The sequence below is a fragment of the Adiantum capillus-veneris genome, chromosome 22 (assembly GCF_014529385.1).
Source record: "Adiantum capillus-veneris isolate H3 chromosome 22, ASM1452938v2, whole genome shotgun sequence".
In the NCBI taxonomy this organism is placed as follows: Eukaryota; Viridiplantae; Streptophyta; class Polypodiopsida; order Polypodiales; family Pteridaceae; genus Adiantum; species Adiantum capillus-veneris.
The window spans coordinates 13,871,023-13,943,111 of NC_140952.1; the positions used below are offsets into that span (position 1 = coordinate 13,871,023).

Genomic DNA, 72,089 nt, shown 5'->3' on the forward strand with positions numbered 1-72,089 from the left:
AGCAAGGATGTATGCGGATCACTCACAAAAAGAAAAAAAGTTTGCATTTAAGGAATTCACATTGTTTCCCAATTGTCCGTTTTTCCAATAGCTTTTACATGTCTCTTCCTTGGCATCACACAGTCTCAGAAACAGCATGAGCAAGATGGTCAATCAAGCATCGGCATTTCCGTTGTGATTTGCCACAATTGATAGGTCTAGGTTGAAAAGTCAAGTTTCGATTCCACTTTTTGCGTGTGTTTGGTGAACAGTTTGTCACTCTGTCACATTGTTCGTCTGCATTGCATGCAGAGTCTTTTAGGAAGAACAATATTTTTCCACTTACTCTCCATGGCATGGGTATGATTATGATTTTGTGTTGGAAATAATTTCGGGAATTTTCGTCATCGAAGATTTGTGAAGAAGGTAGATCCACAACCATAGCCGAAGTCGGAGCATGGAATCCGCAACAGATCACTTTGTGTCGCTTTCGGTGCGGCCCAAAGAAGCAAGCATTGCAGACCATCATGAAGTTCAACTATTGCAGGCCCACGCATGAGAGTAAGTCGGCAAAGAGTTCTTCTCAAGATTCCCGAAGTTGTTGACGCATTCTCTTGACGCCATAAAGCTCAGTACCAGTACATCCCTTTGAAAAGGAGAGGATGTCACGTGCACATCTAACCCTATGTGCATGTGGACAAGCTATCTCAGGTGTAGGGTTCATGTCAGCCTAAGAAGTGTTGTGGCACCTTTGTGAGCCTATGAGCGGGCCGTGCATGTCTAGGCACTTAGAGTAGTTGCATATCCTCTACTTGCACACCCAGTACCAACCAACATATGCATTATCCAAGCAGAAGGTCCAAATCCCAGCGAGTTTTGGGACAGTATATTTTACAAAGAATTTAGTATTTTTATTAATTAATTTACCAATTTTCAAGGTCGTGGGCTGGAGGAGTGATTGCTCGACCTAGCTTTTTACAGCTATATAAGCAGACAAGGGACGCCCAATTTTAGCAGAAGAGGCAGAAGAAGTTCCAGCAACTTGCACTGCACCCTCAGCAAGACCAACAAAGAGCCCTAGCGCTTTCAGCCAGCAAGATCAACCTTGCGTTTTCTGTAGCAAAACATCCCAGCATTTTCTGGCATTTTTTGTAGCACATCAAACCTAGCGTTTTGCAGTTTCACGACGCCAGATCAGCCAAGACCATCAACGTTTTCAGTTTTCAGCACTTAGCCTTTGCAGATCAAGCCCCTAGCCTCGCAGATCTCACCTACCTGCAGCAGATCCTTGTCGTACCGTCGAGTCAGCCAGCATTTACACTATAAATCCGCTATTCTCATATTTCAGCATCTGCGTTTTAAGCGCATCGTCGTCCAGTCGTCATCATCGCCATCCTCGTCAACACAATGTCAATATTCAACAGAAAGTCAGCATCTTCCAGATTTCAGCATTTCAACCCTAGCGTTTTCAGTTTTCAGCCGACATCGTCGGCAAGTCCATTGCATCTAGACCATTGTACCAGATTTATGCAATCTATAGCATAGACCTCTCTCGCCATAGAGAGGGGAGCCCTTGAAGGAGGGTTTGAGAAACGTCTCGTGTCGTATTCTTCTCTCTCTCTTTCTCTCAATCTTAGCACCATTCACAGTAGCATTCACTTTGTTTGTGATCATTGCTGTAAGGTGCAGTGGAAGTGAATGTTGAACTTTGCTCAAGATGACCGCTCTGGACTATGCTCAAGGGTTCCTTTTACTTACGGAAGGCAGAGTCTTCCTTTCCTTTAGTGAGAGAGTGCAAATGATCACAAACAAAGTGAATGACACTGTGAATGAAGGTGTTGAGACTCAGAGAGAGAGAGAAGAATACGACACCCCACGTGATAGGCTATTTTGGCATCCGCTGGGGATTATATTGTACTCAGTAATATACAGCCCTGCTTTTTTCCAAAAAAAAGAGAAGAATACGACACTAGACGGTTGTCAAACCATCCTCCAAGGGCCCCCCTCTCTATGGCGAGAGAGGTCTATGCTATTGATTGCACAAATCTAGTACAATGGTCTAGATGCAATGATCTTGCCAATGATGTCGACGACAATGATGACGACGACGAGACAGGCTGAAATCTGAAAACGCTACGGGTTGAAATCTACAAATCTGCTAACTGCTAAGTTTTGACACTCTGTCGGGAAGGACGGCGATGGGGACGACGCGACAACGATGCGCTGAAAACGCAGATGCTGAAATCTGCAGACAGCGGGCTGAAACTGAAAACACTGGCTGATCTGAGAGTGCGGCAAGGATCTGCTGCGGGTAGGTGAAATCTGCGAGGCTAGGAACAGGATCTGCTGTGTCTAAGTGCTGAAAACTGAAAACGCTGATGTTGGGGGCTGATCTAACGCCGGGAATCTGCAAAACACTGATGGTAATCTGCAAAAACGCCAAGCCTGATCTGCAAAAAATGCTAGGCTTGTTGCCAAAACGCTATGCTGATCTGCAATCTGCAAACGCTCGGGCTGGGATCTAGAAAACGCCGGCTGATCTGGGAAGTCCCAAAATGCTAGACTGTCTTGTGGCTGAAAACGCTTAGTCTCCTGCCGGTTCTTGCTGAGAAGGTGCAGTGCCAGTTTTTGGAACTCTGCTACTTCTTCTGCCAGAAAGTGCTAGCGCTAGGTTTCTTTTATAGAGCTTAGCAAAATTGCCCTACCCAATTTCCCAACAAAATCACTTATTAATAATAAGTGAAAAATGGCTAAAATAGGGAAAATGGGTTCTGTGCACTCAAAAATGCTCATGATGGCTACTGACTGTAATGCTGATGATCATGATGTGTGCAACCAGAGGGTAGCAATTTAATGCTTATTTTGCGACAACTAAGAAGACAAGGAATGGCAAGGTTTTAACAGCAACCATGTACCTTGCCGGTGATGCCATTAAGTGGTATCACGCATGGCAAGAGGCACAATTGACGGCGCACCTAGAGGAAGCCAACGAAGACGTGCCCCTTTCCTTCAATTGGGCCAACTTCCAAGACAAGCTCAAGGCGCGGTTTATGCCTCCTCATTACCTAGCACGTTTGAAAGAAGATTGGTGCAATCTCAAGCAGAATGGTATGCGAGTCATATTTTTTTCTAACCAGGTTTTGCAGCTACGCACCCAATTACGCAAATCAGATGATGAGCGCAAAGAGGCTTTCCTTCTTGGGTTGGACAAATATATCAAGTTTGATATAGAAATTTTCAACCCCCCAGATCTCAACAAGGCGGTAGCAATTGCTCTCTCCCAAGACATGAAGCACAACAAAGGAAAGCCTAAGGAGAGCAAGTCGTCTCAAAGTACCTCTCAGACTTCTCAAAACCTCAGAATGGTAAGAACGGTAAGAAAGGTAAAAACGGTAACTCTTCTAACCAATCTTCCTCTAATCCTTTGGAAAAGAACTCACAAAATGAATCTAAGGGTAAAGCTAAAACACCCGCTAAGGCTAAGCTAACCCCGGATGAAAAAGCCGCAAAAGAAATTAAAGAAGGATACATAACGGCAAGAAGAACAAGTCATTTATGCTAAGGAAGGTAGTTGTTATCAATGTCACGTCAAGGGTCACATTAAACCGGCTTGTCCTAAGACAACCCCACCTAAAGAACCTAAGGCACCCGCAGCAATCAGAAGCACTTTAATGAACCAAACTGAATCTTCTTATGTCTCTGACACACATTGATGAGTCTCTCATGAAGTGTTATGGTCATGTGAAGGGTCAGTGTTTTGTCATATTGTTTGATCCAGGCAATATGCATGATGTGACTAGTGTCTCTCTTGTAGAGAGAGCCCGCGACTCTCTCATCATGCAAGAGTGCCTTGATGTGTTGTTTACAGTTCAATAAGCTGCCTTCCGTAGGAAATTTGTCGTGTCTCCTCTCTCAGGATGTGATATGCTTTTGGGCATTAGATGGTTTCGTGAGGATAACCCTCTCATTGATTGGGAGGACAACACTCTCATATTAAATGCCAAAACTGACTCTCCCATGATCATTCGTGCTAAGGAGGGTCTTCATTCTTTGCCTCTCATTTCTCATGTGCAGGCAAGGTGAATTACGACGAGGAGCACAAGCGGCATTCATCTATGCCTCTCCGGTTACCCAGAGCATTCAGGCTCCAGACAGCTGTCAACTTTGTTAACCAAGTTTAAGCATCTCTTTTTGCAGGATGATCTTCCACCCCGTCTCCCACCCGAGCGGCCGGAGGACCATCGCATCGAGCTTACAGAGGGAGCACAGCCTATCAGTAAGGATCCCTACCGTTTGAACAAGACTCAAGAAGAAGAGTTAGAGTGGAAACTCATGGAGTTGGTGGCCAGAGGATTCATACGTCCTAGTGTAAGTCCTTTTGCTGCTCCTATTTTGTTTGTCCGCAAGAAGGATGGTTCTCGAGGGGTGCACTATGTAATCATATTAATGTATAACGTGAGTTCGAAATGAAGGGTTTTAAAATGCAAAAAATTTATGTAATTTAACAAAGATACATTAAAATAAGGGGTTTTTATATTCAATTTTGAAAAAAAATCCTAAAATAAGGAGTCATTTTATTCATTCAGACATATTAAAAGAGGGGTTTTTTAAATACCCCACGAATGCACGTTATATAGGGGATATTAAACGGTGAACCTCCGAGAGATGGTTCGTCTCGTTTGTGTGTTGATTACAAGGCATTGAACAAGATGACCGTCAAGAACAAGTTTTCGATGCCTCGCATTGAGTATATCCTTGATAGGGTCAATGGGGCAAAGGTTTTCAATAAGGTCGATCTCAAAAGTGGATACCATCAAGTAAGGGTATTCAAAGGCGACATCTTCAAGACCGCTTTTCGCACAAAGCGAGGGCAATGGGAGTATGTGGTTATGCCTATTGAATTGCCAAGTGTCGTGGGTACATTTAACCGTCTCATGGTAGGCCGTTTTGGCGATATGGTTAGTGTGTGTGTGTTCATCTTTCTTGATGATATTCTCAATTTTTTTGCATCGTCGGAACAACATGAAAAGGATATAGAAAGGGTATTAACCCGTTTGGATGAGTGCCAGCTGTACATTGCAGCTAAGAAATCTAAGTTTTTTCTCACTGAAGTTACTTCTGGGTTATACCATTTCTACAGAAGGCGTCGAGCTAGTTCCAGCGGAAGTGGAACAGATACGTAATTGGGATTTGCTCAAAACTGCATATGATGTGCGTCATTTTCTTGGTTTATATCAAGCATATAGTTCGCACATAGAGAATTTTGCACGCATTGCCGCACCCACGACTGATGTTTTGAAAGGGGGTTGTGCAATACTATGCTTGCTTCTTTGGGCCGCACCGAAAGCGACACAAAGGGATCTGTAGCTTCTTCAATGCTCCAACTTCGGCTATGGTCGTGCATCTACCTTCTTCAACAATCTCCAAGGAGGAAATTTCTTGAAACCACTTCCAACTCAAAATCATGAACATACCCATTCCATGTAGAGTGACTTGAAAAATACGATTCTTCCTAAATGACTATGCATGCAATGCGCATGCAATGCAAATAAACAAAGTGATGGAGTGTCAAACCGGTCACCAAACACATGCAAAAAATGGGGTCGAAACTTGACTTTCTGATCTAAATCTATCAATTGTGGCAAATCACAATAGAAATGCCGATGCTTGATGGTCAATCTTTCTGGTGCTCTATCAGAGACCATGTCATGCCAAGGAAGAGACATGGAATGTGAATTCCTTCAATGCAAACTTTTTTTCTTTTCGAGAGAAATCCGCATACGTCCGTGCTCATGCGTGAGTGGATCATGTGCATCGTACAATACGGCATGCCTATGGAAAGGAAACACGTAAAGACGGTGACGAAAATACAAGAAACCGTCATGAAAGAAACACTCGAATAATGCGTGCTGACTAATCATGCGAACACACAATACTTCCCGATTGGGTTCTTTGGACCTCGACTCAAGAGCCAAGATCGGATCTTCGTGATTGATTGTATCTACAATGAGATTAGCTTCACTAGAAAAAGTATAGTCTAAACCATCATATTTGTGAACAATCACATCTTTATCATGCAAAACATGTGTGTCGTGCTTTGGAGAAGAAAAGACTGAGAGAGTCCCCTTCTCCTTTTTTTTTCAATCTTCGCCTGCACACTAAAAATGAGAGGTAAAGAATGAACAACTTCCTCACCACGAATGATGACGGGAGAGTCACTTTTGGCATTTAGAGTGAGAATATTGTCCGCCCAATCAATGAGAGGGTTATGCTCACGAAACCATCTAATGCCCAAAATTATATCACGTCCTGAAAGAGGAGAAACTACAAACTTTACTCATTGATTATGCTCACGAAACCATCTAATGCCCAAAATCATATCACATCCTGAAAGAGGAGAAACTACAAATTTTATGCGGAAGGACACTTGCTGAACAGTGAATAACACATCAAGGCACTCTCGTATGATGAGAGAGTCTATACCGGGAGCGAAGCTCGACAACTCGAGAGGAGATGTCTCGTGAACCTCAAGGCGGGCTCTTTCAACAAGAGAGGCACCAATCACATCATGCATACTGCCTGAATCAAACAAGACCACCATGTGTTGACCATTCACATGACTATAACACTTCATGAGAGACTCATCAACTGGATGATCATGAGAAACTTGGGACACACTAGTGTTCTCAGTTATGGCATTAACAGAGGATGTGGGTTCTTGAGGTTCGTTGGATGGCTTCTTAGGACATGTTTTCTTTATATGACCCTTGACGTGACACTGATAACATCGACCTTCCTTAGAATAAATGAATTGTTCTTTTGGCGTGATGTATCCTCTTATAATTCCTTGTGCAGCTTTTTCATATGGGGTGAGCTTAGGTTTAACAAGAGTGTTAGCTTTATCCTTACATTCATGTTGAGTGTTCTTTTCCGAAAGACTAGAGGAAGATTGGTTAGAAGAGTTACCGTACTTACCATTCTTACCGTTTTGTGGGTTCTAAGGAGTCTCAGAGGTACTGTGACAAGCCTTGTTCTCCTTAGGTTTTCCTTTGTTGTGCTTCATCTCCTGTGCGAGAGCAATCGCTACCACCTTGTTGAGATCTATTGGATCGAGTACCTCGACATCATACTTGATATACTCGTCCAAGCCAAAAAGAAATGCCTCTTTGCGCTCATCATCTGATTTGCGTAATTGGGTGTCGAGGTGCAAAACACGGTTAGAGAAAGATGATTGGCATACGATTTTGCTTGAGATTGTGTCAATCTTCTTTCAACCGCACTAGGTACTGAGAAGGCATAAACCGCACCTTGAGCCTGTCTTAGAAGTCGGCCCAATTGAAGGAAAGGGGCACGCCTTCTTCGGCTTCATCTAGGTGCGCAGTCAATTGTGCCTCTTGCCATGCGTGGTACCAATTAATGGCATCACCAGCAAGATACATGGCTTCCGTCAAAACCTTGCTATTTCCTGTCTTCTTAGTTATCACAAAGTAAGCATTAAATTGATACAATCAAGAATGAATAATAGTAGCATCAATCTTACCATCATACTTACTGAACGTGATCTTCTCTGTGACGGGGTTGTTGGAGTCCGAGTCTCTGCTTGTGCTATTTGATGAACTCCCAACATCTTTCACCGCCTCACGTTTCCAGGTAAGTACCTGTAGGACCAACTCTTGCATGCGTTGGTCTCTCTACACCTCACGCTCTAACTCCAATGCTGCTTGTCTGTCTTCGGCCGCCAAGCACGCTTGCTCACGCTCACGCTCCAAGGGTACCCTTCTGTCTTCAGTCACCAAGCACGCTTGCTCGCGCTCACGCTCCAAGGCTACCCGTCTTTCTTCGCGCTCGCGATCCAGTTCTGCCTTCCTTTCCTCGGCCGCCAAGCGCGCTTGCTCACGCTCGCGATCCAAGGTTGCCTTTCTTTCCTCAACCGTCAAGCGCACTTGGTCACACTCGCGATCCAAGGTTGCCTTTCTTTCTTCGCACTCGCGCTCCAAGGTGGCGCATTGCGCTTCTTGATCTAACATCATGTCCATCATCGTCTTGATCGAAGCCTTCATAGGATTTGGTGCAATCCTTGGCATAGATGGGGAAGGGGGAGAGTCGGAAAAACCTCCTGGTGGGGAAAATTCTTCTTCACCACCTCCATGCTCATCACCTTCACGCAAAGTATCCATTCCGCTTCGGGTGATGACCATATACTGAGTTCTTGGTACTTAAGTCCACAAGAAACTTGGGTTCTTGAGGTTCTTGGGTTCTTGAATTCTTGAGGTTCTTGAGGTCTTTTTGTAGCTTAAACACTGCCAAAGCTCTGATATCAATGTAAAGTGCAAGGGAAGTGAATGTTGAACTTTGCTCAAGATGAGTGCTCTGAACTCTGAACTGTGCTCAAGGGTTTCTTTTACTTACGGAAGGGAGAGCCTTCCGTTCCTTTGGAGAGAGGATGCAATGGTCACAAACAAAGTGAATGCTACTGTGAATGAAGGTGCTGACGGGATTTGTTGTGTCTAAGGACTGAAAACTGAAAACGCTGATGTTGGGACCAAATCTGACGCCGGGAATCTGCAAAAACGCCAAGCCTGATCTCCTGCAAAATGCTAGGCTGATTATGTTGTCAAAACGCTATGCTGATCTGCAATCTGCAAAAGTTCGGGCTGGGATCTAGAAAACGTTGGCTGATCTAGGAAGTCCCAAAACGCTAGGCTGTCTTGCGGCTGAAAACGCTTAGTCTCCTGCGGTTCTTGCTGAGAAGGTGAAAGTGCTAGCGCTAGGTTTCTCTTATAGAGCTTAGCAAATTTGTCCTACCTAGTTTCCCAACAAAGTCACTTATTAATAATAAGTGAAAAATGGCTAAAATAGGGAAAATGGGTTTTGTGCACTGTAAAATGCTCATGATGGATTCTGATGGTAATGCTGCTGATCATGCTGTGTGCAACCAGAGGATATGCAATTACTCTAAGTGCCTGGACATGCACGGTGTGCGAACAGACTCACAAAGGTACCAGAACACTTCCTAAGCTAATTGAACCCTCGTCATGAAGTAGCTTGTCCACATGCATTGTAAGGTGCAGTGGATGTGAATGTTGAACTTTGCTCAAGATGAATGCTCCGAACTGTGCTCAAGGTTCCTTTTACTTTACGGAAGGGAGAGCCTTCCGTTCCTTTAGTGAGAGAGTGTAAATGATCACAAACAAAGTGGCAAACACTGTGAATAAAGGTGCTAAGACTGAGAGATAGAGAGAGAAGAATACAACACCACAATGTTGTCAAACCCTCCTCCGAAGGCCCCACTCTCTATGGCGAGAGCGATCTACTATTGATTGCACAAATCTCTACAATGCTTTGGACTTGCCGACAATGTCGACGACGACGAGACGGGCTGAAATCTGAAAATGCTAATGGCTAAAATCTGCAAATCTCCTAGACTCTATGTCGATGACGACGGCAATGACGACGATGCAACGACGACGCGTTGAAAATGTAGATACTGAAATCTACGTTTTCCGGGCTGAAACTGCAAGCTTCGATGGATCTGACCGTGCAGCGAGAATCTGCTACGAGAAGGTGAGATCTACGAGGTTCGGGACTTCTACTGCGATGTGTCTATGCTGAAAACTGGAAACGCTGGTGCTTATTATAAAGCTGTTGCGGAAAATCTGCAAAACGCTAGGGGCTGATCTGATGCAAAAACACTAAGGATTGATCTGGGTCCGGCTGTTGCCAGGGAAACTCCAAGTACAAAAATGCTGGCTGATTTGCACTACTGAAAACCCTGGCTATGTCTTCACGCAAAAACGCTAGGCTGGATCTGGGGTCTGTGGCTGAAAACGCAAGGTTGACTGCCCGAGGAGGGGGGAGGGGAGGGTCTTGCTGAGAAGGTGCCTGTTGAACCTTGGTTCCTGCTGCCTCTTCTCCCAGAAAGTGCTAGCGTTGGGTTTTCTTATATACTTGCTTGTCAAATTGCCCTACCCAGTTTCCCAACAAAAGTCACTTAAAAATATATAAGTGAAAATTGGCTAAAACAGGGAAAATAGGTCTATGCATTGTAAAAATGCTCCTGATGGATTTTGATGGTAATTTGATGATCATGCTGTGTGCAACCAGAGGATATGCATCTACTCTAAGTGCATGGACATGCACGGTCTGCGAACAGACACACAAAAGTGTCAGATCACTTCCTAATCTAGCTGTACGCAAACCATGTCATGAAGTAGCTTGTCCGCGTACACATAGGGTTAGATGTGCACGTGACATCCCCTCCTTTTCAAAGTGAGGTACTGGTACCGAACTGTATGGCGTCGAAGGAGATCGCCAGCAGCGTCTGGAATCCTGGGAAGGACTCTTCGCTGACCACGTGGGTCATGCGATACTTGAACTTCATAAAGGTCTGCAACGCTTGCTTCTTTGGGCTGCGCCGAAAGCGACAAAGTCATTTGTGGCTCCTTCAATGCTTCAACTTCGTCTATAGGCATGTGTCTACCTTCTTCAAGAATCTCCGAGGATGAAAATTCCCGAAACCACTTCTAACACGAAAACATGAACATACCCATTCCATGTAAAGTGACTGGAAAAATACTATTCCTTCGAAAAAACTGTGCATGCAATGCAGATGAACAAAGTGACTGAGTGTCAAACCGTTCATCAAACACACGCAAACAATGGGGTCGAAACTCGTCTTTTTGATCTAAATCAATCAACTGTGGCAAATCAGAATGAAAATGCCGATGCTTGATGGAAAAATTTTCTTGTGCTCTTTCGGTAACTGTGTGAGGCCGAGGAAGAGACATGGAATGTGAATTCCTTGAATACAAACATTTCATCTTTTCATGAGTAATCCGCATACATCCGTGCTCATTCATGAGTGAATCGTGTTCATCGTACTATATGTCATGCCTATGAAAAGGGATCACATAAAGACGGTGACTAAAATACAGGAAAGCATCACGAATGAAACACTCGAACAATGCGTGTTAGACTATCTATGTGTTACGACCTTTCTTGCGGATACATGCGATGATAAAAGAGTGTTAATAGCACAAGATCATCAGTGGCATATATTTATGGATGCAATCGAGGACGTTTGCGATTTCAAGAGGGGGGTATGTCACGGGGATGTGGTAGTTGTTAACTATGTCACGAGGACGTGGCAACTGCTAACTTTAGTTGTTGGTTTCTTTCCAATGGGTTTTGTTTTATTTTTGAGACCCTCTTCTTGAAGTAGCAAACGGTCGGACATTGCATAGCCAATGTGACGATAGTTTCACACGCAGATGGGTAGTGGTCGGCACTGGAATTCGTATGTTAAGAGGATGTCTAGGCTCAGAGCAAGATCATATAGGTCCCCCCGTCGCACTTAGCAAGTTGGTGGATACTCAATAAAGGCCTAAAGTCAAGGTGTGACCACCAACAGAAAGTATCCGACAGTTGGACCACATTGCACTTTTGGATGCGGTCCCAATGAGGATAGATGGTCAGATGACCACAGGGAGCCCAACGGAATCATTTCCTAAAATTTAGGGAACTGCTATTTTGGGCCACGAAATGTGTTCGCGTCATTAACGGTATGACTAGGGGAACACTTTACAACTCTGCCGCGAAGTCAACTGGGCAACCGGTCGGTAGATTTTTAAGCGACAAACCCGAAACGGGAAAATGCTTGTAAATGCGCCGAGAGCCAATTCATGCACTTTCCTCCTATAGAAAAAAAGGGTGCTGATTTTTAAGCTGAGAAGAGACCTCATTTGCTCTCTGTCACACAGGTTAAGAGCTATGGAGTGCTTCCTTTCCCCCTTATGTACAGTGCGGTGCTAGGAGTGACCCCCTGCACGCTACGCACTGCTCTCTCTCCCCCCTACGAGCAGTATGTTATGCCCCACTAGTGGGCTTTTCATTTGACCAATGTACAGTTATGTGGGTTCATGCACGATTGCCGAGGCAAGAGCCTATTGCACAGGTACTGGATTAGCTAGCGGCTAATCCCCCACAGGTACAAGTGAATTCGGAGAGGTTTCACGCGAGAAATCTCGTCCGATTCAAAGGGCAAGTAGCCCTACAGGTGCGGGAGCTCGAGGTCTTGCTAAAGATGCGACCGGCACGCGAAACAGAGCCCAAAACAGGGAATTACAGCCTGCTGTGTATTTTTGCAGGTTTAGGGTTTTGGCCCTAAACGGACCCTAATACCCCCAGGAGGTTCGGGAACGCGAGGGGACCGCTGTACAGGTGAACTGGCGCATTTTCGGGGCAGAAAACAGAGAATTCAGAGTGCTGCAGATTCTCGCCAGGTTTAGCAAAGTGTCCGTATGCGTCGGGAAAGTCACCTATTGCGTGGGGATACTGACTGTGAAGCGTCCTAGTACAGTTATGCTGCCGAAATCGGGCCAGAATAGGTGCTTCTTAGCCTATATTGTGCGGGGCAGCTTGTAGGAGATCACAAGTTTTATTCTCTCTGTTAAAGAATAAAGAAATACCGAAAGGGGCGCCAATTTTGGGGCCTACAGGTTGTCGAGTCTGCTCGGAGCATTCTAGCTTCCCAGCCGTGTGTGTTCTTAGGTGTTAATCCCCGTTACACGTTACCTTTGCAAAGTACTCTGTGTGTGTCTAAAGTAAAGAATTTCGGGTGAAAGCCAACGCCTACCGCCCCACGGGCCAATTACAAAGTGACTAGGCATGCAAGGTCTACGAATAGACTCACAAAAGTGCTAGATCACTTCTAATCTAGACTGACTGGACTTATTGAACCCTGATCATGTTGTAGCTTGTCCACGCACACATAGGGTTGGATGTGTCACGTGACGTGAGGTTCTTAAGGGTCTTGAGTTCTCGAGGATCTTCAGGTTCTTCTTTAGCTTGCAATCTGTGTTAGAGAAGGATCTTCTCTTACCCGAGCTCTTCTCTTTCCCGCAGGCGCACCCCTTGGCGGCCTTGCGCTCACACAAAGGTTGCTTTTTTCCACCTCACATCGATTGGCCGGCTGCTAAGTGCACAGACCGCTCTCAATGAGTGAAAAGAGAAACAAGGGGAGGCTAGACAAGCCCTTCTTTCTTGGGTTTCCTATCACTCTTCAAAACCACGATTAGGAATCAACACGCCCAAGAGAACTTGGGTTACGTGTGACCGCAACAAGAAAAAAAAATTATTGTGGTTCTTTCCTTGAATGATACAGAACACTGCCAAAGCTCTGATACCAATGTAAGGTGAATCGGATGTGAATGTTGAACTTTGCTCAAGATGAGTGCTCCGAACTGTGCTCAAGGTTCCTTTTACTTACGGAAGGGAGAGCCTTCCGTTCCTTTCGTGAGAGAGTGCAAATTGTGAGGATTCTAGGTATTAATCCTTTATTAAGTACTTAAACTCAAGATCAAGACTTAAGAAACTGAACTGAACTCAAAGAAAGACTAAGAAGACTCTGTGTTTTATTGATTGAAAGTGTAATACAAGGGCTTCTTATATAGGAGACGAAGAGACACAAATGAAAAGACACATCTCTTGGTGAAGAGACATGACTTTAGATGTAAGGACACATCCTTTCGGCGAAGAGCTGCAACCATTGGGCGAAGAGTCGCACCCGTAGAGCGAAGGGGTGTGACCAGTCGTCGAAGGAGTGTGGCTTTTGGAGAAGAGGCACGTCTCTTGGGCGAAGGGGTGCGACCATCCAAGCGCAGGGGTCCTCCTTGGCATGGCACTTCGCGTATCTGCATCAATGAGTAAGTATTGTAATGTAGTTAAGTCACAAACGTGACATTCCCTGCCTCTTAAAATAAAACCCATGTGTCAAATGAAAATCTACCGTTTGTCGAAGAATTCTTGAAGGAGGTGAGGGTATTGTTGCATTTCTTCATCAGTTTGCCAAGTAGAACCTGACTCATCTAAGTCCATCCACTTAACTAGAAATTCAGTTATGATCTTTTGTCTAGTTTCTTTTTTACAAACATTGAGAATCTTTTCTAGGACAAGAATCATGTGTTCATCCTGAATTTCTGGCACATAAGAAGATAAGTCTACAACAGGCAAATCTCCTTGAATATACTGTTTGAGCCGGGAAATGTGAAAAGTTGGATGAATTTTTCCCCATGAAGGCGGAAGTTCCAACTTGTAGCTGAGAACTGAATTCTTCTTGATGATCTTGAAAGGTCCATAGAAGCGAGGTCGCAATTTTGGAAAGACTAACTTCACTGTTTTGTAGCGATGGGGTGCTACATATAATAAAACCAAGTCACCTTCTTTAAATTCTGCATATCGACGATGCTTATTTGCCTGCTTGTAATAACTTTGTTGAACATGTAGCAATTTATGTCGAATCTGTAGAAGGACATCTTGCATTTTTTGAACCAATTGATCTGCTAACACTACTTTGTATTGAAGAACAAAGTTAATAGGTACAAGAGGAGTATGTGCATATGCTGCTTGAAATGGTGTCATTGGAGTTACTGAATGAGGAGAGTTATTATAAGCAAACTCCACCAGGGGCAAATAATCCTCCCAAGATGCTAATCGAGTCTCAATGTAATGTCGAAGCATCTCTTCTAAAATTTAGTTCACTCTTTCTGTTTGACCGTCTGTTTGAGAATGGTAGGCTGAATTGTGAACAATAGATTGGTGCCAAGAGACTTGAATAGAGAGGTCCAGAAATGTCCTGTAAACTTCTGATCTCTATCGGGTATGATGGATTTTGGCCATCCATGCAATCTGAAAATATGTTGTACGAACAGTGTTGCAACATCCCAAGCAAAAACTGTTTTCTTGCAAGGGATAAAATGCGCCATTTTGGAAAATCGATCAACTACCACAAGAATTTGAGCATTGCCTTTAGATGATCGAGGCAAAGTGTTAATAAAATCCATGTTGATACTTTCCCATCTTTCGTTAGGCACGGCTAAAGGTTGAAGTACACCTTGAGGTTACTGTCGAGAAGCTTTCATGATCTGACATGAGTGACAAGCTTTCACAAACTTAATAACATCTGCTTGCATCTGTGGCCAAAAATATGTTGCTGACAAAAGCTGTTAACTCCAGGATGTGCAGCAAAATGATGTTCCTATATCAAAATCTTCCTCAAAGATCCTTTGTGTGGAACACAAATACGATCCTTATAGTAGAGTAACTCATCCACAATTGTATATGCTGCAAACATATTCATCTCTGAAGGAGTGGGACTTAGAGATTTGAGGGCTCGAAAAACATCTCCAAAGTCTTTATCTGTCAAATATTCATTCGAATATCCATCTGCACATTTGTTATGGCAAAATTGGTTGCTTGCGAAATGCGGCTCAAAGCATCTGCTACCACATTTTGTAGACCAGGCGTATACTGAATCACCATGTGAAAATTTGCCAAAAATTCAACCCATCTTCCTTGACGAGGATTCATCACTGCTTGAGTAAAAATATACGTCAAAGACTGATGATCTATTTTAACCACTGAATCTGCGCGAAGAAGGTAATGTTTGCAAGTGCGGTAAGCATGTATGATAGCCAAAAATTCCTTATCATATACTGGGTATCGCATTTGTGTTGCTGAAAATTTTCGACTGTCAAAAGCAATGACACGATCATTTTGCATGAGAACACCACCTGATGCTTGATCAGAAGCATCGTTCATCACGTCAAATGGTTGAGTAGGATCTGCAATTGCTAAGACAGGTGTTGTCGTCAAAGCATACTTGAGTTCATTGAAAGACTTCTCTGCTTTAGGAGTCCAATGTAGCTTATCCTTCTTTGTCAATTCCATTAGAGGAGAAGCAATATCTGAGAACTTATGGACTTTGGTGTGATAAAAATTAGCAAGACCCAAGAAAGATCGCACATCTGTAATAGTGAGAGGTAAAGGCCAGTCAACAATGACCTTAATCTTCTTTGGATCCACAGCAATCCCTGTAGCAGAAATCACATGTCCAAGGTATTCCACGTGATCCTTGAAAAACTCGCTTTTCTTCTTGTTGATGTACAATACATTTGTACGTAATGTCTCAAAGAGAATCTGCAAGTGTTCTTTGTAATCTGCCATGGTTTTACTGAAGACAAGGATGTCGTTGAGGTACACGATCACAAATTTATCCAAATAAGGGCCAAAAATTTCATTCATCAAGGTCATGAAGGTTGCTGGGGCATTGGTTAACCCAAAAGGAATGACCAGAAATTCATAATGACTATACTTTGTCCGAAAAGCTGTTTTGTATTCATCGCCAATTCTAATGCGAATCTGGTGATAACCTGACTTCAGATCGATCTTGGAATGGACCCTTGAACCCAATAGTTGATCAAAAAGTTCATTGATGCGAGGTAAAGGAAATTTGTTTTTTATCGTCAGCTTATTGAGAGCACGATAATCAATGCAAAGACACATGGAGCCATCCTTCTTTTTTACCAATAAGACTGGAGCGCCAAAAGGATTTTTGTTGAGACAGATATGACCTTTATTAAATAAATCTTTCAATTGTCGCTCAATTTCTTGAGATTCTGAATACGAAACGCGATAAGAAGCTCGAACTGGAGGAGGTTGTCCGGGAATCAAATCGATTGTATGATCCACAGGACGACGAGGAGGTAATGTAGTTGGGAGCTCATCAAGAAATAAGTCCATAAATGGTCTAAAGAAGGGCTGTTGCAAGTAAGCAGTGGGTGATGTTGGGATTTTGATGTTTCTTCCGTTTCTGCTTCTTTTTCTCGCAACATAACCAAGGCTGTTGCACAATCACGCTTGCGAACCAAACGCTTAACTTGTAAAGCTGAGACCAAGGTGATAGGCTTTGCATTAAAAAGGCCACGAAGTTCCACATCTCGATGATCATGATAAAGCTGAATGGAATGATCTCTGAAACTGATGACAGGATCATACTGATACAGCCAAGATTGACCAAGAATCATGTCGTAGTGCGATAAGGGCATTACTGCAAAGCTTAACTGATCCTGGTAATCTTGAATTTGAAATTGTAACTGTTGAAGTTTCTTGTTGCAGTTCAAAAATGAACCATCTGCAAATTCCACTTGGAAAGCTTCCAAACTCTGTTGGGTTGGTAGGTGAAGCTTGCTGACTAAAGAAGTGCTGACAAAATTTGTGGAACATCCACTATTTACGAGCGCATTGATTGGAGGTTGACCAATGAAACCAAAAGACTGAGCACCTGGTTCGAAAGATCAATAGGAACTGAAGTGCGATTGTGGGCATTTAGCATTAAGGCTCTAACCACTTTGGATACTCAAATCGCACGAACTGCTTGTTTGCCTTTGTCCTTTATAGGAGGTGGACAGTGTTATGAATCTATACATGACTCCATATTTGAATTTTGCCGTATATTTGAAGGGTTTGGACGCTTCGGGCATTCATACCACCTATGTGATCCACCATAAATTGTGCACAATCCTGTGCTGTTGGACTGAGAGGTGGAGGGAGCCGATGAAGAGGCTTGTTGCTCTACTAAACCATTACGACGGCCGTTACGTCGACGATCGGACCCAAATTGAAACGAACAAAGAGATAGGATCTCCCGACCACACGGACCAACTACAGATACGCGTCGGACGAACCACCCGACCATAGCCACCATCCGGCAGCTCCCACGTGCTAGGGCAGCGTCCGAGGACGTAGACGTGCACCTGTAAGACCGGGCGTCCCATACCACCCGGCCTCACCTCCTCGAGGTGACCTCGTGCACTCCTAACCTCGCGGGCTAACCACTGGCTGGGGTCGATAACTGTAAATGAGGCCTTGGCCTCTCTTTTACAATAATGGCCGGCCACACTGGCCATGTTCACACTACATCCGCCCACACACTGGACGCCCATCCTGATGGCATCTGGGCTAGATCCCCTCTCCTTTGAGCGGGACATAATATACTTCCCCCCTTAAGAACCATTGATGTCCTCTAATCAATGAAGTGGGGATACTGAGCCTTCAAAGCTCTAACAGGTTCCCAAGTAGCAAACCTTTCAGATTGACCCTTCCATTTAATTAAGCACTCGTCATAAGCCTTTTAACGTGAATGACGGGTACGATGATCTAAAATCGCTTTTGGTTCTCGAGGAATATACTCAGTTTGCATATCTTGCCATACATTTTCCTCGATAGGGACCACAACGTCGGCTTCGCCCAATTTCACTTTAAGGGGCTGACATGAAACACTGGATGTACACTAACATCCGAAGGAAGAGCCAGCTTGTAGGCAACTTGGCCAATTTTCTTTGTGATCAAGAACGGACCACAATATCTAGCTGAAATCTTATAATTCTTTCCTGTTCGCATAGTTTGGAATCCTTGGGTATCTTCAGATAGACCCATTGTCCCACATCTAGAGTCCTTGGAGATCTCTTTTGATTAGCATAAGTAGTGACTCGATCATGAGCCATTCTTATACTATCTTTAGCCAATTCGAGCATTTCCTGCATGTCATACAGGAAATCACGAGCTTGGCGTTCCTTGACTTTCTCTAAGCCAATAGCAATTGGGGATTTAGGCTCAAATCCATACATCAGCATGAACGGGCTAAATCCAATAGCAGAATGCTTGCTACTATTATAGACAAACTCTAACTGTGGGAGATACCTTTCCCAATCAGATTGCCTGTGAGAGACATAGGCTCTCAACATGTCCTCTAACGTCTGATTCATCCTCTGGATGGTCAAAAGATGACATACTCAACTTCGTCTGAAGATGAGCAAACACATCTCGCCAAAATCGGCCAATGAACTTAGTATCACAATCACTGACGATATCTTCAGGGAGACCATACATCTTATAAAGCTGATCGACAAATAAAACCGCCAACTCATGGCTTTTTACTGTCGACTTCGTTGGTATAAACTTCGCCATTTTTGTGAGTCTATCGACCACAACCCAAATAGCGTCATTACCCCGACTAGTATTTGGCAACCAACGATGGAAGTCCATGGAAATACTTTGCCATTTGGCATCTAGAATTTCCAATGGATGTAGCAGGCCAGCTTTCCTAAGGCGCTCTGCCTTATTGACCTGACACTGAGCGCATCTCTTCACATAGTTCTCTATGTAAGAGCGCATTCTTGGCCAATAGAAATATCGTATGACCAAAGCCAAAGTTCTCTGGATGCCTGGGTGCCCAACGCTAGGAACATCGTGGCATTCACACAAAATCCTTTGTCGAATCTCATCGATTTTCGGCACGCAGACTTTACCATTTCTGAACAATAGTCCACCTCTAATGGAATATTGTCTCTGTCTCGTCTCTCCAGCACGACTCACTTGGGTCTCCGCACCACCCAAGACTGTATGGACCACCCAAGCCTGTATGCGAGTCACGCCCCGCTTCGACCTCGTTCCATATCTTGCCAAAATGGCCATCGGAACAACATAGCCCTCGGAGAGAGAGATAGAAATCCGTCGAGATTTCAGCCATAGACAAGGCATTGACCTCACGAATCCTGTTGAGCGCATCGGCAACTCGATTGTTGGATCCTTTTCTATAATGGATCTCAAAGTCAAACTCTTGCATAAGCTCAACCCATCTGGCCTTCCAGCCTCTGAGATCACCCTGATCACAGATATAGCGCAAGGAGTGACGATCTGTCCATGCAACAAACGTAGAGCCATACAAGTAGTGCCGCCATTTCCTCAGGGTGTGGACTACGGCATAAAGCTCCTTCTCATCTCAGCGTCAAAAAGCTTCTCACTTTCAAACGCAACAGGACGTCCATCCTAATATAATGCCGCACCAATAGCATAATCACTAACATCCGTTTCAACCACAAAGGGTTTGCTAGGATCCACAATGTGTAATATTGGCGCAGTAGTCACCAAGTGCTTTAGTGTCCGAAAGCTCTCGTCGAGACGCTCATTCCAGACAACAGGGGGATTACCTTTACGACGAGGACCCGAAGTCTTCGGCCCTTTTACCCCTCCTTTTAAAAGTTGCGTAAGCGGAGCGGCAATTTTTGAGTAATCCTTTATAAACTTGCGAAAGAATCCAGTAAAGCTTAAAAAGGACTTTACTTGGCGTACATTCTTCAGAATGGGCCAATTTCGCACTTTATCCAACTTTTCAGGGTCAACGCGAATTCCATCGCGAGTAATGATGTGACCCAAGTACAAAAGCTCTTTCTTAAAGAATTCACACTTAGAAGCCTTAGCGTAAAGCTTCTAAGTTCTCAGTACTTCGAGAACAGTGCGTATATGCACTAGGTGCTCAGGCAAACTTCAGCTGTAGATCAAGATATCATCGAGAAATACAACAACGAAGTTGCCTAAAAATGGTCTCCGCAGATCATTCATCATCTGCTGAAACGTAGCTGGAGCATTGGTCAAACCAAAAGGCAAGACCAAAAACTCATCGTGACCATAACGCGTATGGAAGCCTGTCTTAGGAATATCTTCCAGTTTGATCTGTATCTGATGATACGCTGATCGCAAGTCTATCTTCGTAAAATACAACGCTCCATGGAGCCGATCTATCAGATCGTCCATGCGCGGGAGCGGATACTTGTTCTTGATAGTGAGCTTATTCAACCCCTTGTAATCCACGTAGCAGCGCATAGTGTTATCCTTCTTTCGAGAAAGTAACACTGGCGCTCCCCACGGGGATTTGCTAGGCCGAACAAAACCCCTGTCGAGATAATCCTTCAACTCGCTGAATCTCGTACTCCTCGGTTTTACTAAACCGATAGGGTTGCTTTGAGAAGGGCTGACTACCAGCCACCAACTCAATGCTATGATCTACTCCTCTCGAAGGCGGCAAGCCAGGAGGTAGATCATCAAGAAAAACATCCTTGAAATCAGTCATGATTTCTCGGATAAGGTTGGATTCGTCGGAATCCCCAAGTTCAACAGAAGAACATGAAACATTTTTACGAAATTCAGTGACAGAAGTACCAAGCACTAATGAATCAAACCAAGCAGATGGTACACATTGATAAAAGTCAACATAAGAAGACTTTATTTCTTTATACATTTCCAAAGCAGTAACAACTGGTATTGCAAAACCATTATTTACAGACTTCTAATTACAAAGCGACACAGATACATGAGGCATGTTCTGCTTAACAAAAACAAGAGAGTGATGTACATAGTCTATATACAATGAGTCTTGTTTATCATAAAACCATGGAATTCCTAAAATAACATCTGCTCTATCCAGGCGCATGATGTGGAAATCCAGGTTCTCTTTGTAATCAGCAAGCTAGAGCGACAAGTCTGGAACCATCCGATTCCATACATCCGTATCCACGCCACGAGCCATCTTCACGCAATACTCATAGTCACTGTCCCGCGTCAGCAGGCTCAGTTTCTGCACCAATTTTGCATCCACAAAATTGTGTGAGCTTCCATTATCAAGGAGTACGGTCACGTCGTGACCATTGATCTTCCTGGGGAAACGGAGAAGATCGTGCTTATCAAACACTTTGGTGCTAAAAGTACAATTAGTGCATGAACTGTGCGCTAAATGATGGATTTCAACTTGAACGGGACGGCCTTGCGGTTTCTGCATCGTTTTCTTCTTGGGGCAATCCTTGATTTGGTGACCCGTCTGGCCACATCAGAAGCAAGCCCCCTTCTTTACTGCATCAGCAACGAAGCATTTCTGGCTTTCTTCTTTTCCTGAGAAGATCTCGACGGTGATTTGGACTTATGCTGGAATCGGGGTCGCTTCCTCGAAGCACCCTCACCGGATTGATAGTCTGCAGTTCTTTTCTTTTCATAATTCGCTCCATTTATCGAATGGAACGTCCTGGCCTTTGCCACTGCATCCTCGATATTAGTCGGGGCTTTATCCTTAATTAAGGCCCAACGGTAGTCCTCATGCAATCCCAACAAATACATGTGCACAGCGTGCGTAGAATCCACCTTACAGAAGGTGAGCGCCTCTTTGAAAGCTGTCATATATTTATCAAAAGACAGAGTTTTCATCGAAAGACTCTGCAGTTTTGCATACGCTTTCAAAGGGTCCATTTTAGCGAAATCCCTCTTGAATTTCACACAAAAATCAACCCACGTCATAGGCTTCTCTGTCATATCACGCCACCAGGTAAGCACCTTACTGCGCAAATAGAGAGGAATCGTCTGAATCCTCCGTTCATCATGCTCCCCATGGAGATCAAAGTATGTAGTCCACTGGTGCAACCAGTTATTTACGGTCAATTCCGTACACTCCTCTTCACCTGAGAAATTTGTAGTTTTGTACGGAATTGTGACAGTCGGACCACCCTGCGAACGCTTAAAAGGAGCAATCTGCATCCGCAATTGTTGGAGATGGGTTTCCCCCTCGGAAATACGCACAGTCGTCAACTGAGCCATATTTTCGAGAGTAGAAAGTCGGGAACTGAGCCCCTGTACAACCCCTTTAAGAGAGGCCAAGAGAAGGTTCGTCTCAACATTCGCATTTTCCAAAGCGGTAACACACTGGTCGAAACTCTGGAAAGTAGTTGTAATCCATGTATAGAGAGCATGCGTGAATGGAATTTGGATGTTACCTAGCGCGTCGTCACGCTACACATCGGAGCTGGAGGAATCCATGGCGAAGTGAGTGAAAAACTGGAAAATTCACGCGAAACCGGGCCTTTTCTGCACTTTGCGGTCGCGAAAAAGTGAAGTTCGAGGAGCTCCACGCGTCGGCGTGAGCGTCTGAAGGGGAGCAGGTGATGGCGGGAGCGCGAGCAGGTTAGAGAGAGCAGGCTGGAGAGAGAAGCAGGAGAGTTTAAAAACTCATTTCTCTGCAACTTACAGGTCTCTGTAAGTGATTTTTGTAATAAGCTGCAAGGTTCACACTGTAAGTTTAAAAAATTAAAGTGTCCAGACTATAGTTTTAAAAAAACTCAAGTGACCAAGTCACTTTTAATAAAAAAGCCCTTGGCCATAACATAAGACAGCATAAAACTCCAGCGCTGCAAAAAAAATCGAACGCTCTGCTCACAGCAGGATGCCGCGTGGAGAGAAATATCACCCCCCCCCTCCAGGCTCTTGGGTACGCGTGCCCAGCACACGCCATAGGCTCCACCCTGGAGCCAGCACATGGGAAATTTTCCACGCTGGAGGCCAAGAGAGCCAACGATTGCTTTCAACGCCAGAGAGGATGCTCTCCCTGCTTCATATGCAGAGGAGACAAGAGAGAGGTAATACTCTCTCTCTCTCTCTCTCTCTCTCTCTCTCTCTCTCTCTCTCTCTCTCTCTCTCTCTCTTTCTTGTGGACAGAGCATACCATTGTGCTTATCCACAAGTCAGGGGATGTTATGGACCCGGGCACATATCGCACTATCATGATTGGGCCCATGCTAGCCAAGTTATATGGAGCAGTATCGGAGGAGGCATTGAGCACTCTAGCCGAGACGGAGGGTCTTAGAGCTCCAGGCCAGGCAGGATTTCGGCGGTCTTTCTCTACCATAGACCATATCTTCACTCTTAGATGTCTGATTGATCAGACTCGAGTGAAGAAGACTCGAGTGATCCCCGGGACTCCTGGACAGAGCATACCATTGTGCCTATCCACATGTCACGAGATGTTATGGACCCGAGCACATATCGCAATATCATGATTAGGCCCATGCTGGCCAAGTTATATGGAGCAGTATTGGAGGAGGCATTGAGCACTCTAGCCGAGACAGAGGGTCTTAGAGCTCCAGGCCAGGTAGGATTTCGGCGGTCTTTCTCTACCATAAACCATATCTTCACTTTTAGATGTCTGATTGATCAGACTCGAGTGAAGAAGAGGAGATTGAATTGCTGCTTTGTGGACTTCCACAAAGCTTTTGACACAGTACCTAGAGAGAGGTTATTCAGACGACTGATGGATCTGGGTGTGGGTGAGGAGATGATTTGGGGGATATATGCATTGTATGAGCATGTTTCTGGCAAAGTCAGATGTCCAGGAGGTATATCAAACACTCTTGTTAACACCATTGGGGTGAAACAGGGGTGCCCTCTTTCACCTACACTATTTGGACTCTATATTGATGAGATTGTGGACCTCATTCAGCACAGAGGAGGAGATGGAGTGGAGATAGGCGGGACTATAGTACACATATTGCTCTACGCGGATGACATAGTGCTAGTAGCAGAGTCTGCTGAGGGGCTACAGCGACATCTTTCAGCGCTTGATGATTTTTTCTTACAGCGAGGGCTTTCAGTGAACCTTGGTAAAACCAAGGTTCTTATCTTTCATACTTCAGCACAGGTCAGGAGGCAAAGTGCATTTATAGCAGCAGGAGGGAGCATTGAGATTACGGGTCATATGTTTACCTTGGTGTGACCTTCACAGCAACATCAGAGGCATCCTCGATGGCACAGGCAGCTAGAGACAGACTCACTAGAGGGTATTCAGCACTGGCATTGATGGAGGGACAGTGCCATCATGCACACTTTCAGGAGCCCCGTACAAAGGGGTGGTTGTTTGATACACTCGTCACACCAGCACTTATGTATGGGGTTGCGATATGGGGCCCAGGGCTAGCTGCTTCTGTATGGACTCTAGTGGAGCGACCACAGATACTCAGGATCTCTAGACTCATTCGCAGCAAGCCCTCAGTACCACATGACATCATTAGAGCCGAGCTTGCTGCACCACCTATGTTGGTTGAGGCACTTTTTCAGACTGTATGCATGCTGCACAGACTTCAGAGTATGGATAGAGATCGTATTGCATACAGAGCCTTCTCGGCATCACAGGACATGGCATGGCAGGGGATAGGACCTCATGGTATGCTCAAACACGGGATTGGTCTTCTTCTCAGGGACTGGATATTGATAGACTATCGCCACTACAGTACGACACTCAGGCCCCCACCTATTCCCTCACACGATCTGAGAGGAATAGGGTCATTAGACAGGAGATATGGCACACCTACATTCAGAGGACATGGGTTGACCCAGGACATGAGCTACCATCAAAAATGCTACATTACCGCGAGCATTTTCTATAGCTATCAGAGCAGGGATTCATTGAGACCCCCCTATACATGCAGAGATATATGCAACATCACCTTCGGGTGGCCATTGGGCAGCTTAGAGTGTCCTCGCACCAATTGGAGATTGAGAGGGGCAGAGCCAAAGGCATACCACGAGATGAGCGTATATGTCCCATTTGTCATACAGAGGTGGAGAGCGAGGAGCACTTCATGGTGAGATGCCCAGCTTACTCGGAGCTCAGAGTTCAGTTTGGCATAGAGGATACACTCCAACAGTGTATAGAGAGGAGTGACCAGATCCAGCTAGGCCGCTTCCTGACCACTGCTTTTAGCATGCATGAGCAGATTCTACAGCCACGACAGTAGGCAGGTGCGAGTACACAGCGGACTATTACAAAGTTCTTCCAGCGAGAGGTGTATAGCCAGAGACCTCCGACTCACACGAGCGGGCTCACGCTTTAGCAGGCCGACACTCAGAGAGCGCGTCGTAGACCACGAGTCCCTGGCTATTTGAGACGGCGACCACATCACAACGAGGTATTGAGGATACGGGCACTCCATCAGCACCACCTGGAGATGAGGTATGCATCTACACATTGGACCACCAGGCTGCAAGAGGCTCTTCGACCACCCTCCCCTATGTATGACATTCTCCACCATCATGCGGCCTTGTATTATATTGTGTAGTCATTTTCTGTTGTGCCAGAGCTACACACACGTGCCTATACTGCTATGCTGCACACATAGGGTGGCCACTATCCGGAGAGTCGGAGCTACCACCCACTCTCATACTCATTCACAGTAGGCACAATCGGTTTATTCTTTCTTTTCTCTCATTTTTACCGACACCCAGATCACCACTTTCGTATATGATTTGGTCTCATAGGCCAACTTTGGCCTTTAGTAGACGTAAATAAAGCTTTCTTTCTTCTCTCTCTCTCTCTCTCTCTCTCTCTCTCTCTCTCTCTCTCTCTCTCTCTCTCTCTCTCTCTCTCTCTCTGTGTGTGTGTGTGTGCGCGCGCGCCTCGCACAGACATAGAGAAGGTTACAGAGAGAGGTTATTGAAGTTATCTAATGCTGAATTTGAGTCTAAGACGAATAATTAAATGAGGGATTTACTGATTTTCACCAAAAGTAAGCAAAATCAATAGGAAACTTCAATCTTCAGCACTTCCGCCTGTCAATTTGCTGATCAAAAATCAGCAGTCGAACTTTATTGTTTACCTGCAAACATGCTTTCGAGAAGAAAAGTAAGTAATTTCAGCAATTTAATCACTAAAAAATTACGTGAATAGGAGGAGATAGGATCTCCCGGGCACACGGACCAACTACAGATACGCGTCGGACGAACCACCCGACCATAGACACCATCCGGCAGCTCCCGCGTGCTGGGGCCAGCGTCCGGGGACGTAGGCGTGCACCTGTAAGACCGGGCGTCCCATACCACCCGGCCTCACCTCCTCGAGGTGACCTCGCGCACTCCTAGCCTCGCGAGCTAACCACTGGCACTCTGCCAGTGGGGTCGATAACTGTAAATGAGGCCTTGGCCTCCCTTTTATAATAATGGCCGGCCACACTGGCCGTGTTCACACTACGTCCGCCCAGACACTGGACGCCCATCCCGGCGACATCTGGGCTAGATCCCCTCTCCTGTGAGCGGGACATAACAGAAACTGTCCTTGGTGCCGATTCTTGTTGCTGGAAGAGGAGCCATTATATGAAGCTGTTGCTTGTCCAGAGAACCGAGGCCGAAAAGACTGTTGTCTAGAAAATTGTTGTCCAGAAGACTGAGGCTGCTGTAGTGAGCGCCGATTAGGATTAAAGTTGCTTGGGCGACCACATTGAGAAAAGCGGCCACTCGTTGAAGACTGATTGCCCATAAATGAGGTCCGTGTTGCACGGCGATTGTCTTCCAAACCGTTCGACATAAGCAATGGCAGCATCCAGTGTAGTTGGGTTCAACTTTTGCACATCATCCTTTAGGTTGGGTTCTAGTACGTCGATGAAACTGTGTAGTTTATCCGAGGAACTCAGGGTCTCTATCTCCAAAGTTAGCCTTTGGAACTCTGTGATATACGCGGCCAAGGAACCTGTTTGGTTCAGGCGGCGGAGAGCAGACCGGGCATGAAAGTCCGCATTCCCAGGTTCAAATGCTTTGCGAATGGAGTGCCAGAATTTGTCCCATGAAGGGGTGCGTTACTGTCAGCAACTCTACGTTGCCACCACAGGAATGCTGTATCTTTTAATAATGAACTAGCCAATGCAACTTTCTTACTTTCCACCAAGTTCGTATTGGACGGGTAGACCTCCATCTTAAATATCCATTGGTCTAGCAGGCTCTTTTGCGACGACCATTATATGGTTCTGGCAGCTTAACATGGAGCTTCTTTTTCTATGCGGAATTAAAAAATTTATAAAGAAGCTGTAATTCATTATTGTCTACCTCTGCTGTAGGATCTGGTTCATCTTCATGTGCGTTCACTGAAGCTTCTTAAGAAGAGGGTGTAGCAGCAGAAGGGTTTGCTCGAGAAGAAGTGTGTGTCTGCTGCATCTGCTCCAAACGAGTGTTGAGGGAAGCAAGACTTGTTGTAAAAGTCTGTTATAAAGCTTCCATTTGTTCCTTGAGGAGAGCAAGCATCGGTGCCTGCTGGCCATCTTCTTCTCCTTGGGACGTTGACATGATTCTGTCTCAGAGAAAGTATCGAGAAGAAGCTAGAGAAGTATGGGGCAAGTAGACAGGAGAAGCTTTTTCTGACGATTCGCCAAGCTCTGCTAGGAAGTCGGAATCGAAGTCCGAATCCTTGAGATCCTCGATCTCTTCCACTGGAGGTGTCTCTGTTGGAGCGGGCCACAGAGGTGTGTACTCCGAAAGGCGTAACTCGTTGTGAACACGTACCAAGGGCTGGAGGGATATAATATTGTTGACAATGTCCACTCTGCACTCTGCCAGTGAGTAGGCGGGGGTAGTGCCCAAGTATAAACTCGTAATGTTGAAGGTGCTGAGAGTCACAGGTGAGAAAAATATGCCACGCCACCCAAGTCTGGAACTGTGTCTCGTGGCGGTGGGTGACGTAAAGTAAATATTCCTGTTGGACCGGCACGGCCTGTGGCGCGGGAACAGGTGCAGGGACGGGTTCTGGGACAGGTTCTGGGACGGGTTCTGGAGAATCCGGAATAATAATGACCTCTGGTGCGGGTGCGGCCTATTGTTTGGGCTCTGGAGTATTGGAAATAAGGATTACTTCGGGTGTCGGGATCGGGTACGCCGACAAAACTGCGTCGAGAATCTCGTCTATGTACAAGAGAAAAGGGATTGAAACGTCGAAGGCGTCGTCTCCCATGTTGGCGAAAAATCCCGCGCGTGCACCAGGCGATGGCCAGGATTTGCAGCGCTGAAAATTGGCCAAAGAAGGGACGGCACCCGATGCTCACGCTGGTTCGAATTCAGCATTGCGCTGGCTGGTTTGAAGGCTTCTTTTTTTTTTAATGTGTGGAACCAAAAGGGTGCCCACTTGCACCTATTGGGCGGCCGGCCAAGGCTTTTTTTTTAAATTGTTAATGGGTGGCCACTAGCAATAAACTGGAAATAAAAACGCTGGCTGGGTGACGTTTTAAAAAAACGCTACGCTGCTCATTGCCGTGCGTAGAGAATTCGTTGAACCGATGCCAGCGTTGCGGTGCAGCACAAGGGGTGCCGGGTGAAGCGGCACGCGATGTGCACACGCAAGGGCCGGATACTGCCTGGAGGTGCGACCCTTCATGCGAAAGGGTGCAACCTGTCCACTTGAAGAGGCACCACTTGATGGAGATGCATGCTCCAGAATTGCAGTCGGTATGCCGCAACACACATCTCCGTCTTTTGTCTACTACTTGACTTTATTTAATTCGAAGAGAAGGTTACCTCATGCAGGGTTTGTGCATTGGCCATCGTTCCTTTGCTTCCATGCAACTCCGGGAAGGGGGGGAGAGGGTAGCGGCGAGGGTGAGAAGCTCACAACCTTCCGGTCCCGAGAAAAATTTTACTCGGATACCACTATGAGGATTCTAGGTATTAATCCTTTATTAAGTACTTAAACTCATGATTAAGACCTAAGAAACTGAACTGAACTCAAAGAAAGACTCAAAAGACTCTGTGTTTTATTGATTGGAAGTGTGATACAAGGGCTCCTTATATAGGAGACAAAGAGACACAAATGAAAAGACACATCTCTTGGTGAAGAGACATGACTTTAGATGTAAAGACACATCCTTTCGGCGAAGAGCTGCAACCATTGGGCGAAGAGTCGCACCCGTAGAGCGAAGGTGTGTGACCAGTCGTTGAAAGAGTGTGGCTTTTGGCAAAGAGGCACGTCTCTTGGGCGAAGGGGTGTGACCATCCAAGCGCAGGGCTCCTCCTTGGCATGGCACTTCGCGTATCTGCATCAATGAGTAAGTGTTGTAATGTAGTTAAGTCACAAACGTGACACAAATGATCACAAACAAAGTGGCAAACACTGTGAATGAAGGTGCTGAGACTGAGAGATAGAGAGAGAAGAATACGACACCAAAATGTTGTCAAACCCTCCTCCGAAGGCCCCACTCTCTATGGCGAGAGCGGTCTACTATTAATTGTACAAATCTCTACAATGCTTTGGACTTGCTGAAGAAGTCGACGACGACGAGAGAGCTGAGATCTGAAAACGCTAATGGCTGAAATCTGCAAATCTTCTATTTGTTGCATTCTGACTCTATGTCGATGACGACGGTGATGACGACGATGCAATGACGACGCGTTGAAAACGCAGATGCTGAAATCTGCATTTTTCGGGCTGAAACTGCAAACTTCGATGGATTTGACCGTGCGGCAAGGATCTGCTGCGAGAAGGTGAGATCTGCGAGGTTCGGGGCTTCTACTGTGGTGTGTCTATGCTGAAAACTGAAAACACTGGTGCTTATGTTGAAGCCGTCTCGGAGAATCTGCAAAACGCTAGGGACTGATCTGATGCAAAAACGCTAGGGACTGATCTGGGTCCTGCTGTCGCCAGGAAAACTGCAAGTGCAAAAACATTGGCTGATTTTCACTATTGAAAACGTTGGCTACGTCTTCATGCAAAAACGCTAGGCTGGATCTGGGGTCTGTGGCTGAAAACGCAAGGTTGACTACCCGGGGAGGGGGGAGGGGAGGGTCTTGCTGAGAAGGTGTCTGTTGAACCTTGGTTCTGCTACCTCTTTAGCGTTGGGTTTTCTTATATACTTGCTTGTCAAATTGCCCTACCCAGTTTCCCAACAAAATTCGGTTAAAAATAATAAGTAAAAATTGGCTAAAATAGGGAAAATAGGTCTATGCACTTAAAAATGCTCCAGATGGGTTCTGATGGTAATCCGATGATCATGATGTGTGCAACTAGAGGATATACATCTACTGCCTAGACATGCACAGTCTGCGAACAGACTCACAAAAGTGACAGATCACTTCCTAATCTAGCTGAATTGAACCCATGTCATGAAGTAGCTTGTCCACGTACACATAGGGTTAGATGTGCACGTGACATGCATCCTCTCTCTAAGGGAACAGAAGGCTCTCCCTTCCGTAAGTAAAAAGAACCCTTGAGCACATTTCGGAGCACTCATCTTGAGGAATATCAACATTCGCTTCCGTTGCACCTTACACATATAATAAGAAAGTCATGTATGAATCCCATGCTTTTGCTTATGTGGGGCAAAGAGGGATTCCATAATCTACTCTTCGAGGAGTAGAAATGTATTTATGTTGGCCTACCATGAAAAGTAAGCATACAAGAGTATGTTTCAAAATGCGTGGTATGCCAAAAGTCGAAATTTGACCGAGGGAAGCAACTTGGATTGTTTCAGTTGACAAGCTTAGCAAGAAAACACACTCTATGCCTGTCAAAAAGACTATTAAAGAACATCAAACGGCAACCCTCTTTATATCTCAAATTTTCAAAATTCATGGCTTGCCAACATCCATAGTGTCAGACAAAGATCCTAAAATGACCAATAATTTTTGCAAGGGTCTCTTTGAGAATCTAAGAATTAGATTAAATTTCTCTTTTGGCCTATCATCCACAAAGGGATGACCGAAGTAAAATAACTTCTAACGATTCTTGATCTACTAAAAGCCTATGTGATGGAAGTAGATCAATGTTCTCAATGATGAGAGAAGTACCTAACTCTTATAGAGTATGCGTACAATGACATTGTACATACTTCTATTGGGAAATCATCTTTCGAGGTTAAAGAGGGAAGATCCAAAAGTCCCTTACTACTTTAAGTACATGGGAAGATCTTCGTTGCTGATGAATATAGTTGAAACTTACAAGAATCTTTTCCAAAGATTAAAGAGGTTGTATCCATCTCATAGCAAAAGCAAAAAGGGATGCTGCTAATAAGCACAAAAGAGCCTTAATCTTTAAGAAAATGACTAGGTTTTGCTAAAGTTTCTCAAGGCTCATCTAAGGCATACTACGGGCAAGAATCCTATAGGCCACCTAGAGTATTATGCTAAACTAGCAAAAAGATACTATGGTCCTATTTAAATTTTTTATCCAATCAAATGAGATCGCTTATCAATTAAAGTTGCCCAGTCATTGGCTCATGCACAATGTTTTCCATGAGAGCCTACTTAGGCCTTACAAAGGAGCGTCACCAAAAGAAGCAATAGTTGCAAACCCTCCAAAAACCGAAGATCAAGAAGAGGTACTTCAATCCGAGTCCATTCTACGATACTGACCTGTATAACGCCATAATCCCCCAAATCAGCTTTGTGGGTACTCCCATCACCTATAGTCTACGCATGAATCTAGCTCTAGGCACTGTGTCAAATGCTTTGCGAAAGTCCACAAAGCTACAATAGATTCGTCTCCCATGTGATCTGCTCTCCTCAATAATGGCTCTAAGTGTCAGAATATGGTCAAGAGTAGAAAAAACTCTCTTGAACCCTGCCTGCCCGGCTGCGCGTATACCCTTCCTCTCTGTCATCTACTCAGCTGCTGCTCAAGAATGGATACGTACAACCGTGTGTCCAATCATGACAGTGCAATAATTCATGTAATGAAATTAAGCTAATAACTTTGAGTGTAGCGGAAATAGATTAGCCATAGTGAGCATTTCATTAAGAAGATTCCTAATGAAGATAGAGAGTGCTAGGTTGAAGATAGCAACAATTTACACATTCCTAATTAACATGGCATGAGCAATAACTTGCAAAAGAGAGAAAAATAGAGAAATTGACAACAATTGAGGACCGAATTTACTTGGTGTCAAAAGAATTTAAAGAAGGTGGACAGTCGAAATTGAATCCTTTTTGGGTTCCGAGATGCTCCGAGGACTTTGGCCTTCATTCAGTAGTTTGACATAGCTTTCTCTGAAGGGCATTACTCAGAGCACTCAAAGATTAGGAGGGCTACATCTTTCTTCAAGGGAAGTACTCGAACATGGTGGTCCACTCTTCTTCTGAGGAAGGAAGTTCCAGTTAAGTGGTTGAAATTCAAAAGGCTCTTTATTTCTTCTCGGTTGACTCGGTAGTACGAACGAGATATACGAACCGCTTGGAATTATCTTCGGATGACCAAGGGAGATTCTCTGTACGCTTATTGCAAGAGATTTTGCAACTCTTTTCTACCAACCTCTTCATTTAAGAAGGTCTCGTTTAAGGAACAGATTGAGCGGTTTTGCTGTGGACTTCCTACAAAGATCCGAGATTACTGCCTGGAACAAAAGTCTAATTCTATTCAAGAATTCATGTGTCATGCGAAATGGGGTTTTGCGATACATTCGGGAAATTTGACTTACCCCACTGATGAGATCTTGACTCAAAGAACCCAACAAACTTCTAACAATGAAAGTAGAAAGAGAAAGAGTTCCAAGGACAAAGAAAAGAAAGATACACGTCCCCGACTGACTCTTAGAGAAAGGGCTATCTATCTCAAAGAAGGGAAGTGTTTTGGATGCGGGGAACTTGGGCACATTTCCACAAAGTGGCCCAAAAAGGCACAGCAAGAACAGACTGAAGACATAGTTCTAAAGCAGCAAAGGAACGTGGCAGAAAAGGCAAATGAAAACAAAACCGATGCCACATTGTGTGGGGCCCGAACCGAATCAGATGAACGAAAGTACAAAACTTTGCCACACTTGGGGCAAAGTGAAAGATCAAGAAGCCCTCATTTTCTTTAATGGAGGAGCCAAGGCCAACTTCTTTTCACTTGAATTGGCGGCTCGATTTGGAATTACGCCCGACAGGCTGAGGCCACAGGCGGAGGCAGTTCTAGCGGCACCCGGACGGGATGTTTCCATTACACCGATCATTGGCAAACTTCGTTTGCAATGTCAGGGGTAGGACTTCTACATAATGCCCTTAGGAAGGTTGTGACGTCCTCCTCGAAATCCCTTGGTACCACAAGAACAACGCCATGGTTGATTATCGGGCTCAGAAAGCGACATTGACAAATGAAGGGCAAAGAGATTGTACTTGATGAAATTCAGCTTCTTTACTCGATTTTCTGGAGAGAACTAAATGATGATTGCAGGTCGAATATGTTTTGACCTTGAAACAAAACGCCAAGATTTTCTCCACACTCATGCCGATTGCTTTTCTGAAGGCCTGCCAGGAGAGTTGCCACATCTCGTCCAGAGGATCATACTATTGATATGATACTCACCACTGAACCGGCCACCTTACCATGTGAGCCGAGCCCAGAATGAAGAGATTATGAACCAAGTGAAAGACCTTTTGGAAAAAGGTCTTATCCAGCCAAGTACTTCACCCTACTGCTCTCCGGTGTTGTTGGTTTTAAAGAAAGACGAATCTTGGAGAATGTGCATTGATTAAAGAGCTCTCAATAAAATCACCATCAAGAACAGATTTCCAATTCTTGACCGACTACAGGGATCCTCCTGTTTCAACAGGGTCAATTTGAAAAGCGGATATCATCAGATCCGAATCGCGACGGGAGATGTCTACAAGACAGCTTTTCGGACGAGCTTCGGTTTATATGAATTTTTGGTGATGCCTTTTGGCCTTTTCGGATGTATTCACACCAATACAGAATGAGGAGGTAGTAGCGGGATATTCCATATGGGATGGCTACTTGATGAAGAAAACGAAGGCATAAAGCACATGGATTGTTACAGCCTTTACCCATTCCCACCCGCCCCTGGGAAAGTATTGCAATGGATTTCATTTTTGACCTTCTGAAGACACAGTGGGCACGATGGTATCTGGACTGTTATTGACAGATTTAGCAAGCAAGCTCATTTCATTCCACAGAAGAATACAGTCAAGCCGGACCATTTAGCGAGACTGTTCATTGCCCAGATATTCAGATTACATGGCATGCCTGAGACAATAGTCTCTACCAGAGATCCCCGATTCACGCATTTATTTTGGAAGGCTATTTGGGAGAACATTAGCACACGGTTGAAGTTCTTGTCATCTTTCGACCTACAGATAGATGGGCAATCTAAGATTGCCCATTCAGTCGTACTGGATTTATTGAAGTCTTACATTTCTTATCAGAAGACTCAATGCGAAAAAAAATTGTTCCTGGTGGAATTTGCCTACAATAATACGATCCACTCTTCGACGGGGAAGGCGCCATTTGAGATTATTGAAGGTGCTGCGAAGGTTCCACCCTTCCTTAGCACAAAAGATAAGATTTTTGAAGCCGACCAATACACGAGGGCCTTGGACAATGCATTTGCCAAGGTCCGGGAGGCTTTAGCGAAATCTCAGGAAAGAGGCAAGAAGGCAGCAGATCGACACCGTCGCAAGTTGAAATTTAAGGAAGACGATTGGGTGCTCTTCCGTTTTGAGAAGGCACGCCTAAGAAAGAAAAAGGGAAAGGAGCAGCTTTTTCCAGAGCATGAGATACTATGGACCTTTCCAGATAAAAGAAAAGATAAATGATGTCTCCTTTAATTTGAAGCTGCCCGATACTTGGAGGATTCGCTTTTCATGTGAGTCTCTTGAAGCCTTTTAAAGGCGATGTGCCCGATGATGGGGAGCCAGATGAGCAGCCCGAAGTGGAGGAAAGCGAGGAGATACTCGTTCCATGACAGATATTGGCACATAAAGATAGAAAGATTATTCAGATACTCCTCAGATTTTGGAACTTTACCTTGAAGCATTCGGTTTAGCATAGTCTACTTCGATCGAACCCCGATTTCAACATGGGTGAATCTAGTGTAGCGGGCTTGCACAAGAGGGGAGTTTCTCCACTCCTTGGACCAATGACGAGGGGACCCCAGGGACACAAGAAAATAAAAGAAATAAAGTGTTGGACTGGCTGCTATACAGAAATCCCTGATTTTGCGTTGACAGCTAATGTGGCAGTACTGTACCGAAATCCTTGATTTTTTGTTGGTTGTTGACGTGGCAATATTGTACGGAATTTCGTAATTTGCGCTCGCTTTTTTTTGCGAGTTTTTTAGGATCAGTTGCTTTTGGAACTTTTGCTTTTGAGTTTGACTGATTTTGGGGCTCTGCTTTTGGCATCCGTTGTAAGAATAAAAGAGCCCTAAGGGCCTCACTCTTCAGAGCATCTAGACACAGAGTCTAAAAGCGGAGGACCCTGCGGGAGTTGTACTTTTCTCAAAGATTAATCTAAAAAGAAATACCGAAAGGGACGCCAATCTTTGGGGCCAACACCTCTAGGCACAGAACCACACCGGGCCGTGTTGACTCTCTCTTAAACTGTGATTTGAAGTGGTGAAGTACTTTTTGAAGTGAATCTCTGTTGTGTCATGGTAGAATCTTGACTTGGGGTGTCCAAGTTTGTTACAAATTTCCCCGGTTACTTGGGTCAAAAATCCACTTTTGAAAACGCCATAAAGCAAAAGAAGCGTGTACGCTTCGAAGGATTGCCCAATTCGTCCTCATCCTCTAACAACTCGGACACCTCTTCTTCTTCTAACTCGAGTGATGAGGACAGGAAGGGCAAGAAACGACGAAAAGATCACATGTTTTATGCAAAAAGAAAGCAATTTTACAGAGCCAATCAATATGATTTCCTCGACGACAAGGACAAAAAGCCCAAAGAATTCAAAGAGGGAGGACAAGCAATAAAGTTTGAGCACTTTTCAGGGTTTCGAGATGCTCCCAAGGATTTAACCTTTGTCCAACATTTTGACGTAGCATTTTCTAAAGGCCGCTATACAGAGCACTCCAAGATCAAACGAGCGGCATCCTTTCTAAAAGGCAATGCACAAACATGGTGGTCCACTCTGTTGTTAAGGAAACAAGCACCGACAAAGTGGTTGAAATTTAAGAAACTCTTTATTTCTTCATGGCTCACACAAGAATACGAACAAGACGTGATTACTAACTCGAACCATGTTCGGATGGTCAAGATAGAATCTTTGGATTCTTACTGTGAAAGATTCTGGGAAATTTTTCTACCTGTTTCATCCTTTAAGAAGATCAGCTTTAAGGAGCTGATTGAACGATTTTGTTGTGGGCTTCCCAAGAAATTCGAGACTACTGTCTCGAAAGGAAGTCCGAGTCTATACAACAGTTGATGGGACACGCGAAGCGGGGATTTGCTATGCATTCGGGTGAATTGATGTACCCATCAGATGAACCTTCAACAAGTCATAGCAGAAACAATCGACGAAGAGATAGACGAACTTCTCTCACTGAAGACCAAAGAGATGAATATTTCAAAGCAGGAAAGTGTTCTGAATGTGGAGAACAAGGACATATCGCTACACGGTGCCCCAAAAAGACACAAGAATCAAGATGACTTGCAGATTAAAAGAATAGCACGACGAGGCGATACTCGTTCTAGAACAAATTTTTGTTACTTTATGAATTTATGAAACGATATACCTAGATGAATCCAGGATAAGCCCAAATTCACCCTTAAAGGAAAGTGCAAGGTATAGACCCATGGCAGTCACCCACAAGACAATATAACCATTAGCTTCATCATGCATAGTATTGACTAAATACCACGACATCCCCACTAACGTCGTCAATGCCCAATATTGGGTGTAGAACTAGGTACTAACATATGCTCCCAAACACAACACACGCCACACACACACACATGAGCATACATCAACACAAAGTTCAGCATACTGAGTTTCTGTCATGACTCCGAAGACCAAGGACAGACTCGGCCTAATAAAGCCTAGCACTAAAAAAAGCATTAAATTGAAACAAGACTTTTTGGAAGATCATTTTAATTCTGGAAAAAGAGCTCTTGAATGAACCTGATAACGAATCATGAATCACAACCGATTCAATGGAATGAATGACTGGACCACTTTGTTCAATATGAACTTAGTGATAAATTGGGATCCCCGGAAATGATTCTCGCACACGACACAGCTTGAGGCGACAAATTCTCGCACACGACAGTGCTTGAGGCAACAGATTCTTGCACACGACAGTGCTTGAAGCGAATGACTACTTACACACGACAGTGCTCGAGTCGAAAAATCTCTATAGACATGCAGCATTGGGTGAATTGGAGAGGATGTGTTCACAGAATCAGTTTCAGGAGCCTCGAACGAAGCTCTGGCTTTTTGACACTTTGGTGGCTTCCACATAGCTCTATGGATTTCAGATATGCGGGCCTTCATTGGACCATCACGGGAGGTCGGGTTGCGTTGATGGATGGGGAGACATGGAGTAGCCTCTAGTCTCTCTGATCTCGCGGCTTATTAGAGCCAAGGCTTCAATACCACGACATTATTCGAGCAGAGCTAGCTGCCCCCCCCGATAGTGGTTGAGATGCTTACCAGATTAGTCTCCTTTATACACTGCTTGTGGGACCTCCCCAGAGACAGATATGCCCGCCTAGCACTTGAGTCCTCTCAACATATAGCTTTGCAGGGAGACACAACATGCTGGTATGGGGAGATGACATCATGGTTTCAGGTACATGGGTTCGGCATGGACAGATTGCCCCCCTTCCGGTACTCATTGGATACACCCTCTCTGATTCTTACGCAGTCGGAAATCACCAAGCTCATCCGCCAGGACCTGACTCAGCTAGATACTAGGAGGACTTGGATACAGCTGGCACAGGAGTTGGGCACAAAGATGGCTTTCTATAGAGAGCATCTTCTCCAGCTTACTAAGGATGGTTTTGTGACGAGGCCCAGATATATGGACACCCACTTATCTCATGGGATACGATGTGTTATTGGCCATATATGCACATCTTCACACCAGCTTCGGATTGAGACTGGTAGATACAACGGAGTACCAGCACAGGCCAGGATCCCCTATGTCACATGGAGCCTGAGACAGAGTTGCACTACACATGCCACTGCCCAGTTTACTATGAGATACGAGGCCGCTTTCACTTTCTAATCAGAGAGGGCTTTGGACCACTCTCTAGAGTCATGGGGTATGAGGACCGGAAATGTCTGGGTCTGTTTTTTGCTCGAGCTGAGACACAAAGAGAGCCTGATGAGAGGAGAGGTTAGCCAATCTCACAGATGGATCACAAACTTCTTTAAAGGGAACATTGGGCAGCCGGAGGCGCAACTACCACAACAGAGCTCACATTCTCCTCACACCAAAGGCACGTTGATCGATCGAGCAACCGAGCTAGGGAGATCCAGAGTCCAGACGCCCATGACTGCGGAGGACTACGCAACATCTACGGAGGCTGCATCAGAGGATTCGGATCACTTTGGCCCGACATACACGACGCTCGGTCAGACTACTCCATGGAGGAGATTGATGAAATCCGCCAACGAGCGATGATGGATCTGCTATGATTTAGCTCTTTTGAGGATTGTACACCCTGGTCATCTTGTATCAGCCTTTGTATCAGCTCTCACCCATTATATTCCCACACACACACCCCCATTGTGTTGTATCAGCCCCCAGTCACTACTTTCACCCCCTACTCATATCCTGCACAGTTTCAGTTAGCTGTTTAGAAGTTAGTTCACATCTAGCAATTAAGATTTTAGTTCTTCGCTTTACTTCATTTTATTTTTGTACCCAGACATTGTTTTAGATCCACCAAGATTGTATCAGTTTGGTCTCATAAGTCAGTTTGGCCTTTTTACGACGTTTAATATAGAATTTCATTTTATTTCATTTCATTTCTCTCTCTAGCAGAAAAGTGGCGCTTGGCCCTTTGCATTACAAAAAATCGACCATCGGTCCATATACAAGAAATATGGGAAAAATCCTAACATATGTACAATGAGATCATGGAAAAAATTTCATAACAAACCATAGGAAACATCAAGATACTTTAACCAAGTACTGAAGTGTAGCTATCTAGATAGTGATCAAGTCTACATGGATTTGCCCAAAGCTCTGTCCACTTTGGGCAATGTAGCAAAAATCACCATGTCTAGTGTTGTTTATCTGACTGATAGAAAGCATCCAAAGTAAGAACCTCAGTAGCCGCTTACAAAAGCCAAGGGATTTTGAAACCCTCGGTCATGCCTCCACAATCATCCGCATTGTTTCTAACATTTCCTGATGATAAACTCCAAAAAAGGAAGAAGATCTACGGCACAACCAAATTGTAAGAGAGGCAGGGGAACCTTCGCTGTCCACCTCAAAAGCGAGGGATTGTACCAAGATGTACATCTCTAACCAAACCAACTTCCCCAAGGCTTCTCCGAACTGACTCTCAAACAAATCTGCAAATTGTATGATATCCATAAAGTAATTGGCCTCAACCATTGTCGGCTCCTGTAAGATATCGTAGACAACCTCCCTCGACCAAGAGGAGTCCCCTGGTAAAACCTATACTCTAAATCCGATCATGGGGGATCTCTTTGGGCCGAGAGAAATGTGACGAGTTCCTGATAACTGCAAGAAGAGAATGTCGACACATAGTGGCCCACTCCTCAAAGAAACATTTGGGGATCTCCATGGACCAACTGCAAAAAACTAAGGTGGTGAAATCTCAAAGAGCGGGACATTTGCGGGAGATGGAAAGCCTGCTAAATAGTCAAAATACTCGCCAAACTACGAGGACTCGTCACTCGCTCTCTTGCTCTCCTTGAACAAAACCTCCTGTGAGAGGCACCTATGATTGCATCTCCAAGAGATCGAAAGCCTGTAAAACAGGTCTATTGTCACGTGCGCACTTCACTTGTGCCACGTGGACACACTTCTGCCATAGTCTAGCATGAGTCTTAGCTTAGGACTGAACCTGGCACCTTTGTGGGCCTCAGCAGGACGTGCATGTCTAGGCCAGTCACACTTGCATACCCTCTCTTGCACAAGAACAGTCATTTCATCATGCAAGCATTTTACTACGTGAACCACCTCTTATAAGTCATTTTATTAAAAGTGACTTTTGGAATTCTTTTTGGAATTCTTTTTGCAAGTTCTTTGAAAAGTAGGTAGGGCAAATTGCTAAAGATCTATAAAAGAAACCCATTGGGCACTCAGTAAAAGCAAAAGAAGAAAAACACAAAAGGGCAGGCACCCGCAACAAAGCAGGCAGGCACCCACAGGTCCCAGCGTTTTTCTCAAGGATCAGCCCAGCGTTTTCAGCCATCAGCCACCAGCGTTTTTCAGTTTCAGCCCTTAGCTTCGCAGATCCTTCCCATCCCGTAGCAGATCCTCGCCACATCCGCCAAGCAGAACCCAGATCAGCCTAGTGTTTTCAGTTTCAGCCAGCTCAGCCTAGCATTTTGCAGATCCAGCCAAGACAGCCTGGCGTTTTTGCATTTCAGCATTAGTGCGACTCAGCCGTTGCAGATCCAAGCCGCAGTGCCGCAGCAATAGCAGGAAATCTAGCGTTTTCAGTTTTCAGCCTTGACACCGTCGTCATCGACACCATCGTCGTCGTCGTCGCAGTCCCTATCTTGACGAGGACACCTTCGTCATCGTCATCGTAGATCCCTATCTTGACAACGAACATTCGTCGCCATCATCGCACATCCCTATCTTGACGACAACACCATCGTCATCATCATCATAGTCTCCATCGTCGTCGTCGACACAGTTGTCACCAAGTACCGCAGCATCAGTACCCTTAGCATCAGCATCTCAACATTTAGTCATCGTATCAGCATTGTGCAAGGATAAAGAAAGTACTTGCTCTGGCAACAGAGGAAGGGGGCCCTTGAGGGTTGGGACCCGACATCCCTGTGTCGTCTCTTTTCTCTTTATCGTCTCTCTCTTTCTTTCAGTTCAATTCAATTCAGTTCTCTCAAGCGAAGTAAAGTGTCCCTTGTGTTTGTGTGCGGAGTACTAGATCCGAGAAAATCCTTATTCTCTTCCGCTGCACTTGACATTGGTATCAGAGCTCTGCGTGCTTCGGTTTTGCGAACTCAAGGGAAGAACCACCAAGAACCAAGACCCCCAAGAATCCAAGAAACCTCTCTCAGTTTTTTTTTCCCCTAAAGAATCTTTGAGTCCTGACCATGGACTTACCAGATCCCATCTTCATTGCCATGTCTTTGAAGGAAGATCGACATCGGATACACGAAAACCCAGATAATGAGTGCCAAGATCTCCTAGCTTTGTATGTGGATATGGAAGGAGTTGGAGACAGGATCCCTAACCTCTTCTGCATTCGCATTCGCATTCGCATTTAGCATGCATCCATTTCCTTAGTCATTGAACCTTTGGAAAGGACTCCGGAACCAAACCTCAGTCCATCAGCACCGGTAATGTTTTCACCACAGTCACTTTTCGGGGAACAACTCTTGCTATAGCAAGCAGAGTCAGCACTATTTGGTATAGAGCCCCGGCTGATATTCGGCAATCGTAGTAAGGCTGGACAGTGCCCCTTACACGGTGTTTGCATTGCCAACAGTACCCACAACACCCGCATTACCATCAGTCCCTGGTTTTGGAGGAATCTACATTGGTTTGTGCATCCACAGCATCAGAAGCTTTCATCAGTCAGCATCAGAAGTACAGATAGAAGTTCGCCAGTTGTCCCTCACTTTTAACAGGGGGTTGTCACGTGCGCACTTCACTTGTGCCAAGTGGACACACTTCTGCCATAGTCTAGCATGAGTCTTAGCTTAGGACTGAGCCTGGCACCTTTATGAATCTCTAGCAAGACGTGCAAGTCTAGGCCAGTCACACTTGCATACCCTCTCTTGCACAAGAACAGTCATTTCATCATGCAAGCATTTTACCACGTGAACCACCTCTTATAAGTCACTTTATTAAAAGTGACGTTTGGAATTCTTTTTGTAAGTTTGTTGGAAAAGTAGGTAGGGCAAATTGCTAAAGATCTATTAAAGGAAACCCATTGGGCACTCAGTAGAAGCAGAAGAAGCAGGACACAAAAGCGCAGGCACCTATAGCAAAGCGGGCAGGCACCAAAGGGCCCAGCGTGTTCTCAAGGATCAGTCAAGCGTTTTCAGCCTCCAACAATCAGCGTTTTCAGCCATCAGCCACCAGCCTTTTTCAATTTCAGCCCTTAGCTTCGCAAATCCTTCCCATCCCGTAGCAGATCCTCGCCACATCAGCCAAGTAGAACCCAGATCAGCCTAGCGTTTTCACTTTCAGCAAGATCAGCCTAGCGTTTTGCAGATCTAGCGAAGATAGCCTGGCGTTTTTGCATTTCAACATTAGTGCGACTCGGTAGTTGCAAATCCAAGCCGCACATTCGCAGCAGTAGCAGGAAGTCTAGCGTTTTCAGTTTTCAGCCTTGACGCCGTCGTCATCGACACCATCGTCGTCATCGTCGTTGGATGTTAGGTTCCAAAATATCTAGTTAAAATATCTCTTCCAAAACTGCCACTGTAGTTTTGGTTGCGAGACATGTTGAGGCGGATAGGTTCTATCTTCAGCATACCATTCGTGCGCTCGGCACATACCCAGACATTTGTGCCATCTATAAAGGTGGCTACTATCCCCTCCACAGTTTTTCTAGATACCAAAAGTGCACTTGCAAAGGATTGTGGTTACGGCCTGACCGAACCAGTGCCTTAAATGTCATGAGATGGGGCACTTAGCGAGGGATTGTCCTAGAGGGGAAATATCAGAGACAATGGTTGGAGGAAGACAACCCTCACAACCACAAAAGAGTTATGTACAGCAACAAGAGTGTTGGGCACCAACACAATGTAGAGCAGACAGAGCGACAGAGGCAGAGGCCGGTAGGTAGACAGGGACAGGCACAACCTATCCTTGTTTATAGAAGGGTAGAGAGACCGAGGTTGGCAGAGACAAAGCAGCCCACAGACAAGCCTCCAGAGGAGAGATTACCAGACAAGAATCAAGAGGAGGTTCCAAAGTAGGAGGACAGAAGGATAGAGGAAGATCAGCAACAATCAATGGCAGTTCAGGAGCAACCTAAGTTGCCCCATGATAGATGTCAGGTGTAGCGGAAGAGAATAAGGATTTGCTCGGATCTAGTACTCCGCACACAAACACAAGGGACACTTTACTTCACTTGAAAGAACTGAATCGAACTGAACTGAAAGAAAGAGAGAGACGATAGAGAGAAAAGAGACGACACAGGGATGTCGGGTCCCAACCCTCAAGGGTCTCCTTACTCTCTTGCCAAAGCAAGTACTTTCTTTATTTTTGCACAATGCTAATACAATGACTAAATGATGAGATGATGATGCTAAGGGGTATTGATGTTGTGGAAATTGATGACGACTGTGTCGACGACGATGGAGACTATGACGATGACAACGATGGTGTCGTCGTCAAGTCCGGGATATGCGACGAAGGTGTCTTCGTCAAGATAGGAATCTGCGATGACGATGACGAAGGTGTCCTCATCAGAGAAAAATCCTCGTACCACGGGTGTAGAAAAACCAATTTGTCCCCAAAGCCGAGAGAAGTGCGGCTAATGACACTAAAGGCAAGTTCCTTTGATGAAAAAATAGCAACGAAAGTACCTCTACCAAGTAAGATGATATCCTCCACTCTGCCTTCATCCGAACCAGTTAGAGTGCACGAAAGCCACTCCCGGATGTTGACATGAGTGTAGGAAGTTGGAACACCCCAGTAGACGCCAACAGCCCCTCTTTGAGAGAGAACTTCAATTCGGTCACCAATCTTGCGCTAAAGATCTTCTGGAATGACCATAGACGGTGCCATTGTCCCAAACTACCGACATGTCAAGCCGCTGAAGATCTCGGCCAAGGAGCCTAAACTCTAAGAGAAGCAGCAGCAGAAGAAGTTCCAACCAACTTATAGTTCAAGTCCAATGGGGCCTAAAGTAAAGCAACCCACACCCCCACACACGAAACTGACCGCGTAACTATCTCATGATGTGGCAAAGCAGTACGGATTTCCGCAATTTGCACTAACTTGCTGACGTGGCAGATTTTTGTGAATTGCTCTGACAGCTGCCACATGGCAGCCTGTATGGATTTCCACGTTTTGCGTGCTCACAGCTTTTGAACAACATATGCTTTTAGAACTTGAAGCTTTTCATGTAACTGCTTTTGAATAGCCAAGGGCTTTTAAATATGAACTGTGGGCTCACTCTGGCATTCTACCACGGGCAAATGCAGAGCAAGAGCCACAAAGTGTACCTAGTTCAAGCAATATAAAGAAATACCAAAAGGGGCGCCAAGGTTTGGGGCTAGTGCTCTCTCGGGGTAGAACTCCGCCACTCCCCGTCTTCTGTCGTGCATCTCTTTCAGACCAGTTGTTATTATGAAGTGCTTAAAGTTGTTCGGTATGTTCTTTTCCTTTGGCACATGGTGCCCGTCCATGTGGCAGTAATATCAGAGCTTCAAGCGTGTGCTTTTCTGAAAGCATACTGGTCCTACCAAAGAGGAGACAGAGCTTTTCGGTATGTTCTTTTCCTTTGGCACATGGTGCCCGCCCATGTGATAGTAATATTAGAGCTTCAAGCGTGTGCTTTTCTGAAAGCATATTGGTCCTACCGAAGAGGAGACAGAGCAAGTCAGGGTATATTAAAGAATCCTTGTGTCCCAACCCAGACTTATTGGCCACTCCCATCGTTGCTTCATCATGCAAGGATTTTTTTTCAAGCCGCTGTTTTTTCAGAGGCAATGCCATGCAATAATGGATATTAATAGCTACCAAGCCGCACACTCCAACTTGGCAAGCTTTTAAGAAAAAAATTTGCCCGAAGTTATATGCCTTTAGACATCTTTCTTCAAAGTGCAGCTTCTGACAGAGGGAGGTATCCAAAAATGCTTGCCACGGAAACCCTAGCTTGAAATTTCTCGACGTCTCTCAACAGGTGTCTCTTCTTAAATCGAAAAACTTGGAGATTTAGTGTGATTGCTATGTCTTGGGACTACCATCACAGCCACAAGAACACTATTTATCGAGGCCTGTTTTGACTATTCAAGAGTTTATGGACCATGTTGCGGTCGATTACAACCTTATGGAAGACATCTAACCCTAATCTTGGTGCACATTTCAAGAAAGAAAGCCAGTCGTCTTTTCAAGCTCGTGTAATGTGCAGCAAAAGTGAATGATTTATATGGCTCAGGATGAGTGAACAGTAAGTGCTCAAGGTTCCTTTTACTTAGAAAAAGGGAGAGCCTTCCTCGACTTAATGAGAGTACGTGTGCAATGAACAAACACGAGTGGGATGCAATTGTGAGTGAGTGTGCAAGAGAGTGCTAGAGAGAGAGGAGACGACACCGGATGGGGTCCCAAACTCCCCTCCAAGGGCCCTCCTCTCTATTGCTAGAGAGGTATTTGCTTCAGATTGCACTAAGTCCGGTACAATGCTTCTAGATGTTGTGGTACTTGATGATGACTATGTCGACGACGATGATGGAGACTATGACGATGACGACGAAGGTGTCGTCATCAAGCCCAGGATCTGCGACGATCACAACGAAGATGTTGTCGTCAAGATAGGGATGTCTGATGACAATGTCGGCGTCGACAAAGACGATGTTGTCAACAACGACAGCTTCAAGGCTGAAAACTGAAAATGCTAAATGCTCTGCTCGAGATCTGCTAATGTGGCGGTATTGCGGCCTGGGTTTGCAACCGCTTCGTTAGGCTAGGGCTGAAATGCAAAAACGCTGGCTAATCTGGCTGAAATCTGAAAGCGCTAGGCTGATCTACTAAAATCTGAAAACGCGGCTGATCTACTAAAATCTGAAAACGCTAGGCTGATCTTGTGAGAAAACGCTAGGGCAAGCTATCTGGTCACACTCTGTACTTGCGCACTGAGCCTATCTTCTGTCTTCTGCTTCTAATGAGTGCCCAATGGGTTTCTTCTATAATTTCTTAGCAATTTGCCCAACCTACTTTTCCAACAAAAGTCACTTATTAATAAATAAGTGAAAAATGGGTTCAATGCTCTAAAATATGCTCATGCGTACTGTATCATGATACTAATGATCCTTGGTTGTGCAATCAAAGGGTATGCAGCTACTCTTAAGTGCCTGAACATGCACGGCCTGCGCACAGGCTCACGAAGATATCAGGACATTTCCTAGGCTTCCTTAACCCTAGTAGTAGGAACAGCTTGTCCACGTACACATGGGGTAATTAGATGTGTACGTGACAGCTTGACTGATGTTGAGATTGCTTTTTAAGTTTTAATTTTGTTTGAGAACTTGTTTGTAATCCTGTTTGGAATTTGTTTGAGATGGATGGTATCTGTTTTGAACTTGTCTTCGTGCCGACTTGAATTGTTTGACTCTGGTTTTGATAATGGTTCAATGCTTCGTGATTTACTCCCGGGTTGAGTAGTGAGAAGTGTTGTTTTGGTATTCTCTGAACCTCAGAACGACGCAGACGGGATGTTTGGGGAGCGTTTCGTTGTATGCTTGAAAACCTTGAAACAACGCAGACAGGATGTCTGGGGAGCGTTTCATTGTATGAAAACCTCCAAACGACGCAAACGGGATGTCTAGGGAGCATTTCGTTGTATGTTGGAAAACCTCTGAACGACGCAGACAGGATGTCTGGGGAGCGTTTGGTTGTATGCTTGAACCTCCAAGTGACGCAGGCTGCGGTCTGGGGAGCGTTTGGTTGTATTAGTCCTCTGAGCTCGTGGCTCGGACCTTTTTAGGTTATTGGGGAGGAAGTGACGAGGTAGTCGTTGAGTAGCTTCATACCGCTGACCGTCTATCTTGGGGGAGTGCTCAGCGGCGCTCTTCATTGTCTTGAAACATACATATGTGAGCATTTGTGTTGCATTGTGATGTGTCAACCACTAAATATTCCTTATTGGATGAGATTTTTCTAGGAAACCAACGACCAAGAATACGAAGAGCTCCGATCTGGAATGAGACTCCTTATGGGATGAGATTTTTCTCGGAAGCCAATGACCCAGGATATCAAGAGCTCCAATCTGGGATGAGAAAATTGATTGTTCCTCGGATTGTCTCTCGGAATGTCCATCAGAGATTTTTGAGCTAACTTGAGTTGTTTTGCAGCTATACGATAATCGCGGATGATTACTTCCTTTCAAGAAGGGGGGATGTCACAAACTGCTCACGTGCCAAGTCACTGAAGATCCCGACAAAGGAGCCTAAACCCTAAGAGAAGCAGCAACACAAGAAGTTCCAACCAACTTATGGTTCCTGTCCGATGGGGCTTAGAGTAAAGCAGCCCACACCCACACACACACACACACAAAACTGAACGCGTAACCAACTCATGACGTGGCAGAGCAGTACAGATTTCCGCAATTTGCATTTGATTGTTGACGTGGCAGATTTTTGCGAATTATGCTAACAGGTTCCATATGACAGTCTGTACAGATTTCCACATTTTGCGGGCTGACAGCTTTTGGACAGCATATGCTTTTAGAACTTGAAGCTTTTCATGTAACTGCTTTTGAATGGCCAAGGGCCTTTAATATGAACTGTGGGCTCTCATTCCGCATTCTATCGCAGGAAGATGCAGAGCAAGAGCCACGAGTGTACCTAATTCAGACAATATAAAGAAATACCGAAAGAGGCACCAAGGTTTGGGGCCAGTGCTCTCTAGGGGTGGAGCTCCGCCACTCCCCGTCTCGTCGTTCATCTCTTTCGGTTCAGTTGTTATTTTGAAGTGCTTAACATTGTTCAGTCTGTTCTTTTCCATTGGCACGTGGTGCCCACCCGCGTGACAGCCATAGTGCTTGACAGAGAACCGGTAAAAAGAAACTGAACCCCTGCTCGAAACCTTACACAAAACCTGAAAGAGAATGGTCGAGGGGTGGGCTTGATAGGTAAGCGGTTAAGGGAAGGAGGGCTGAAGGGTAGGCGGGATAGGGTGAGGGTGGCTGAGGGGCCGCTAATTCGGGATGGGAGGAAGGCTGAGGGGGCGGGTAGGCTTAAAAGGAAAAGGAAGGGGGGGGGGGGGGGGGGGGGGGGGGGGGGGGGGGGGGGGGGTAGGCGAGGGCTTGCAGAGCAGAGCAGAGCAGGAAGAAGCAAAAGGGCAGATGCTACTGAGTAGAGCAAGGCAACAGCGGCAAAGCGAGGAGGAGGTAGCGGGCAAACGAAGACGACGGGCAGACAGGGGAAGGCGGGCAGACGAACACGACGCGCTGGCGGGCAACAAAGCACTGCACTTGAGTTGACAAGGAGCTATCAGCCAGGATAGAAACAATAAGGTGGCTCCTGAGGACCAGAGCTTGGGGAGGGAACTCCAAGAAGACAATGAAGAGGCTCTGATGACAACCTGTGAAAACCTGATGGAGAAGCCTAGAGCGAGTAGAGAACTCCAAGAAGACAATGAAGAGGCTCTGATGACAACAACCTGATGGAGAAGCCTGGTAGAGCGAGTAGAGAACATAGCAGCAAGTCGACAACAGCAAACCCAAATGACCCAAAACAGAGAACTCAATGCAGAGAACATAAGAAATCGAGACATGCAAGAAACACGAGGCTCTAAAAAACAAACTTCACCCACACCCACCCAAAAATCAGTTTTCATAGCACTAAGAAAACAAAGCTTGCAAGAACCAAACTCCACATGCACACCCGACACACACAGACTCACGCGTGCAGAAACCAGAGCTAAAGAGCGCAAGCTGAAAGACAACAAAAACAAACAAAGCAAACACAAGAATGAAAAAAAAAAAGGCAAACCTCGACCGGAGATTCGCCAGATTGAGCAACTTCTATGCCTCCACGAAGAGCAGCAATTGCGACTTGATGCAGGGCCCTCTGCTAGCACAGAGTCCCTCCAAGTGGTATCCTTTAGACTGCGCAGGAGAGGCCTTCAATTCACAACCTAATGCTCCGAGCATGCATTGCAGAGCAAAAGTCACCCAAGCTCACTAAAACCTCGAGCAAATCTCCACCATCATTGAACTGCTAGGTTTGATGATGAACAGGTTTGGAGATGAAGCAGAGGTGGACAGAAGCAGTAAGACGAGGCTATCAGTGCAGGGATGTAGGGAAGTGCAACTCCGGCGGCACCAACAGCAGCACAATGGACCCACGGGCCACAACAGGCCAGTGTCCATGGCTACAAGGAAGGTGGCAACGAGGGCTTCAACAGGCCAGTAGAGGGGAGGGGTTGCGATCGGCAGCAGAACGAGGGGCGAGGGCAAAGCTCTCTCTAACATGCGAGCTGCTGCTCGTACACACCATGGGGAAGACCAAGCTGTGTGAAGGGTTCTCTCTCTCTCTCTCTCTCTCTCTCTCTCTCTCTCTCTCATGAGAGAGAGAGAGAGAGAGATAGATATAGCTGAGACCGCTAGATGGCAAGATACTGAATGTCAAATTTGAATTGAGTCCAACAGACACTGAGGAGCAACAGCACAACAAGGTATACAAACGTGACAAGATGGTGCAGACCTTCCACTAAAGATCAAGGCAGCTCAATTCTCAAAAATTCCTATTCAAGTGTAGTATACATACAGTGCCACACTTTAAAGGTGTGGCAAGAATGAGAGTCTCTCTCTAAACTGTGGAGAGACCAATTAATACACCAACATGTGCAGACTCCATCTGTAACAGAAAAAAGGCACTCTCACCCCACCAAGGTTGAGCCCCTCCTCCTTTCCTCTATTAAATGGCCCTTTTGCTTGATTCCCACAGAACTACACATATCTTTACGCCTCCGGAATCCCAATGCTATGCCATGTACGAGATATTGGCTACATTTGCTGCCTCAAGATCCATTAACTCACCTGAAAAAAACAAAGGTGACAAGCCGTCAAGCCCTATGAAAGACCAAAGAAAGAAAGAAAGATGTATTAATATATTGTTGAGGCCAACGTCCCCTATAGGACAAATCAGCTACATCATTGTCAATACATTCTACCTTGGTAAAAATGCGACTACTTCAGAGAGATAAGCAGATACCTTAACACCTGTGTATCGCTCAATCTTCAAGTTCATATCATACTGAACCGACATCTCCCCACGTGATTTCTGGTTGATTAAAATCCGAATCTTGCACTTAAAAAATGCTTCAAAGAGCTGCTCATATTCTTCCTTGAGGATAAAGCACTCCTCTCTTCTACAAGAGGGGTCCTCACAATGCTTTTGGGCACCTGCCTGTAATACAGCAAGGGCAATCGCCAATGGGGAGGTGTCGAGGCCAGAGGCAGAGACTGAAATCTTCTTTCCAAAAAGGATTTTCTTACAAAGATGAGGCAGGAAGGTGACACTACCTCTTTCTGGCCACTCAAAGGAGATGCCACCAGGGCTCTCTGCAAGTACTCGATCAAACTCACCAATGGGAAAATTCTCAAATGCTTTTCGAGAGGTATGATACAGGTAGCTGAGGAAGAACCTGCGCACAGCTTTGTATTCAGGCTGAGCTCCTTTATGAAAATACGCAGTAAGCTGCTCCATTTCCTTCTGAAGGGCCTCTCTCTCTGCAACCACCTCCATTTCTCTCTTCTTTATATGCTCCAAGAGCTTTACCTGGTTAATTTCAGGGTCATCAGAGCCAACCTTGGTGCGCTGGATGCGTAAATCATTGCTCGTGATCCGAAAATCAGCAATTCTGTGTTCCAGTCGCCTGATCTTGTTGTCGACTTGCCTCCATTCTGGATGCATCCCCATATGGACACGTGCGCGGGATCCATGTTGCCTCCCTTGCAAACCCTGTATCCTTTCCCGCAAGCTCTGCACGCATGCAATCCTTCTGTGCTTGCTCGTTTGCGACCCCTGCATACATAGCTTCTTTACTTGTACGGCCTGCACACACGCGCGCCTTCTCTCGGTCCTTGTTTCTACCCTTGTACCTGCTGTTAGCCTGGTTGAAAGAAGGCTTTGGGAAACAGCTTCCATAGCGATTCTGCAGATATTTCTCTCTCTCTCCCCCTAACAAAGAAAGAAAGGATCAATTCAAATCGAAGGTGCATCAAAAATCCCACGGCTTCATTTGTTTTAAGGGGAATCTACCAAGATCCTAAGGGGAGGTTCAGTGATTCTTAAGAATCTAAAGAGATTCTATGTAAGGCAACTTTAAGCTTCATTCTCTCTCTCTCTCTCTCTCATTTTTGTTAGTTCTTTTGTTGTCTTGCTAGGTCAAGTCTTGAGAGAGGGAGGATTAAGACGAGGTGGAAGCTGGGGGGAGGAAGGTTGAGAGAGAGGGAGGAGAGGTTGTCTCTATCAAGGTTGAGAGAGGGAGAGGGCGAGAGAGGTTGGAAGCAAGCATAGGGGGATAGGAGCGCACAAGCATGCAGGGGATGGGGGGGTGGGGGACGGGGAACACGCGATGTCTGGACGGTTTTTATACATGCTAAAGTTTAATAATCATAGCATAGTTGAGGAATATTTGTTAGAAATTAATTAATTTTGGGATAGTTGCAAAGAGCTTCTACTTCCAAGTCCCATTGACTAGGGGGGCATTTCTCTTGGTTATCTAAAAGAATATGAAGAATAGATTCACAACCGCATGCTATAAACAAGGTTATGGCAAAGGTTACTAAACGTGATACTATAAAGCAATGTATAAGTCCCAATGAAAAGGAGGCATTTCTTTTGGTTATCTAAAAGAGGGTGAAGATTCATGATGACCTGCTATAAACAAAGCAATTGCAAGGGTTACTAAACATGATACTTTATAACTATTTATGACACAATAGTGTGTTTATGTGGGTGTGTTGTGCATGTGTAATAAACATTAAGGAGAGTCTCTTTATTGTTTATCGTCAAATCCTTGATCCTATTCCTTTTTGTGCTACATTGGAATTAAGTTCCTTTGTCATCTCTCCTTTCTATGACAAAGATGTCCTTATTGTGAGTTCTAGAGCATTTGCAATATTTTGAGGGGTAATTACCACCTCAGTCTTTTGGCCATCCAAAGCAATAATCATTGCTTTGTCGTCTTTTTGAATGAAGTGGGCTAGCTCGTAGGCTCTCTGTGTATCCATACCTGCTGGTTGTGCTGTAAAGAACTTATATAAATATGCTCTCTCTAGTTGGTTGAGAGTCTCTTCTTTGTTTGCGTATTCCATGATTTCTCGTAGATTTATTGGGATATCCACAATATTTCCTTGTGGGTCTCTGAATGTACCTTGGTACACTGCCAGTCCTTCTCTTTCCAATGTAACTTCATCCACCCAAGCCAGGGTTGGCTTCAGTGTCTCTTCAGGTATTGTGTATGGTTCGGTGGCTGCTTTAATTCGCTATCTAAAACACTACATGAAGAGCTTACCATTTGGAGGTGGTGGCAACAAGGGACAGATTTGTATATCTTCTTGTTCAAAACACATTGCCATCGTTTATGCTAGACGGTGTACTTGAAACTCCAAATTTCATAGACATAATCACATAGTCTCAAGAGATGATGAAGGGCTTTATATGATGAAGGGCTCTATGCCACCAATCCTTGGCTTTCAACTATAGCATCTTCGTTCCCTTGGCTATTCCAAGAACATTCACCATTAGCACATTTGATCGCAATAACTCCCAACCATTTTGGGAAAATTGGGTTACATAGTTGAGTTTGTTACCTTCAAATAACATTAACCATAAGCACATTCCATTGAAATAACTCCCAATCATTTTAGAGACCCCATAAGGCAAATATCAATTGGATGATGCAAAACCATTCAAATGAGGTTCCATGGTTGAGTTTGTTACCTTAAAACGCAATCTAAAGATACATTGGAGTTCTTTTCCAAACTTCTTCAAGTTAGGCAAACACATTAACCAAATGACGCAACGGTACCAGCAAACTCAAAACGAGATTTGAAACATGCAAGAAGCAATCAATCAGTATTATGCAGACGCTGCAGAAGTAGAGGATTGGGTTACACGTCAGCGGCAAGAGCCAGAACAGAGTGAAATTTCACAGGTTCAAAATGCATGGGAAGCCATGCAAGATGTCCAAGCATCTGAGCGACGCAAAAGGACACCCGAGGGAGAAGGAGCAGCAACCGAGGGAGGGGTGTCATAAAATCTAATATCTAGTTGTATCCAAGTGATTTTCTCATGTTAAAAGGATCATTTAATTTGGAAAAATAAAAGGGAAACAAGAGCTAGAACATAGATATGTGTTTTTAGACCAAGCTCAGCACGGGGCCAAAAGGGAGATGGTTACATTTTGGCAAGGGCTCAAGGAGATGGTCTAATGAAGAACAATGTGTAATAATGGAGCTTAGAATACCTTAGGGTTGGCTCCATTAAAGACCTCCAAAGGTTAGTGTTACAAGTCCTTACACCTAAGAGCTTCAGGTTAGGCAAGCTAGGCTTGTGCTTGAGGTGTTCAAGTTAAATATGAGCCCTAATTAGGGGCATGAGAAAGAACACTCACATGCACACAAGGCAAGCCCAGACTCAAGAGGCACTAAGGCCACATGTCATACCCCTAGCAATATTGCCCTCATAAGGTGCTTGAACCCTATTGGGTGACCTATAGGAAGGTCCAATGAGAATTTAGATTCAATTAAAAAATCAAGATCTTTCTTTTAAAAATGGAAAAGGAGGACATTTGTCCAAATGCTACGATTTAAAAAGTTAAGGTCTTTCTCTTAAAAATGAAAAAGGAGGACATGTGTCCAAATTCTACAATTTAAAAAGTTAAGGCCTTTCTCTAAAGGTGAAAAAGGAGGACATTTGTCCAAATGCTACAATTTAAAAAGTTAAGGTCTCTCTTAAAGAGAAAAAGGAGAGCGCTTGTTGAACAAATAAGATAAATAAGATATCTCTCTCTTTTATATACTCCACAGGTGACACACACACACACACTCTTCAATTGTGTGTTGTGTGCACAACTCCATCTCCTTCTCCAATTTTGAGAAGTAGAGAGCCTACACCAACACCTCTTGGATATAGAATGTAAATCCAACCAAGAGTCAAGCTTCAATGGCATGCTCATTTTCTCTACCATCTATATTACTATGCTAACCTAAGCTACAAGAGTAATCTATGGCGAGGAAAGTATTTCTTTCTCGTAAGAATACTTCTTCTTCCTCTTCCCTACCCTCATTCCCTGCTAGCTCTCTCCACCTTTGAAGGCGTTTGAGGTCTTGGGACTGACGTCGGGGATAAGTTAATGTTTTTGCAAAAGTTACAAGCATAATTTCGATGCACGAAGCTTTCCATCTCCATTGCATCAACTAGGTCTTAATGAACACAAAACTTTTATTGTACCAAATCTCTCTTTATAGGAGAATCTATAATACAAAAGCCTTTTGGAGGGGGACCTATTTGAACATGCAAAAGGAGATGGCTATACAAAAGCGTAATGGAAAAGGTGCTATATGCAAAAGCCAAGTCCACTATTTGTTTACACTTAGCCAAATCTATGTATTTCACCATAGTGGGTGAAGCTACTACTAATCCTTGTGGAATAAGCTATGCAATACATATGAGAGAAAAAACACAAGTAACAAAGTGTACTTGACAAAGAAGCTTTTCTAACTTCACATGAAAGAAGGTGACACAAATTTGAAGCACTTGAATTCAGTCAATGTATTTTTAGTCAATTGGCATCACAAGGACTAGAATTTGACGAGAAGTGCACTCCATTTTTTTATTGTGCTCTACCCTTTTCATGGGACACATTTTGCATAGAAATTAACAATTATGTGCATAAGGGCAAGTTGGCCAATGATGTAGTTTCCAGTCTACTCATTGAAGAAATACGCAGGAAGTCTATGGGGCTTGCAAAACAAAGTGATGCATATGTTGCCAATGGCAAAGGTTAGAGAGGTCACACTCAAAACCATGCCAAAAGTAAGAATCATGAGAACTCTTGAAGCAAATCTAGAGATTCTTTGCGCAATGTTGAGTCCTACCATTGCCACAAGAAAGGACATTAAAAGAAAGATTGTCGCACATGGCAGAGAGACAACAGAAAGTCTAACAATGACGGCAAGGGCAAAGTTAAGATTGAAGATCTCAATGTGATAGAGTCTTACATATGTGTTTGAGGTCTATAGTTCCTCAAATATATTAGTCTTTACAATAGATTTTAGTATAGATGTCCTTGTTGCACAAGATGTTAGTTTTTATTAAAATTGGGTCATAGATTTTGAAGCCAGTTTCCATGTAACACCTCACAGAGAATGGTTCTCAACATCTGCACATACTCGTGGCAAAGTGCAGCTCGATGATGTCTATGAGCTTGACATACGTGGTGTTAGAGACATCAAGCTAGTCATGCACAATGGCATGGGATTCACAGAGAATGGTTCTCAACATCTGCACTTTGCCACGAGCTGCACATACTCGTGGCAAAGTGCAGCTCGATGATGTCTATGAGCTTGACATACGTGGTGTTAGAGACATCAAGCTAGTCATGCACAATGGCATGGGATTCATAGATAAAAATATCAAACATGTTCGCAAAGAGTTTGATATCTGATGGTCAACTTGATGACGGGTTACACGATCATCTCTAGGAATGTTTCATGGGCAATCAAGAAGGGAAATATTGTGATTCTTAGGGGTTCAAAGCATGGAATGCTTTACTCTATGTTTGTTTTGATTCGCATATAGGCAACATTTTTCAATCTCATTTCCACTTATTGCTCTCTTTTGATGGGATATGTACACATTGTGTACCACTACCCCCATTAGGGTGCAAAGGAGTGAAGGGGAATTATATAGGTCTCATTTGCTTAGCAATGCTTCAGCTCAACCTTCTTTGTACCAACTTTCATTTGAGCTATCAAACTCAAAACTCGTGATTCATTAGCCCCTTAATAATTTCATTTAGTGCAAAAGTGTGTGCCCCCCACGATTGGAATGTCTAAGTATCCTACATAAATGATGTTTTTCAAACTTAGTTACTTTGGTAGACTTTGTGCACTCATATACACTAATCTTCTGGCTAGCACTTGTGGGTTTGAGAGATCATGACTGTGAAACATCTTGAAAACATAAACCTTTGAAAGCTAGAAGTGGCTTAAAAGCACCATAACATAAACTCCATGGGACAAAAGTTTTGGTGAGACATTGGATAAGAAGGGCTAATGGCCTTCTGATCAAAATTTGTTTAAGTTAATATATATAAGGTCCTTAATAATCTAGGGAAAACTATTAACCTTATTTTATAACCTATGATCTCTCTTGGGTCTGAAGGAGTAATGACTGTCGGATCACAAGCCAAAATAAATTTAAAAAGCATTAAAAGAAACACACTTTACACTTAACCAATGACCTCACGTGATAATTTCATATCAATGGTTATGAGAATAGTTACTTGCAGTTATTTTCACTACTTGGATAGTAGGTTTAAGTTAAAAAGGTTTTAAGTAGAACATGGATAACAATTGATAGAGTTCGTCGACATCTGTAATGCATAGTCAAGGCTAACGAATTTGTTGTCTAGTTTACATAGATACCTGTGAGGGCTCTATCTTTACTTAGGCTCTTTTTGGCTTAGATGATGTCCATCATTAATATACCTGGCCCTTTTCCTTCATTCTCACTATAATGTGAAAAAATGAATCAAAGAGATTGAGTCGTTTTCGTGCTACTCCTTGTCCCTTGTTTGAAGTCAGCTATTTTTTGAATTGTTAGGTTCTTTTGTGTATAAGTAAAAAAAAAAAAACACATACACACACACACACACACACACACACAAAGATGGAGGGAAACCTTCTACTTCTTCTTCTTCACTAACTCAAGACAAGAAGTCTACAAAGCATAAAAGGGAAAGTATAACATAAGGGAAAACTAGGATAACGGTCTAATGTGAACTGCTAGTGAGTGAGATGGATGGATAAGCATGCCATCAGTCTGGTAGGTAGACCAAGTTGGTGTCATCCACTTGTAGTGTCACTGGCAAAGGTATGCGTATCCACCAAGCCATGCTAGTGATGTGACTATCCGTGATAGTCATCTAGGAGTAGTACATGTTGAACTTGATATCTCAATAGGCTAGCATATAATGTCTGGATTTTCTCAAAACATAGGTAATTCTTAATGCTCTCTCTCTCTCTCTCTCTCTCTCTCTCTCTCTCTCTCTCTCTCTCGTATTGAATAGTTTTGTTCTACATTGGACAACACTATGCTAGCATAATGTAATGGCGAACATCAAAACACCTCCAATGAAAATATCTGACACAACCACAAAAATATGAAAAGTTAGATTCCAATGAGGTGGTTGAGCCACTGCCAATGTTTTCTTAAACCATTAAAAAGATTTGCTATGCTCTTCCCCCAAACATAGAGAACTTTCTTTTTTGGCAATTTTATCAAAGAAGCACAAACATGAGATAGATGCCCCCCAAATCTATTATGCCATTTAACATGACCACACTTAATTTACTGAATGGCTTCACAGCTTGCTTGATAGTTGTCGTCTCTCTAACATCAATTTCAATTTCCTCCTTATAAAATTAGAAAGGCAAAAAAATATCCTCAGTTAGCAGCAAATTTCATTCTCTAATTATCAAATAACAACCCAAGATGACTAGAATATTCATTTTTTTCCAATACGCTAAAATTTTATGAAAACACTGTCATGAAAGTTATTCAACAATTTTTGGTGGTCAAGCCTGCTTGGTAGTTGTCGTCTCTCTATCATCGATTTAAATTCCCTCCTTATAACGTTAGAAAGGTTTAAAAAATCCTCAGTTAGCAGCAAATACCATTTTGTAGTTTCAAAACATAACCCAAGATGACTAGAATATTCATTCTTTTCAAATATGCTAAAATTATCTAAAAAACACCCTCATGAAAGCTATTTGACACAGTGCAAAAACCTTAACCGACACTCTTCAAAAGAAAGGTGTTAACATTGATGTCAAATGCTCCCCATTCTGTGATGAAAGTTGTTATATATATCTCCTCAAGAGCCATCGGAACTTAATTGTAGCCACTAAAACCATCCAAAAAGCTACAAATTTCATCGCTTTCCACGAAGTCAATCAATGTGTCATGGAAGGCAATGGAAAGGGATTGGGAATGTTAGTTGCATTCAATTTCTTTTAATCCACACTGACTACAATTTGTTTGTTTTTGTTGACCGTGCCAATAAATTATTATGAAAATTAGAAAGGGTTTGTCGTCACTTATCCATCTTGTATATTTTGTATGTGAGAAATATGAGCTGATGTTCCATTGATGTGTATTGGCAAGTGATTAGATGAAAGCTATAATAATCCATTCACTTTGTGTGGCCTTCTATCTTTTGCTACACATGAGCATTGTCACTTGCATTGGTATACAATCACCGCACACTCATACACAAAAATGACGTGCACAAAGAGAGATAAGCATGGAGAAGAGAACAAACAGATTGCATCCAATCTAGTTCTCGTGTATCTGCAGCAAGGTCCTCCCTAGTGCATATACTTGCTTGCATTTGTTAAATTGAAAGTGAGCTTAAGAGAGGTGAATTTCACTTTGGGTGAAAATAGTAGCTACTCTATTGAAATAGAGTTTGCATAGTTTATTAGAGGTTTCTTATGAACTAAGAGCTAATAGAGTTTACTCTTTATTATAGAAGTAGAGGCCACCCAAAGTGAATGAGTCCTTACGTCTACTCATCTATCAATATACATCAATTACACATTAGATCATGTTCAATTAAATAATGGAGGCGGGAGGTGGATTAAGAATAGGAAATCATAAATTAATCCCAATTCTCTTCTTTGTAATGCATCCATTAACAAACAATGCAATCAATTCAGGAGATAGAGCATCTCTTACATCCCAGCGTGCTTGCTCAATGGTGGACAAAACAACTCTAGCAATAGAATGAACTTGCACCATCATCACTTAACTTTATATACATCAAAGTTGGTCGAACATCAAGACCCTGCACTATTCAGTATGCCCTTTGCAACTAGAACATGTTGCACCATTCAAGCCCAAAATGAATAGTTGTCCCCATCCAAGTTTTCATGAATAGAAGCATGCCAAAACATCATTGTTGACATGGCTGTTGGGGTTCATGCCAATTGGCGGGACGCCCTTCATGAGGATCACGAGGATCTAGAAGAAGACATCTATATGAAACATCCAAAGGGTTTTGAAGTCAAACAAAAAAAACCTACGAGGACACAATTGGTGTGTAAATTGTGTAAGGCCTTGTATGGCCTAAAGGAAGGCTTAAGGCAGTGGTACCAAAAATTTGACAAGTACATACTGTCCTAGGATTATGTATGGAGCCAAGAAGATCATTGCTTGTATACCCGGAAGGGGCCCGGAAGTTGAGCGATGGTTCACTTATCATCGTGATACTTTAAGTCGATGATATGCTCAATGGTGGGAAGTCTAAAGCAAAATTGACACCTTGAAAAAGTCACTTAGCATGTAATTTCTATGATGGGATTGGGAGATACAAGTCACTTTCTTGATATGTGTATCAAGAGGGATAGGCAACATGGAGTACTAGAGTTATCTCAAGAAACATATATCTACAAGGTCTTGCAACATTCAAATATGCAAGGAAGGAAGGATACATTGAGTACCCCAACGTAGGAATACACAAAACTGAGCAAGATTGATGCTCCCATATTTGAAAGTGAGAAAGCGAAAATAGCAAAGGTGCCATACTCTTCAGTAGTAGGCAATCTTATGTACACCACATTAGCCACCAGACCAGACATTTCATTACTTCTTTAGCGTAGAGGGAAAAATATAAATTCTGGCTCCACGTTCATCCACGTGGCATCAAGCTCAACCATCAAATCTAGTTACTTTGTAGAAAAGCAGCAATTTAAAGAGCGAGATACATCCTCAGACGCGCAGGGAAACGCGATGCAGCAGGGGTCGAGGGCCATGAGTAGGCCGGGATTAAGTCTTTTCCACGTAGTTCGCCCTTGCAGTAGTAAGCTGGGCATAACCACAATAGAATACCGGAGACCTTTTAAACCCTAGTTATATTTTGCAGATCATCAAGCTGGAGGGTACTTCAGATGCTTGCCGACGTGATGGGCATGGACCGTTCAACACATTTTTTAGCTGATGCTATTAGGTTGTTGGCGATGCAAATGGCAGAGACCAATGAATGCACAACTCGTTTTGTCAGCAGTCCCTAACTAACAATATTCTCATGATTTTTTTTGCCCCTATCAGTTTCTTGCGTAGTGCAACATGCCTTAAAGATGAAAGCATGGGCGATTCCATCTGGAGCGATTCCTCGCTTTGCATCTCCTGAGAACAGCCAAGGTTTTCCTGGCCTACCACATTTGGCATACATGTACTAAGATATTCCAAGCGAAGCAACCCAGTGAGAGTACAAGTGCTGGTATGCAGCATTGAACAACAATCTACTTCTAAATCCTCTTGCAGCCTCAATTCCTCAAGCACACAACTTGGACACATCACAAGCTTTCAAGATTGTCAAGCTCATAAGCACCCCATCCAAAATATACTCACGAAAGCATAAGGAGTTCTTGATCGGCTTCATGTCCGAACTATCTTCACTATTACATATAAGCCCAATATGGTTGTTGCAAGAAAGCACTATGTTGTTCTCACCGCATGAGAAATGAAGGCCTCTTTCCAATTGTTCAAATGCAATTATTTATGCTTGCACCTTGAAGGTGTGTGGTCTTATGCAAGACGTTGACATGGGTGAGAGAATTCACGATAAGAGTACTAGTCAAGGGCTATTGGAAAGTGCTTGGCAGTGCTTTGCTCGATGTCCTCATGAAAGCACAAAAAGCTCTTTGTCCAAAATATTGGAGCACATTGATTGCATGATATACCCATAAAGAACCTTCTGTGATAGACCAAACCTCCCTTGCCACAATGTCGTGCATCTTGAAGGCATGTGGCTCTATGCAAGATGTTGATATGGGCACATAAATTCACAAAGATTCTGATGTTGAAAAAAGATGTTGTGCTTGGAACTGTCTTGATCAATGTGTATGCCAGATGTGGTGCGATTGAGAAAGAACAAAAAGTGCTTGAGGAGCTTCCTATCCAGAATGCCGCCTCCTTGGAATACACTGATTGCGGGTTGTGCACAACAACAGCAAGGGCAGAAAGCTCTAGGCCATTTTTAGTGGATTCAAAGCAAGATTAGTCACCTATACTTTGGTCTTGAAGGTTATGCTTACATCTTGAAGGCATCTAGCTCTACGCAAGTGCTCCAGGAGCTTCAGTTTGTTTTCAGCAGTCGTAAAACAAGGGTGTCTCTCCAATTGCAATCACCGACACATGCATCTTGAAGGCATGTGGCTCTACACAAGATGCTGATTTGGACACAAAAATTCACAAAGATGTTGATGTTGAAAAAAGATGTCGTGCTTGGCACTGTCTTGGTCGATATGTATGCCAAATGCGATGTGGTTGAGAAAGCACAAAAAGTTCTCGAGGAAGTTCCTGTCGAAAATGTCGCCTCTTGGAATACATTGATTGCGGGATGTGATTAACAAGAGCGGGACCAAAAAGCTCTAGGCCATTTCAGCGGACGCAACGCAAGTGTATCTCTCCAGTTGGCAATCACCTATGCATACATCTTGAAGGCATGTGGATCTACGCCACGATGTTGATGTGGGCACAAAAATTCACAAAAATGTTGATGTTGAAAAAAGATGTCGTGCTTGGCACTGCCTTGGTCGGTATGTGTGCCAAATGTGTTGCGCTTAAGAAAGCACAAAAAGTGCTTGAGGCACTTCCCATCCAAAATGACGAGTCTTGGAATGCATTGATTGTGGGATACACGCAATAGGAGCATAGCCAGAAAACTCTATGCCGTTTGCATGGATGCATCTCTTCAAATTCATTCTGAATGCAAATGCTTGCACCTTGAAGGCCAATGGCCTTACATAAGTCGTTGACATGGGTGAGCGTATTAACAAGAAGATACCTGATCCAGCACGCTTGGTGAAGGATGTCATGCTTGACAATTCTTTGGTTGACATGTATGCCAAATGTGGTACTGTCATGAAAGCATGAAAAGTTTGTGATGGGCTTTCTCTCCAGAATATCATCACCTGCAACATGTTGGTTGCAAGATATGCCCAATATGCCTATCGCAAGGGTATCAGAATCCACAATGTGATTGCTAGTCGGGGGCTGTTGGGAGTAGGATGTCATGCTTGGCGGTGGAGTGATCAATATTGTGGTTCCCTTTTATGAAACGTAATGCTTGGCACTGCCTTGGTTGACATCTATGCCAAATGTGGCAGGGCCAAGGAGCCCTGGGCTGGGCTGTTTCCAATAGATGCAAAGCGAGGGCATCTCTCTAGATGCAATCACCTATGCTTTTGTCTTGAAGGCATGTGGCAATGCCTTGATGTCCAGAATGTCATCTCTACCAGGAAGCTCTTGCTGGCTATTTTCAGGATGCAAAGCAAGGACATTTCTTCTGATGTAATCACTTATGCTTGCATCTTGAAAGCATGTGGCACTACATAGGAGCAATGATCATGTATGCGAGATGTGGTGTACTTGAGAAAGCACCAAAAAGTGCTTGAGTATGCTTTTGTCTTGAAGGTAGGTGGTACTACGCAAAATACTGATATAGGCAACAAAATTCATGATGATATTGTTAGTCAGGGAATGTTGAAAACAATCCAGATCTTCCTGGACCCTTAATGCCAAGATTCCTGACGAGATTCGTGTCCGAAATGTTGTCTCTTGGAATGCATTGATCATGGGACATCCCCAACAAGCGAAGGGTCAAGAAATTCTGGGCTGTTTTCAGCAGATGAAAGCGAGGGCATGGAATCACATTTGCTTGCATCTTGAAGGCATGTGGCACTACGTAGGACTCGGCTGCCATCTCGTGGGGCACATTAATTGCAAGATATGCCCCTCCTGGCTGTGGCAAGGGAGTTGTGGACTCATATGGCTTGGAAGTCAAAATCTAGATGCAAAGCAAGGGCCTCACTTCAGCTGCAATCACCTACACACAGGCATTCGGAAGGCATGTGGCTCTGTCGCGCTTTTTTAATCGTTGCAGTCAAAATCCAGATGCGAAGTGAGGGCCTCTCTCATGATGCAATCACCTACGCAGGCATAGATGCAATCACCTACACAAGCATCACATGTCGCAAGCTTTTGTAATCACACATCAATCACAAGCATTGGCGACTTTCAAATCTATCATGCTCCCTATCAGTTGTTCTGTTTGCAATGTCAGCAGATGCGAAGTGAGGGCCTCTGTTTAGATGCAATCACCTATGCATGCATCTTGAAGGCATGTGGATTTATGCAAGAAAAAAGATGTCGTGCTTTGCACTCTCTTGGTCAATATGTATGCTAAATGTGGTGTGCTTGAAAAAGCACAAAAAGTGCTTGAGGAGCTTCCTGTCTAGAATGTCTCTCCAGATGCAATCACCTACGCAAGCATAGATGCAATCACCTACACAAGCATCACACGTTGCAAGATTTTTTAATCACATGTTGATCACAGGTGTTGACGACTTTCAAATCTATCATGCTCCCTATCAGGTGTTTTGTTCACAATGTCAACAGATGCAAAGCGAGGGCCTCTGCTTCGATGCAATCACCTATGCATGCATCTTGAGGCATGTGGCTCTACGCAAGAAAAAAGATGTCGCGCTTGGCACTGTCTTGGTCGATATGTATGCTTAATGTCGTGTGCTTGAGAAAGCACAAAAAGTGCTTGAGGAGCTTCCTGTCTGGAATGTCACCTCTTGGAATGCATTAATTGCGAGATGTGCGCAACAAGAGCAGCGCCAGAAATCTCTAGGTTGTTTTCAGTGGATGCAAAAGCAAGTGTATCTCTCAAAATTTAGTCACCTATACTTTCGTCTTGAATGCTTGGCACTGTCTTGGTCGATAAGTATGCAAAGCGAGGGTCTCTCTCCAGATGCAATTACCTTTGCACATATCTTAAAGGCATGTGGCTCTACACAAGATATTGATATGGGCACAAAAACTCAGAAGTGTATTGTGAGTCGAAGGCTATTGAAGAAAGATGTCGTGCTTGGCAGTATTATCTTGGTCGATATGTATGTCAAATGTGGTACGCTAGAGAAAGCACAAAATGTGCTTGAGGAGCTTCCTATCTGGAATGTCGTCTCTTGGAATGCGCTGATTCGAGATACGCACAACAAGAACAGGGCCAGAAAGCCCTAGGTTGTTTCTAGCAGATGCAAAGCAAGAATCCTTCATCCACGTGGCATCGACCATCCAACGGCAAGTGCTTGCTCGCTTTTTTTTTATGGCCTTCATCTGTCAACTTGTCAAGACGTGCATCTATTTAGCTATTCCTGCTCTAAACTATAGTTTCAACCCTCTGACGTCTGTCTCATTGCAAACTAAGAAATCGTCAAAATTACAGCCTTTTAGTGAAAACAGGAGATCGGCTTCCTTTGTTCTTTCTTGGTACCTTCACACAAAAACCACAAGATGGGTCATCGCTTTGAATCAGCGCAGGATGTTGACAAGGAAGCTCGTACGCTGTTCTAAGCATATGCAATCAGAAGGCCTTTCTCCAATGCAATCATCTATGGAAGCAAGCACCTATGCTAGCATCTTGAAAGACTTCGTAATACACTGACATGGGTGAGAGAATTTATGATGAGAGTGCTAGTCAATCACAAGCTATTCAGAAACAGGTTTTTCTTTATATGTATGGCAAATGTGGTGCCCTTACAATGTCCACAAAAAGTCAACAAATCCACTAACAACTCTAGAGAAGAAGCAATACTCGTGAAACACATCAAGCAGACTCACAAAAGCATGAGAAGTTCTCTTGTCCAAACTGTCATCACTATTACAGATAAGCCCAACATGGCTGTTTCAAGGAAGTACTTTGTTGTTCTCATGGGATAGCGAAGGCCTCTTTCCAATTTTCCCAATGCAATCACTTACGCTTGCACATTGAAGATGTGTGGTCTTATGAAAGACGTTGACATGGGTGAGATGATTAATGATGAGATTACTAGTCACGGATTGTTGCAAAAAAATATCGTGCTTCTTGTGATCTGGAGTGTGCATGTAAGATTTGTCCCACGGGGGCAAGGCAAGAAAGCTCTAATTCTCTTCAACAGATGTGAAGCGAGGACCTCTCTCTAGATGCAATCACCTATGCATGCATCTTGAAGGAAGTGCATCAACGAGAGATATTCAATCCCGCGGTGAGTAAGCATTATCATTTTTTTATTTTTGACACTGATAACGCAGTTAATGAATGCACTGAAAATTGCACGCTTCCGTGGGAATGGCACATTTCCTCGTATTATAAAAATTGGGGAGGATTGTGCAAACTCCCCCATGTAAGGAGACTTGCATTTTTTATTTTTTTTTGAAACATGAATATGGAACATCAAACAATTAATAACATTGACATCTTGTATGATCATGAACATTGAGCTTGACAAAATTTTAACCCTCCTTGTGGTTTTTTGCGAGGTACCCCTTTGAAGCACTACGATCGGTATCCCATTTTTGCAAAGAACACCTCTGAACCACGACAATCGGTATCCCAAACACTCTCAGGTAAAAAAATCTAACACGCTTTGATGAAATATCTCTCCATGCTTCATTGTGCTTCATTTTTTCTTGAATAGAAAACTCTCTCTCTCTCTCTCTCTCTCTCTCTCTCTCTCTCTCTCTCCCTCCTTCGTTTTGAAGTTTCTCATCCCATTTAATAAATATCTTAGACATAAATTGATAGCATCAAATAAACAATTGTTTTTTTCATTTGAGAAGTGCTGAAATGGCATATATAGTTTTCAATATTTACTTTATCTTAATTAGATACGAACGCAACTAACGATGCACTCTAGTTTGCAGTGGGAGTGGTTGGCAGATTTAAGGCAAATCGTGGAAGGAAGCAATGGGAAGTATTAAAGCACATTTTGAGATACCTTAAAGGTATAAAAAACAAGTGCTTGTATTTTGGGGACAATGATGCATCCATAGTGGGTCACACGGATGCGAATTATGATGGTTGTGTGGATAGTTGAAGATCCACGACAGGCTATGTATTCCTATTTCTTGGAGCAATCGTTGTCGGGGGATAATTGTATGAAAGGTGAGCTGGGAAGGCACAGGGCCCTTGGCTGTGAGAGGTGTGGGAAAAAAAGGTGTAGCATATGCAATTACCGACAACAGTATTCAGAACAAGCAGTTTGCCTAATTCCAGTTAATCGACAGAATCCATGATTAACCAATCCTTAATGGAAGCTTAATGCTCCTTACAAGAAGAAATCATGGCTTAATCCAGGTGCTAAACAGAAAATTTAATAAACTCTGCATACTCTGCCTTCTGATCCTCGATCCGATGGATAATGAGCTTCGAGCAGATCAAGGATGGCTAATGAAGTTAGGCTTGAGGATTTTAATGACTAATTATGGCTTTAATGATAGCTTGGCTTATGAATTCGAAAGGGATTAGGTTTAAGGAGAATAGCGAGGTTTAGGATGGCTTGAGGGCGAAATTGGGGGATTAGCGAGATTAGGGACTTGATTATGCGAGCTTTTTAAAGCTTAAGAGAATAGGGGAAGATTCGGAACTTGTGGATTATGAAGAGGAGATTAAGAAATTAAAGCTTAAGAGATGGAGCTTAAGAGCCTTCCGAGATCATGAGCTTAAGATTACCCGTTTATGATGAGCTTGAGACTTTTGAAGGCATGAGGCCCAGCTTCCGAGCTTCCAAGCTTAACTTATCATGAGGAGAAAGAGAAGAGCTTAAGGCGATTATTCCCTGGAGAGAAGAGCTCAAGGTGTTTGTCTGATTATGAAGAGATTAAGGGAAATATGAGGAGGAGAGAACTCACCATGATCCCCGGAATAAGACGTTCCCCTCCCTCTTTATAGTTGCATGGCCCCCCTTTTGCTAAAAAAAACGAGGCACCCATTAGCGATGTCACTAATGGGTCCTCCCCCTTGTGACGTGGCAAGGCTGTGATTGAGCAGCGCCGTTTGCGGCGGGACCAGTGCCGAAAAGATGCACGATGCCCAACTGAGCATTTTTCGCTTCTGGAGCGAGCTCAACCGAGCATCCTACGAGCCAGCGCGAGTGGACCTTCCTCCAGCGCCATCGCCTGCTGCTATTGAACGCCATGGTTTTTTTTATTAGCTTCATACTTGGTTCCCTTTAATTTATTGGGCGGATTTTCTTTTCTTGGTTGCTTATGGCCTTGGGCGGCCGGCCTTGCTTTGGGCGGCCGGTTTAAAGCTTTGGGCTTGGAGGGTTTTATGCCCTTGCAGGGCACCACATTTGGCATATATATCGGCCAAGGCCTTACCAGGCTCAACAAATTTCTTTAGTAGCCGGTCCAACAAGCTCATAAAGGATTCTCTCACCTTGGGATAGATCCTGCAGTCAATGCATTCCAAGTGATCACATTCCGAACACGAAGCTCTTCAAGCACTTTTTGTACTTTTACGAGAAGTACACCACATTTAGCGTACATGTAGACTATTATAGTACCGTCTTTTGCATTCCAAAATCCCGGCTGCAGCTCATTGACCGAGCGGACCGGAGTGGTATGGAGCCGGCCCCCAGTGAATATTTACTGGCCAATATCTTGGTAACCGGAACTCCGATGAGTGATCTGAAAAGACCGACGCGCTCCACAAAGTGAGCACTTCGCCCAATACATTCATTTCATTTTTGTTCCGTCAGCTCTGCTGTTGCCCAATTTGGCACGGATCTGCAATCGACTTGAACTTTAAACTGCCATAACTTCTTCATCGTAGCTCCAATCGACGAGCCGTAAAGACAGGCCGGTAGAGCACATCGAGCACTGCAGTTCTAGGGCACAATACCCCATCCGTGTTCACTTCAAGCATAACACTTTTTAGCATCATTAAAGCATGTTTTGGCCCTTTCAGCCACTTTTTACATACATTCAGCATTGAACTCGACCTGCAACCAGCCCTTAATCACTGTTCATTAATCATATAAGCTTCAAACAAACTTAATGTGCATTTTCCTGGCATCTTTCTTTGCATGAGAGTGGAGCTGCACGACATTCACCCCCTCTAAACCTGCACAGCCTCCGGTCTGTGCCAATTGCACTTAATCAGCTTCATTAATATCATCATCATACATATCATTTGATGTATACATAACATGATCCTCTGGAGGCGGATCTGAGTGAGAATCTTCAAGAACAATCTCGCCTTCTCGCTTCTTGAACAGCTTGATTCTTTTTCCTACTATAGGTACTTTAAGCATAGGACCATCTAGTTCACACAATTGATATGTCGCATTATCAAAAACATGTTGCACCACATATGGTCCAAACCACCGTTTCACCATTTTCCGCATAACAGAGTATTGGTTCTCCAAGCTACTGTCATAGACAAGTACCCGGTCACCTTCCTTGATAGCATGTGGTCATAGTCTATGATTTCCATCAAATGCTGCCTTGTTCTTCTATCTTGCCTCCTTAAGCTTCTCTTTAGCCTGCTCACTATCCTCTTGACGCCTCTCAAGCTACCGAATACGTAGAGCAAGCAAGTCTTCAGTAGACATACCTTCTTCCCATGGCATTATGGTCCAAGTTTTAACTGCTTCCTCCGTTGGCATAATGGGTTTCTGCCCATGCATCAATTCGAATGGCATAAATCCTGTAACTGAACTGTAAGTAGTGCGATCAGCCCACAAAGCAAATGGCAAGAGTTTAGGCCAATCACCAATATGTCCTTCACACGCCTTTGCTAAAGCTTTAACAATAGGCGGATGTCCTCTTTCGCTCTTCCGGTTACCTTATGGATTATATGCTGTGATGAGGGCGAGTTTAATGCCCATACGAGCAAAAAACTCTTGAGCTTCATCTGCATCCAACTCTCCTCTATCTGCAGTAATTCTGCCAATACATCCATACCTAGAGATAACATCTTCAAGCAAGAACTTGCATACTGAACTGGCAGCTTTGGTACGCAAAGCTCTACCTTCAACCTGGTTTGTAAGATCTTCCCTCGCAAGAACAATATATCTCATCTGCCACACTCCTACTGGCATTGTTTTAAGGTCCACCACCCACTTGTAGTGCATAGCCAGTGGATAGGTGGGATGCAACCCATCTCTATGTCGCACATTAGAGTACTATTGACATATTAAGAATGATTCCACAAATTGAACCACATCTTTATACATACCTCTCCACCAATATCGGTCTTTAATTTTGACAAAGGTTGCCCAGGCTCCTCTGTGTCCAACCCATAGACTTTCATGAAACTCTTCAATCGGCTGCTGTTGGGTCACTTTGTCGCAAATAATTCGTTGTGGTACCCCTCCTGGGCGCTTCGGTTGCTTCCATAAATGTCCCTCTTTCAGGAAATAGCCATAGGCCTTTTTCCTGGTCTTCTTGAATTCTTGATCACTCCATCCTTCTTGTTTAGTGAGTGTACTTAGGTAGCGGCCAATCATAAGCCACTCTCCATCATAAAAATCTTCAGAAAAGACTTCAAAAACATGAGCAATACTACCACATGTAGATAAGAAGACGTGTAGAACTTCAAGCCAGCATCATCACTCGTGGTTAGCGTCTCTTCTTCAACTTCAAACCTGGCTCTTGATAACATATCTGCAACAGGGTTATCTCTACATGCAATATGACAAAATTCAGGGTTAAGAGACTTGATATACGCTATCCGTCGTAGCATAGCAATGTCGGTAGTAGAGCAATTTGCAATCATCCCTATCAGTGGCAAGCAATATATTTCTACCACAACGGAAGCTCCAATAAAGTATTCTTTATCAATCCTTAGAGCAGTAGCGACGCCCCAAAGTTCCCTCTTAACCTGTGGATATCCTCATTGACGAGCATTGAGCACCTTGGCTCCAAATCTCACTGCATACCTGTGTCCTTCAACATCATCTTGACCTATAGCCCATCCAATACCTGTTGGGATAGTGTCAACTATTAAAATAACTGGCCTGTCGCATTTATAATCAACTTTCCTCAAGGTCAGAGCCTCAAGAAGCATCTTCTTTAATTTCTTAATAGCTTGTATGTGAACTTCTTCCCAAACAAACCTCTTACCTTTTCGTAGCAATTGATATAGCACCTCTGCAACATGGGCAAAGTGTGGCAGCCAAATATGATAGAACACACACGCACCTAAGAATCGATGAACCTCAGTGACTGAAGAACATGTATCCTTCATCTTTTGGAGTGCTTCAACTTTTGTTGGACTTAGCCTTCTTCCTTCAGAACTGCACATATGTCCCACAATTAAGACCTCCTTAGCTCCAAAAGTCGATTTTTGACTTGAAAGTGTTAAGTTAACTTCTTCAAGCCTTGATAATATAGCATCACAGTCAGCAATATGTTGAGCAACAAACTGTCTGCACCCCCTCTGGTCTTTTGCTTCATCTTTTGAGCCTTCTTCACAACCCTTAATTGGTAGATCATCAATGAAAGGCATGGTAACATGTGGGATAAAGTCCCTTAATACCTTATTCATGCCGTTCATCATAGGAGCTACTGAATTAGTAGCACCCCGTGGGCAGAAAAGATTGCGGATTGTTACCTTGTTAACCGGTTGCATATCCTAAATGAACCTTAATGTACCATTTTTCTTCGGAACAGTAAACCATCGATTAGAATACGAAGCACATGACGGCTCCAAAATTCCCATTTGAATCTTTTCATTAAGCAAATTGATGAGCTTTGGCAAGTGAGCCATAGGAACTGGAATAGGACGCAAGCTCCATGGCATGTGTGGAACAGTGAAAATAACCATTGGTGAAACAACATTCGGATCCACACACCCTATCTCACTCGGCTCAAAAGCGAAAGCTTTACCATGTTTTTCGAGCATACCTTGAAAACATTTGATCTCCTCTTCATTGAGGAAACCGTCTTCTCCAACCTTCAGCTGTTGTAGTGTCTCCTTGGTAAACTTATGCCCTATGTTCTTTGGATCTCTGAGTATAGGCTGTCAAGAAGCCTCCTTGATCATCCCATCATTTCCTTCTGGCAGCGGTGTAGCCACTGGCCTCGCTTTCTTTGCAACAGTCTTGTATTTGGTCTTTACCTGCGCTTCAACAGTTTCACCTGAATCATCTTCAATATGCATAAGGGCTTCATATGAACTTAACTCGTCATACATGTCCATTGAATGAACGTTGACCACTTCAGATCCGCTTTGTAACCTGTTTTGCATGATCTCTTCAAGCACTGACATAGTATCTTCATAAGATACCTCTTCAAAGACTCCTGAAATTACATCATCAGATTCAAGCACATCATGACCCTACAATTCACTTTGAATACCCGAAACATACTGTTTTTCCCACTTTGGTAGATCATTAAATTTTCTGAAAGAGACTGAAGCTTCAGATGTTAACCCCAAAAACCCCGAAGAGAAAGCTTCTCTTTGCGAGAACTTCTCCTCACTTGTACCACCATAGTCCCGCTTTATAATGGCACTCCGAGAAAATCTTGTGCAAACCTGTGTTCTCTAAACTCCTTGCGTATCTTCGGCATTGGATGATCACGTAGACTGTCCTTATTCCTAGCATGGTCAACACATACAGTCAAGAATTGCACTGCTTTCTTACCATCACGGCTCCAAACCCTGGCATAGGCCGAGCCATCATCCAGCACTTTGGTTTCCATTCGCACAGCCGTAATGTATGGTTGCCCCAGAATTAAAGGATAAAAGGAATGCTCCTGTATAAAGAAGTTTCGCTCATCACAGACATCCCCTACAGTTACCTTAACATTGGCACATGCACCATAGAGGTCGCCTGGAAGCATATTGGCAGGTCGAATCCGCCAACCATGGTCCACATCAATAGGCCATTTCCCCTTTCTATGCAAGCCTTTAGCCATCAAATTGATCTCCGATCCATGATCTATGAGTGCTAAGACCGGTTCTTCGATGTCGCCAAGCTTTACAACAGTTTTGGTTGTTGCTCTTGCCCAATGAGTCCTTGAAAAGTGACTCCTTGGAATGTTATCACTATCTTCATCCTCATTGAAATGAACATGCCTTACCTCAAGTACGGTTGGATTTGACACCACCACAGGCCTCGACTCTTCTTCTTCTTCAAGATTCGCCAAATACTCTTCATAGTCGTCTAGAATTGCTTCAATGTGGCGTACCGCCTGGCTCTTCACTGCCTTCGTAATGCTCGATCGCCCACT

General features: G+C 44.0%; 1 protein-coding gene and 1 pseudogene across 1 annotated transcript; one reads left to right on the plus strand and one right to left on the minus strand.

Annotated features, from left to right (window-relative positions):
* Positions 1 to 23,591: 23,591 nt before the first annotated feature.
* On the plus strand, positions 23,592 to 25,757 carry LOC147428935 (uncharacterized; annotated as a pseudogene).
* Positions 25,758 to 49,494: 23,737 nt separating this feature from the next.
* On the minus strand, positions 49,495 to 50,984 carry LOC147428936 (uncharacterized). Its single transcript, XM_086495171.1, has 2 exons — positions 49,998 to 50,984; positions 49,495 to 49,822 (listed from the first exon to the last, which is right to left on the minus strand). Exons 1-2 carry the CDS (start codon positions 50,931 to 50,933, stop codon positions 49,814 to 49,816), a joined length of 945 nt encoding a protein of 314 aa, XP_086351297.1. The 5' UTR covers positions 50,934 to 50,984; the 3' UTR covers positions 49,495 to 49,813.
* Positions 50,985 to 72,089: the final 21,105 nt, after the last annotated feature.

Coding starts and splice junctions, on each gene's coding strand:
- LOC147428936 (XM_086495171.1), bottom strand. CDS start 50,933: ATGGAAGCTGTTTCCCAAAGCCTTCTTTCAACCAGGCTAACAGCAGGT.